The 61,987-nt window shown below is 40.0% G+C and overlaps 3 protein-coding genes across 6 annotated transcripts; all 3 read right to left on the bottom strand.

Moving 5' to 3' along the window:
• Positions 1-4,548: 4,548 nt before the first annotated feature.
• si:ch211-207e14.4 (interleukin-17 receptor D) lies at positions 4,549-29,416 on the bottom strand. Of its 4 annotated transcripts, none has more exons than XM_034196476.1 (12): positions 29,052-29,415; positions 17,628-17,712; positions 16,498-16,656; positions 15,767-15,885; positions 13,174-13,297; positions 9,888-9,926; positions 9,647-9,792; positions 9,455-9,529; positions 7,891-7,957; positions 7,600-7,740; positions 7,319-7,491; positions 4,549-6,224 (listed from the first exon to the last, which is right to left on the bottom strand). In XM_034196476.1, exons 1-12 carry the CDS (start codon positions 29,160-29,162, stop codon positions 5,679-5,681), a joined length of 1,785 nt encoding a protein of 594 aa, XP_034052367.1. In that variant the 5' UTR covers positions 29,163-29,415; the 3' UTR covers positions 4,549-5,678. The 4 variants fall into 4 exon arrangements, with proteins under 4 accessions (XP_034052367.1, XP_034052366.1, XP_034052368.1 ...); XM_034196475.1 differs by having other exon boundaries at positions 7,600-7,743; positions 29,052-29,414; XM_034196477.1 differs by lacking the exon at positions 9,455-9,529 and having other exon boundaries at positions 7,600-7,743; positions 29,052-29,416.
• Positions 29,417-29,491: 75 nt separating this feature from the next.
• Positions 29,492-42,517, bottom strand: fam50a (family with sequence similarity 50 member A). The gene is made up of 13 exons (XM_034196474.1): positions 42,236-42,517; positions 40,989-41,073; positions 40,700-40,799; positions 37,912-38,036; positions 36,772-36,848; positions 36,363-36,429; positions 35,264-35,325; positions 35,061-35,137; positions 34,700-34,754; positions 34,040-34,088; positions 33,855-33,925; positions 32,488-32,598; positions 29,492-29,755 (listed from the first exon to the last, which is right to left on the bottom strand). The coding sequence occupies exons 1-13, from the start codon at positions 42,344-42,346 to the stop codon at positions 29,747-29,749; spliced, it is 999 nt and encodes a 332-aa protein (XP_034052365.1). The 5' UTR covers positions 42,347-42,517; the 3' UTR covers positions 29,492-29,746.
• Positions 42,518-56,049: 13,532 nt separating this feature from the next.
• Positions 56,050-61,678, bottom strand: zgc:158296 (uncharacterized protein LOC791212 homolog). The gene is made up of 4 exons (XM_034196494.1): positions 61,462-61,678; positions 60,659-60,930; positions 59,761-59,948; positions 56,050-56,519 (listed from the first exon to the last, which is right to left on the bottom strand). The coding sequence occupies exons 2-4, from the start codon at positions 60,926-60,928 to the stop codon at positions 56,336-56,338; spliced, it is 642 nt and encodes a 213-aa protein (XP_034052385.1). The 5' UTR covers positions 60,929-60,930; positions 61,462-61,678; the 3' UTR covers positions 56,050-56,335.
• Positions 61,679-61,987: the final 309 nt, after the last annotated feature.

The raw sequence follows: 61,987 nt of genomic DNA, 5'->3' as shown, positions 1-61,987 counted from the left end.
CACGTGTGCCTTGTCAAGAGTCCATTTGTGGAATAACTTGCCTTCTTGAGTTCTTAATGTGTTTGAGACCATCAGTTGTGTTGTGCAGAGGTAGGGGGTTAGTGCACAGTGGAAAGCCCTATTACTGTTGTAATCCATATTATGGAAAGAACGACACTTTAAGAAAAGAAGGCCAGTCGATCCGGAAAATGTAGGTGCAATTAAATATTGAAGTTAAAAGCATCAATCCGGTGCATTTAGAGCAAAATTAAGAGATCTATGGATAACTGTTATTCATGTATTCTCTCTGGCTGTCCATCTCATAATGTTCACATAGAAACTAGCTGTCAATAGGATATAGATAATAGATAATGCCATGCAAACATTTGTCTCAAAAAGAGGTTGCACATTTAAATGCAGGTGTTGTTATGGCAACGTCAGTGGCCAAACAGCCACATTTACTGCTGCAAATACGTTCAAACATGCTGTCGACACATAAAGCAGTGGCAACTATGCCACCATTTCAGCTGACTTTTTCTCAGAAATACTGTCACATAACATCCATATATTTCAGTGCTAGGTTGATGCTTAGCTAAGCTAACTATGAAACACTTTAACTGACAGGACTCAGGATCAACGGTGTACTTACTGTAAGGTAGCTTCATGTCGAACAGTCAACATTTTCCAGAGAGCTTTCTTTGAAATCACCAAGTAACGCTAAAAAACATTACATTTAGATTGTATGACAAAGTGTTTATTTAATATCTCTGGCTAGCTATAGCTACTTGCTAACGGTTTAGCTTACCCTCGGGATTCAAAGTAACGTCAACGTAGCTGTAATTTATGCTTTGCTTACATGTTCGCATAACTTGGAAGTTTACTGACATTTACATACCTTGTTTATCTGGCTCAAGTGGTGGCTCTGGGGTTGTTGTGTGAGCCACCACTTGAGAATTGTCGTCTTTTTTAAGAAAAACATTTCTTATGTCCATCTTCAAAAACTCTGAGTCCGGCTGACAGTTTAAACATTGTCACAGGATAGGTACCTGTCAGCCAGAGCTGTCAGCCAATAAGACACGTTTATTTCCATGCAACTCTCTGGTTGGTCTCTGGTGTCTTGCCTCTGTTGCATTCACTGAACACGGGAAATTACATTCTGCCGTCCTCTCATGATTGATTGATTGAAAAGTTTATTAACAGCTTGTATATTGGGTACAGTACAGTACAGCTCAAAACATACAATTGTTAAGGGGATGCAGACCAGAGAAAGACTTTCGTCTTGTTTACATCAGGGTCCCCCATTTCCAATTCATCATGATGAGGTCCAGGTAAAGCACGGTTCATGTATTATATTATTGAGGGAGAATTGTCAGCGGCTACAGAAAAAACATTCAGGGCTTTGGTCCTGTATAATAACGTCATATTAAATGCAGTCATTTGGTCTTTAGCAACAGCTTGTGAGAGCAGTGCATTCATCGGTGTTCGTTTTAATGCTGTCAGTTTGTTGATGGGACTTCTCATGCTCCCTAAATGTTTGCCCTGCCTTTCGCCAGTTCTTAAATCCTCCTTTCACAAAACTCCCATCCCTGATCTTGTCTGCACTGAAACAGAAGAAGCACACCGCTATGGAGGACGGAACATGACTTAAGTATAAATAAATAAATGTATGAAGAAATACAGGAATAAATAAATAAATACGTAAATTAATAAATAAATACAGGAATAAATAAATACAGGAATAAATAAATGACGAAATAAATACAGAAATAAATAAATGTTGAAATGAATACACAAATAAATAAATAAAAGAATAAATGCATACATAAATGCATAAATAAATATGGAAATAAATACATCAATGTATAAATAAATAAATAAAAGTCGAAAATAAAACAGAACACACGTTATTATATATCTTTCATTTATTTCTACATTTACGCGACATACATTTATTTATTTATTTATGTATTTATGTGTCCGTATGCTAATGAGGTGGGCGGTCCTAACCTCAGTCTGAAGCAGGATTGGTTACAGGAGTGTGTGATCATTTCTGGCAGAGGGCTCTACTACTAACGCCTGGATAACCGCGCTGATTCGAATGCAGGAGCTTTACTGTTTAGCCCTTATCTTTATACATCCATGGTTTATCCACAGTTGTAAGGTTTATTTATGGATATTGATTTAAGAGCCATTGGAGATCATTTACGATCATTAGCGGACCATTTAGAGAACGGAGAACCAAAAGATTATGTCCAGTTTCGTGTGGAACGATGTATAGAGGACTTGGCTCAGCTCGACATGATGTGACTTGCCACAAATCTATTGCTTCTGCCTGGCTCCAACAATTGGCGAATCCTGCTTCAGACTGAGGTTAGGACCGCCCACCTCATTAGCATACGGACACATAAATACATAAATAAATAAATGTATGTCGCGTAAATGTAGAAATAAATGAAAGATATATAATAATAACGTGTGTTCTGTTTTATTTTCGACATTTATTTATTTATACATTGATGTATTTATTTCCATATTTATTTATGCATTTATTCTTTTATTTATTTATTTGTGTATTCATTTCAACATTTATTTATTTCTGTATTTATTTCGTCATTTATTTATTCCTGTATTTATTTATTTATTTACGTATTTATTTATTTATTCCTGTATTTATGTACGTAATTTATTTATTCCTGTATTTCTTCATACATTTATTTATTTATACTTAAGTCATGTTCCGTCCTCCATACACCGCATTATCACTTTTGCTGCGTTCAGACCGGACGCGATGCGATGTTTGGGGGCGGCGCGATTACATGTAAAGTCAATGCAGAGACGCGATCAGAGCGAATTCGCTCCGACGGCGCGCATGAAGCGGTGGACGCGGCGCGAATCACGCGATTAAAAGGGGGCCGCGTCAAACGCGAGAGTTCAATTTGTTCAACTCGGGCGTCAAATTCACGTGACGCGTTCTCGCGGAAGCCAATCAGCGGTGAGGATTTCAGCCTGCCGTCACTGACGTTCAACCAGAAAACATCAGCCATTAACTGTTAGCAGTTAGCACACAGAGATCACAGCTCCTCATATCTGTTCAGAAACTGTACAAAAGTTAAACAAGAACAAACCACAGACTGTGTCATGGCGAATACAGTCGCTGGTTTATTTATGTCTGTAGGCCGTTGTTATGAGTGTGGAATGAGCATATACAACGTTAGCTTAGCCTGGTCGACCCAATCTCCATTCAGAAAACAAGCATTTTAAAAGGTTTTTCGCCTGCCGTCTTGTCTGCAGACTTGTCAAGCATTAATTCATGGTTTTTACTAACCGGTATCAGTATGTTGTTACGTCGGCATAATTTAGAAACGTGTATTACAATTTAATCACGGTAAAATATGTTCATTTTGTGGTAGTTGTAGCTCCCGAGCCAGCGCGTCTTGTTTGAATGATGCGAGTAAACACAGCTGGCAGCCGCGGTGAAACTTGAGCGACTAGAGCGATGCGATAGGAGCGTTTAGAGCGAAGCGAATATTCGCATCGCGTCCGGTGTGAACGTAGCATTATTATTTAGTGAAGCTTTTTATTAACTGCTTACACTAAAATGCTAACTCAAAAATAGTAAGTCAAAATAATAATGTATTGATTTGTTTAGTGAACTTTTTGGCGTTGCAGTTACAACTCTCCGTCAACAGATCGTCCATCTGTTGGCGGAGAGTTGTAACTGCAACGCCAAAAAGTCGTTTTTCAGCACCCCCCCTCCCGCGTCCCTGTCCTCAAGTACAGTCGCAAAAACCATCGGACGCTATGATGAAACTGGCTCTCATGAGGACCCCCCCCCTCCCCGGGAAATGAAGAGCAAGAGTTGCCTCTGCTGCAGAGGATAAATACATCAGAGTTACCAGCCTCAGGAACCGCACATTAAAGCACCTCAGATTAGAGCCCACATAAATGATCACAGAGCTCAAGTAGCAGACAATCTCAACATCCACTGTTCAGAGGAGACTGCGTGAATCAGGCCTACATGGTTCAATTGCTGCAAATATCCACTACTGAGGATGAACAACAAGAAGAAGAGAATTGTTTGGGCCAAGTAACACAAGGATTGGACATTAGACCAGTGGAAATCTGTACTTTGGTCTGATGAGTCCAAATTTGAGATGTTTGGCTCCATGTCTTTGTGAGACGCAGAGAAGGTGCGCGGATGGTTTCTGCATGTGTGGTTCCCACCCTGAAGCATGGAGGAGGAAGTGTGATGGTGGTGGTGGGGGGTGGCTTTGCTGGTGACACTGTTGGAGATTTATTCAGAATGCAAGGGAGATTTATTCAGAATGCAAGGCATACTTAACCAGCATGGCTACCACAGCATTCTGCAGTATAGCTAGCAAAATATAAATCATGTTCTGGATTCTTTAACACTTTTTTGTTTACTAGATAATATATTATTTTATAGTTTTGATGTCTTCAGTACAATGTAGAACAAATTTTAAATAAATGAAAAACATAAGGTGTGTCCAAACTTTTGACTGGTACTGCATACATGTCATTGATACAGAGGTGATAGCCAGAAATCACTTATTTTAAAACATATTTTATTAAATGATTAGATGTATAATATAAAATCAATATTTCACAAAAAAGAGCAAGTCAATTCACATTTATCAGTGTGTGACCTCACATTCGCCTAATTTTAAAATAATTTGACCTATTCATCCATTCCCATGTATATGATATGCACATGCATTAATACATTGTGTAATACTGAAAAACATGCATGTATAGTATACAATGTGTACTTCAAGGAAAACATTAACACAGAATAACTTCAAAACCTCACATTTGAGATTACTAGTTTGTGTACAAAGTTAATATTAAAAACACACTGTTTTTTTATTTAGCATGACATTACAAAAAAAATGTCTGCCAAATACATTCGTGGGGCTAAGATAGCTTTATTGACCATTATGCATATTACTGTTTTTTTTTTTTTAAATCCTTCCGGGCACACTATAGCATATTATGTTGTACACATTAGCTGGGAATGTGGATGTATTAGTCACCTTCACAACGGCCCACTTCCAAAGCGACCCCTTCACCTTTCCACTCTGTGACGGCTAGAACTCCCTACATAGTCTCACTTATTGAATGAGCTGTAGGGTGTGGCATACTTCACAACAAAACTGTTTTGTTTTTTCTAGGACATCAAATACCTGGTGTTAAAATACCTTTTAAAGCTTATTTGTGTCATTAAAAATAGCAGTTGATAACAAGTGACCATATTAGACTACTAAACATCATAAAGCTAAACATGTGGGTTCATGTCACCATGTGAAGTTTGTATATAACTTTACGTTAGCTTTTTACTTCTGGTAATTGCAATAACGCTTTTGAAAGAGTGGTGTTAATATGTGCATATTATACCACTGAACAAAATGTCTAAGCATCATAAGCATGTGTTGGCCACAGATCTTATTTTCTGCGATATTCTTCAATCCAATGGAAAAATCCCATTGGACTACAAAAATACGTCAACAATGCACTGCTCTATAACTTCCACTCCACACTAGTGGATTTGGAATGGCACTTTATTTGGCAGACCCTCCACACGGAAACGGATTAGAAGCTGGTAGGGGCCACATTGGAATTGAGCCACATCTCCTCCTATTTGCCTGGAAGTTTCTAGCCATGGAGTCCTTTTTCTCTTCTTAGTCCCCTTCACTTCCCACAGAGTCATGCCTTTTTGCCGTTATCTCCATCCGAGCCTCATAAATAGCCCACTGCAGAGCAGCTCCGGATGGTAACTTAGTAAACCCGTCCTCTGATATATGATTTATCTTCAGGTAATGCCCCGGCCCGTGCAGAGCCACTCCATGGAGGTGGGAGAAAAGCAGCTGTAAATCGCGTGTCAATATGTAGTGAGAAACTAGCCTCAGTTCGGTGGGGATGTCAGTTTCATCGGAATAATCAAAAATGGCCGCCATGTATTTGGACAAGTCCTGGCCTCTGGCTTTGGCGTGGCCCACTTCCTCTCCAATAACTTTAACTGCAGCTTTAGAGCAGAAGGCGTTAGAGCCATAGTGGAGTCCTTCGTCTGCCCCGTCATCTTCATCGCCCTCTGAAGGCTTACTCCTGCGGTTCAGGCCCCAGGAACATATCACCAAGATGAAGTCACTCTCCCGGATCTGCCGGCAGTGCCAGGCCATGCCGCCCTCCTCAGCCACGCTCAGAGAGTCCCACAGGTCCAGGCACACCTGAGGAGTAATACCATAATAATATATTGTCAGATTAAGTCTGAACTTGTTGTTCCATCACAGCAATTACAATCGCAACATCAACAACGAATTTTTTTTTACAATCACTCGAAACAATCGAGTGGTAGAGGAATGAGTCATAAAAAGTACACATTTTCCCCCTTGCAGGCTCCCAGGTCTGGAAAGGTTTTGAATGTCTTTGTAGTTAGATTACTGAGTTAAAGTTGTGTTGTACAAAATAGAGTAAATACCACTGGGAATCTAGGAAGACCAAAAAATAACAGTGTCCTCAAACTGATTGGATAACCCATTTAACCACACAAATTAAACTAAATAATGGACAATATTATCATAGGCTTTGTTAGATGTTAAAAAAGAATGTCCAGAAATGTCTACTTTTTATTATTACCATGACTTGTGCATCTCTTTAAAACAGTTTATTTGCTTTTATATTTCCGTGTTAAAAACTGCCATAAAATAATATTATTTTTCCACTTTCACTGAGATTAGTTTTTAAACCAAGGTAGTCCAGATCATAACTATAAAAAGTTCACACATTTTGAAAAGTGTTAACCCTATGCCAGTTTGTTAACATAATGAAATTGTTGATTTTGGAGAAAGAATCATTCAAAATGAATAATTTTCTGTAAACTAACATCCAGGGATATGTTTTATTTTCACATATGGTTATGTTTAGTAAAATGTGAGTGGATCCGTTGCATCAAACATTGCAGTACTCCATAATACACCAGCAATTACTGTAGTGGAAACCAAGACAATTGCAGTTATTAGTACTATAGGACAATATTAGAAAATGTCAATCTGGTAGAAAATAGTAAAAACTAACATTATACTGAACAGCTGAGGATGGAAAAATGTATGCTTTATGCATTTTCACCACCAAAATGATAAAAAAGAAAAATGTTTCTACTATTTTTAGCCATTTTCTAATGTTTTCCTTTGGTGCAAATGCAGTTATTGTAAGTCCCATTGGAAGAGGGTTAGGGTTCAAATGTGTGTGTCTAACCCTAACCCTGGAAAAAAAGCATCTTCTAAATGTACTGGAAAGCCGTGTAGTGTCGTGTCCTCTATACCTGAGTGGCCATGTGCTGCTGTATGAAGGCCCCTAACTGCATGACGGCTTTAACATGGGCGGGGCCGTCACAGCTGCTGTAGCAAATCAGAAGACGAGGAGGGGTCGGCCTGTTTCTGGGCAGAGGCATCACTCCCTCTTGAGTGCCGCTCTCTTCTTGCTGCCTTATTATATCTGAACGGATGACAACAATAAATCTGGCATGACTAAAAAAAAACACATTTTATTTGACCTTAAATTAGCATCCAGCAATGCAAAAAAGTTCTTGGTTTGTCTTTGCACCTGGTTTAATGTACACTTTCTTCATCTGCAGCCTGGTCTTCCAGATGAGAGCAGCCACTAGGACTACAAATATGACTGCCACAGACAGGCCCAGTGGAAGCATCAGAGCCAATGAGGGACTCACAGAGTGAGGTGTTGAAACTGCTGAGGATGGGAGAGTTATAGAAACATGATCATTCAGTCAAACTGACAAATCAAGGCAGAGATTGATTTAGCTTGAATTGAAATTGAACAACCCACAGGAAAGCATAACAGATACGAACACAGCAGCAACAAAACTGCCTCCCCTACCTTTGAGGAAGTGCAACACCTGAACATTGAAGGTTTTCCTTACTGCGTCCATTTGGTCAGCTGCAATCTGTGACACAGGAAATGTTGAGCGAGTTTTATTATTGACCTTGGAATTAGCAGTTTGATAAAGAATATTAAAGAGGCCCTGTTATGCTTCTTGGGGGTTTCCCTTTTTGTGCATGTAAATGGTCTGCAGAGGCTAGAATCGGAGGGAGTTCCTCACGCACACATCAAATATGGTGATACATTCCATAAAAAAAGTTTTTTAAAAGCCAGAAGTGGAACTAAAGTTACAATTATTTTGTCAAACTACAAGAAATGTTCTTTTAAGACAACGAAAACAAAAGAATATTTAAAATAGCATAGCCCAAATAAAATAATTGTTTAAATTCTGGTATTTTAAAATCACTTATTAAATCAAAGTAACACAAAACAATAGCCCATTTATATTTTTTTATACTGCACACCCTCCACAAACACCTTGAAAAGCCACAAGCCCATGCCAGGCTTTTGTTTGCTGACTTTTCTTCAGCATTTAACACAATGCAGCCGCATCTCCTGGTAGAGAGCCTATTATGTCATTTTAAACTGCCCGATCAACTTGTTTTATGGATTTTAAACTTTCTAACTAATAGAGAGCAGAAGGTGTCTGTCAATGGACGCCTCTCTGACTCTGTCATCACTTCCACAGGCTCGCCTCAAGGATGTGTTCTTTCGCCCCTACTTTTTATAATGTACACTGATAAATGCAGGAGCATGCAAGACAACAGCTACTTGGTTAAATTCTCTGATGATACCGCCCTCTTGTCCCTCCTTAGCGGCTCAGAATCAGGCCACGAGTGTGCTCTTGCCAATTTTATTTCCTGGTGTTATGACACATTGAGAGCCTTATTTGTTTTTCTTTTATCTGCTGGTTCCATAGCCTTACACTGAAAGACAGGAACAGCCTGAACAGCATTGTTAAAACCTGCTCCAAGATCATCGGCGTGAAACAGAGAGACTTAAATTCCTTCTGTAACCAACAGATTCTGCGGAAAGCAGAGAGCATTCTGAACTCTCCAGGTCATGTTCTTTCACATGAATTTCGTCTGTTGCCTTCAGGGCGTAGATATGCTCTACCTGATCAAAGGACTAATCGCTTTTCTAAATCATTCATCAAACTTTTAAATTCTTGAAAAGGCTTTTAACTTGATTATTTATTTATTTATTTATTATTGTGATGCTTTGAACTATTTATAGTGTAAATTGGAATTATCCATATCTGTGCTCCCGGGTGTATCTGTGTGTTTTCTTCCTGTATGTTCCTGCCTGTGTACATGACATAAGCTGCTGCTCATAACCAATTGCTCCTTGCGGGATTAATAAAGTTGTTGATTGATTGATTGATTGATATTTAGCAATAATTGAAGTACATTTGTCTATGTTTGTTTGTATTTTTGCAGATCTGTTTTATATTTGCAATATAAACACATCTTTATTAACTTACAAAACGTTTTTAAATTGTAAAGTATTGTTAAATTACAACAAATCTACATCTATAGGTGTCATAATAATTAGATTTTACCTCACAAGTGTAATTGGTTCCTTCTTGAAGGTCATTCATCTGAAAGCTGTGGTGAGTCTGGTTTTTCTTGAAATTCTACGGGAATTATTAAGGTAAAACGGTTATCAAAAAAGTCTACAAATCAATCCACAGAAGCAAGGTATTAATGATTAATGCATTAAATAAAACATGAATCTAAAGCTGTGGACTGACAGGAGAGATGTCGGTGTATTTCTTCATGCTGTTAGCGTAACACAGGGAGAAGTAGCTCCTGATGCCCAGCTGTGGAGGAGCCAGGTTAAAGGTCACGGTGATGGCTGTCCCTTCCTGTTGCACCTCGATGTGTTTGGGGTACCAATCTATAACCACACATGTCAAAATAATCATATTGAGAAATATTTACAAGATGCCTCCAAACTACAGTTATTGAACAATGTGAAACGTTTTCTCTCACCTTTTTTGCACTTCTCAAGACCATTCTTTTCCGCACATGCTGCAAAATCATGACATGCGCATTATTATTCACATAACGCATACAAAGAGATGGAATTTAATTAAAAACCAGCAGCTAAACACAGAGAGTGAAACCAACAAGAAAGTAATAAAAACATAAATAAAATCATATGGAAAGGGCATTAGCACGTTAAATGTGTTGGAACGCTAGCCAATAGAAGCGCAAGTGTTACATGATATAAACGCTGCAAACTGATATTTGCTGGGTCCAGGCTCAAGGGCATATGGCACTCTCAACTCTTTCCAGGACATGCCGGGGCCCTGCCTGCCTGTAGCTTTGCCGATATCTGTGTTGATAGGTAATAGATTAAGAGCGGTGAATCATCTTAGAAACAGGAAGCACTCAAACGTTTGTGTGAGTTTATCTAATTTAGCAGTGATTCCATGTCAGCCACAGCTTGTTATAAAAAACATGACTGATAGTGTGTTTAACAAACTTAAACTAGCTTTATTAAATGTCGGGTCTTTGGCAGGAAAAACATTTTTAATCAATGATTTTATCACTGAGCACAATCTCGATTTTATGTTTTTAACAGAAACTTGGATTGAACAAAATAACAGTGCAGCTGTTCTTATCGAATCAACCCCTCCCAACTTTAGTTTTATGAGTCAGGAAAGAATGCATAAGAAAGGGGGTGGAGTTGCTATTCTGTTCAATGATTCCATTCAATGCAGGAAGACATCGTATGGAAACTTTGATTCTTTTGAATATGTGGCCCTTCAGCTGAAATGCTCCTCTCGAGCTCTGTTCCTAAATATCTATAGACCACCCAAATACTGTGCAAGCTTTTTTGATGACTTTACTGAATTGCTGTCTATAGTGTGTATTGACTTTGACCGTCTAGTCATTGTTGGTGATTTTAACATCCATGTTGACAACCCCCAGGACAGAGGGGCTAAAGAACTGTTTTGTGTTCTTGATAGCTATGGACTGACTCAGCATGTGACGGAGCCCACGCACAATAAGGGGCACACTCTGGACTTAATTATCTCAAAGGGTCTGAATATCTCTAAGGTTGTGGTGACTGATGTTGCACTCTGACCATTCCTGTGTTTTCTTTGAGAGCTCTATTTCTGTTCACAAAAATGTTCAAAAAGAGGTAACCACAAAGCGATATTTAACTGAAAACACTAGGGAAATGTTTACTCAGAATTTTTCTTCCACACTTGCCCCTGCTAACAGCTCAGTAAATGAGCTAGTAGATCATTTTAATTCAAAAATTAAAAATGTTATAGATGCCATTGCTCCAACTAGGGTAAAGGAAGTGTCTGGCAAGAAAATATCTCCATGGAGAAAGGCCATGAGCATGAAAACAGAAAAAAGAGAATGTCGAAAAGCTGAACGCAGGTGGCGAAAAACAAATCTCCAGGTTCACTTTGAAATCTATAAAGAGAGACTTGGCCTTTATAATTTGGAATTGAAAAACGCACGACAATCGTTCTTCTCTGACATCATTACCAAAAACAAAAACAACGCACGTGCCTTGTTTGCTACCGTCGACAGACTAACTAACCCCCCAGTGTCAGTAGCCTCTGAATTTCTATCCACCAGGGCGTGCAATGATTTTGCCTCCTTCTTCACTGACAAAATTCAGAAAATCAGACAAGCAGTCAGTGCCTCTGCATCAGGAACAGCAAATGTGTTGTCTCTGTGTCCACTTAACATCAATTCAGACATCATGACATAATTCCATCAGATTAATGATACAAACCTAGAGGACATTATTCAACTTCTGAAATCCTCCTCCTGCTGCCTTGATATTATTCCAACAGGATTTTTTAAAGATGTTTTGCCTTGCATGGCCTCAGATCTACTTCATATAGTAAACAAATCTCTTCACTCAGGTATTTTCCACAGGCCCTGAAAACTGCAGTCATTAAACCGCTCTTAAAAAAGAATAATCTAGATGCTTCAGTAATGAACAATTACAGGCCCATATCAAACCTGCCATTTCTAGGTAAAATCATTGAAAAAGTTGTTTTTCAACAGTTGAGTAATTTCTTGCATTTAAATAGCTGTTTGGATGTGTTCCAGTCAGGCTTTCGTCCAAACCACAGCACTGAGACTGCTCTTGTAAAGGTCTTTAATGACATCCACTTAAACACAGACAGTGGCAGAACTTCAGTGTTAGTATTATTAGATCTCAGTGCTGCGTTTGACACTGTTGACCACAGCATATTACTAGACCGACTGGAAAACTGGGTGGGACTTTCGGAAACAGTTCTGAATTGGTTTGAATCCTACTTAAAGGACAGAAACAACTTTGTTTCTATAGGTAAATACACATCTGAGTTGACAAATATGACATGTGGGGTTCCTCAAGGCTCCATCTTGGGGCCTCTTCTCTTTAACATCTACATGCTACCACTGGCTCAGATAATGAAAAACAACAAAATAAGTTACCATAGCTATGCAGATGACACACAAATGTACGTAACAATTTCACCAGGAGACTATGCTCCAATTCAAACACTGAGTAAGTGCATTGAACAAATCAATGACTGGATGTGTCAGAACTTTCTCCAATTAAACAAAGATAAAACTGAGGTAATGGTTTTTGGAGCCAAGTCAGAACGTATAAAAGTTAGCGCTGAGCTTCAGTGTGCAATGTTCAAAACAACAGATAAAGCCAGAAATCTATTGGCTAGCACTCCAACACGTTGTGCGTGATGTATACAAGTGGTTGAGTGATTAGAACAGAGCTGGCCAGCTAACCAATCAGATAAGACTGGACTCTGGTTTCAGACAGAGGGTGAAATAAGTTGTTTCAGCCCAGGCAGTATGAGAAAAATAAAGACCTTTTTGAACATTAAAGCATGGAAACATGTCACAGTAGAGGCACAAAATACAATTACGAACATGAACATTTGCATATTACATCATCTTTAAGATGATTACTAGATTTTAAGTTGGTAACACCACAACTAAAGACGTCGCTTATGGCCACTACCAAATAGGAGGCAGCAGTAAATTACAGTTTAAGACAGTCAACTTCACAAAAACCGTGGGAGGTCCTGAATCATACTGTCATAAATAACTATTGTAAATTGTAGGCTGAAGTGTGCAGTAGATTGTGAGATTAGCTGCGGACAGGCAGGCACACGCCCAAACACAATACAACAAGGACGGGTTTGGAAGGTTGTCCTTAGGCAGCGAACGCTCTTTAAACTGCAGGGATAGTTTCCTTGTGCCTTCTGAGATCAAATCTGGCTTAAAGGGGTCTTACAGCGTGAGGAGAAGTTCCTGCTGCGGTAGAACCTCTCCCACTCCTCAGGCACCGGCAGGGCCATGACAGTAACAGCATACTGGGACCCCAGGGGGAGGCCGGGGAAAGGGTCCGACTTGTACACCTGCAGAGTGAAGTAAAGGTCATGATGTTGGTTTCATCCAACACGCTACACAAACTTCTCTGATAAGTGGAGTTTTGGCATGTTAATGGTTGAGGAGAATGTGATCTTAAACTTTTCAACTTTATTACCCCTTGTATTTGTAAGTGCCTATCTTTGTATGGTGGTGGGGGAAAGGTGATTGAGCATTTGGTTTAATGATGAAAGCTTTTGCATTTGGACTTCTTTGAAAGAAAGACAGATTTGTATTAATCCCCGAGGAGAAATTCAGGGTTTCACATTTGTTGACATACCCACGACCACATGCACAGGGGGTTTAATCCCTTGTGTAATGGTTCTTTGTAAGGGCCCAGGAGGTGAACTGGCACTTCTCCAGCTACCAGTCCACGATCCGTATTTCTTTGGTCTGATCTGGACTTGAACCATCGACCCTACGGTTCTGAGCCATGTCCCGACAGACACATTCTAATTTCTACTAAGTTTGAGGGAATTTATTGCATGATTTTTGTTTGTTGCTACTGTGCTAATTTTCATAAAATTGGTGGAAGGATGTAGCATGGGAACTACATTTAGGATCAGATTTCAAATCACATGGCAGATACACAATTATCTTTTGGCAATTTTGTCAACATTTGACATGCAGGGGAGAAATCTCCCAGTTCCTATAGTTTTTATGAAAAGAATACTAGTAGTACAGTAAAGTTGTGCAAAAACAGTGCACAGCTTATTAGCTATAAGCTCATTTACATCTGTATTCCAAGCCCCCAGGAAGTGTGCCGGCCGTGAAGGCAGATTTTTGGAATGGCCTTAGTGGCCAAACGGTGGTAATAAAACTTCTGTGTTCGTCAGTGATGTCTTTTTGGCCCACAATGACTTACATTGGGAAAGAAACATCTGTAAATCAACATATAAAAACAATTATATATTATCTACCCAGTACGAAAACTGGGTTAATTTCCCTCTCCATTCATCTGACTGGGCAGAGAGGAAAACTCAAGTGCATGCTCTTTCAAGAAAAGACCCTTGATGAACCTACAGTTGCTTCATTTTGGACTCATGTGCCACTGAGCAACTTTCATAAAGGGATGAATGGGGCCCGCCTCCTGCGTTGTAACCTGTATCCCCGACCCCTTACTGTAAAAACAACTTGTTGGTTCAACACATTTGTATTTATTCTATGATGACCGCTCAACAAAATATATGCACCATAGACTGTATATATAAAGGTATGAACATAGTTGCACATGTTAAAGACTTTAAAGTAAATGGACAGCAATCTGTTGCCTTGTAATGTGCAATAATAACGAAAAATGTATTTCTCTCCATGTCAAAGCAAGGAAAAACTAATAATATGTAATCAGACTGGTCCCCTCTCCTGTCAGAAATGTATTTACATTGTTATCACTAACACCTGCTGCTATGGAGCCTGTGTGTCTACCTGAGCTAGTGTGGGATTCTGAACACCCATCTGCAATGTGCGTGAGGTCGTACAGGATGTGCTACGTCCTCAAGGACATTTTTCAATCCAAAAGGAGACATAAATAATTGGCTTTCTTTCTGCAAATTTTACAACCGTTGGATGACCTTTAGTGTAAAACCCACAGCTTTTTCGCATTAAGACATATTTTCAGATACTTTAGGGAGGATCATCAGGTCATCATTTTTCAAATAATGAAGGACACCGTGCACTTGTGTTTCTCCTATTGGGAATTATTTCATAAGAGTGGGGAAGTTTTATAATCAACTCACTGGTAAAAAAAAATTTACAAAATAAAGAGTGAGGAACATAATTAAAAACAAGTTATGAACAAACAGAAATAATTGTATCACAGCACCATAAAACAATAAAACATGAACAGTGATACCACTCAAATTAAAAGCCACATTTACAAGATAGGTCTTTAATTTACTTGCTGTTCTAAGATCTAATGGGAGGCTTTTCCACAGTTTGGGGACATACAAACAGAAAGCAGCCTCACCAGATGTCTGGTGAAATACTTTAGGTACTTCTAAAAGAAAGGCATTGGAGGATCTGAGTGTCCTTTCGTCAAAACGTCTAAATAGAAATATACAACATGGTACATTTTTGCACATAAAAATTGAATATTGCCTTCACATTTAAGGCATGCAATAAGGAATGTTTTGTTTTATATGTATAAAGTATGTTAAATGTTTTATTTTGGAAAAAGCACATGTATAGACAACATGAAAAACAAGTAAAGTCAATAAATAATACTTTAAAAAAACAATTGTAATTATTAAACTAGAAATCGTTGGTGCTTTAAATACAGAATCAAGTCAATCAATAGTAAATGTTTTAAAAAATTATATAAACATTATAATGTTTACTGGAAATAAGCTTGGAGCAATGTTGTTGGTAAAAGCCGTGGGAACTCTGTTTGTAACAAGAACTTGTTTTGTCAAAAACAACATACCAGAAAGAAAACGGTGAAAGCAAGAGGCCCTGCTTACCCTTTTGGATTGTGAAGCAGGCAGGGAGAGGTTACGGTGGAAGAGGAAGAGCTGACAGGCAAAACTTGACCCTCCCAGAGCCTGGAGTGACACCTGAAAGCCTCGCAGGAAGGCGATCCCTAAATCAAACACCAAACGGACAGAGTTAATTCAGCCTCACAGGGTCTCGATTACCCAACTTGCTTGTTGATACTTCATTGTCAAATATATGTGTGTTCTACAATGTGCTACCTGTTCAAGTCATGGTCAATTAATGTTCCAACAAGAACGTGTTCATCTGTCATACCAACAACAATGATCAAACAGGTTGTCTCATAATCTTTGAAGCATTCTCATAATGTGACACATCGTGTATCACCTTTCAGTACACTCAATCTATTTCACCTGAAATAAATGTTGCATGTCAAATCCTGACAAAAATTCCTTTAGGGGAAGGCAAGCACTTTGTGTCTAATATGATATATGAGTTTCAAAACTGCCTAGAGACTTCAAAAACGACTTCATGAATATTTAAAAATGTTTTGCCTTCCAGCTAATCAGAAGGCCTGTTGTGGTTTCAAACAAACAAAATGGTAAAATAAGCCTATGACAAACTGTAATATTATTTCTCAACATGCATTTACATTGTCAAACATCATAGGTTTAATTCACTGCACGGTTCAAATGGAATACAAATTGTTGACACTACCATAAGTTCTTTACAGAAATGGGCTTAGTCCATGTCAACCTACCATAGTGGCTGGGCTTCCAGGAGACAACTATGGTGTCAGATTCTGAGTTCGGTTCATTTACAAATTCAACCTCCACATTATTTGGACCGTGGACGTAGTGCCGACAGATTTGTGGGTCTTTTTTTCCTAGCAACTCAAAACATGGCCAGGGAATACAGCCTGAGGAGAAATAACAATGGATGAATACATGCCAAGTGAGGATACAAGTGTCTCAGATATTTTCAGTTAGGATTTTAAGTTAGCATACACTTCTGGAAATTATGTAATGTGAAAGATATGTAAGCAAGACTGTAGTTTGCAACCCTGCACAACGCTCTGTGAGGTTGTTATTGCTAGCGTTAGCATGCTAACATAACAACAAGAAACATTGACCTTGTTATTTTACATTGACCTATCATTATCGTGCTAACATTATCAACTTAGCATCAAACAAAGTATTTCTTAGCCTTATGGGACTATACAGTTATGTTGGTATTTGATCAGTATTGGATACAGACAATTTGGACCCGAGCATTGCTAGCTACTAGCTAAGTGAAAGTCTGGGCATCCCTAAAGTTACAATTAATATTACCATTCTTGCAGGACCTTACGGGCTCTATAGAATATGATTTATTGTATTTGTATTCCATCGAATAGTTGAGAGATTTAAGTCACCAACCAGCTAATGGACCAACCCAGTGGACAGAAGATACACCGTTAGCTTAGCTTAATTAATTAAAATGTGGTTTATCATTGCAAATAAAATAGGGTGAAGTTTAATTCATATCTAACATTATGCACAATTTGTTTTTAATCTATTACATACAGTAGACTGATGCACTTTGCTTTCCTATATTATTATCTGAGTGATGACAACTGGCAACATCCTTACTGGGTTAGGTAAGTATTAGGCTGGCCTTTGTTCAAACATAATAAGGGTTGCATTATACATATAATTATGTGAGTAGCTTTTGGTAAATGTCCTGCAGGGTAAATAGCTTGAGGTTAAAGCATCTTACTGCTGCAAAAAGCTGTTTCTGCAATTAGGTATAATATATACCTATATATATAATATATAATAGGCTTCAACAAAGTTTCCCACTGCATTCTTTGTATGTGTAGGCACTGGGTTCTCGTGCATCCCGACTTACTTCCAAACTCTTTAAAAGAGTTAAAGCCCAGAGCTGTCTTGACATCAGCTCTGGTTATTCTGCAGTATTCACATCCAGGTCCTCCCTGCAGGAGAGAAAGCAATAATGAATTCATACTGAGCACATTTAACTGCATTTCTTTTTTAATGCATATCGAACTCTGATTGCAAACAGTTTTATGTCAGGCGAACACCTTGACTAAATGAAGGTGAATAAAAACGTAGCATTATTACAGATGAACATTCGTACACCAACCAAAACAGATGACATAGGTTGACCTTAATTTAAACATCTCATTAGATTAGATCTATGGTCAACACAATTCCAGGAGTGCGTGTAAGGAGTATCGGGTCAAAGAAGCCAAGAACACACACTGCTTTCCCAAGTTGTTTTAAAGCAGAAACACACACTGAGCCATTACATTACATTACATTGCATTTAGCTGACGCTTTTATCCAAAGCGACTTACAATAAGTGCGTTCGTCCAACAAAATACAACTTGAAGAAAACAGAATCATAAAAGTACATCAGGTTTCATAGAGCAAAAACATTTCAAGTGCTACTCAACTGGCTTTAGAAAAGCCAGTCCTTTATTAGTATAAAATTGCTTCGTTAATAATTCTATCGCTCGAAGTGGAGTCGAAAGAGATGAGTTTTCAGTTTGCGCCGGAAGATGTGCAAGCTATCTGCCGTCCTGATGTCAATGGGGAGCTCATTCCACCATCCTGGAGCCAGGACAGCAAACCCACGTGTTTTTGCCGTTGGGAACTTGGGTCCCCCTCGCAGCGAGGGCGCAGCGAGTCGTTTGGCTGATACAGAGCGTAGTGCACGCGCTGGGGTGTACGGTTTAACCATGTCCTGGATGTACGAAGGGCCAGATCCATTCGCAGCATGGTAAGCAAGTACCAGTGTCTTGAAGTGGATTCTAGCAGTTACCGGAAGCCAGTGAAGCGAGCGTAGGAGCGGAGTAGTGTGGGAAAATGTAGGAAGGTTGAAGACCAGACGAGCCGCTGCATTCTGGATGAGCTGCAGAGGTCGGATGGCACATGCAGGTACACCAGCCAGGAGGGAGTTGCAGTAGTCTAGGCGTGAGATGACGAGAGCCTGGACCAGAACCTGAGTCGCTTTCTGTGTCAGCTGGGGATGTATCTTCCTGATGTTGTAAAGCGTGTATCTGCAGCAACGGGTTGTAGCAGCGATGTTTGCAGTGAAGGACAGGTTGTTATCTAGGGTCACACCCAGATTCCTTGCAGTCTGACTCGGGGAAACATCAGAGGTGCCAATGTTGATTGTTAGGTCAAGAGTGGGACAATCTTTTCCCGGAAGGAAGAGCAGCTCAGTCTTGTCAAGGTTGAGTTTGAGGTGATGAGCAGACATCCACAGAGAGATGTCAGCTAGACAAGCAGAGATGCGTGCGACGACCTGGGTCTCTGAGCGGGGAAAGGACAGAATTAATTGGGTGTCATCAGCATAGCAGTGGTAAGAAAAACCATGCGGGCTAATGACTGATCCGAGCGAGTTTGTGTACAGGGAGAAGAGGAGGGGACCAAGAACAGAGCCCTGAGGGACCCCTGTAGTTATAAGCTATAAGCTATAAGCTTTTAATAACATCATTACAATTAATTGTATTGGAAAGATTTAGTGTTGTTGATTGATTTGGCATCCTTGTCTTTTGAGATCATCGAATAGCCGGAGAGCTAATGCTAATTAAAAAGTAAGATTTATTGTTTGAATACCTGATAAATCAGTTTGGCAGAAAAGTATTGATGCCTTTAGCAATTTTGGCCTATGACGAGGTTGTGTTTTTTTAATGAATTAATTGTTGGGTTCTTTGAAAAAATACTGTCTTGGTTTTTATGATACTTGTAGGGAGAGTGAATCATTGGGCAAGGGGGAACCCGTTGAATTAAGGAGCAAATCTTTATCAATGGGCAAATACAAGCTTTCTTTTGCAGGGAAACAGCATTGGTGGAGGTCTAGGTTTACTGAGTGTTCATAGTGTGACCACTTTTTACTCTCCCCCTATTTTGTATAGTGTTTCTCTGTCTTTTCTGTAAAATAATCTTGAACCGAAGAGGAATGTCCGGAACAATGAGCCAGACAGTGGACCTGGTCTTGATTATAGGGTATAATCAGGGCCGCCCCTGGACAACTTTGGGCCCCAAGCGACATTGTGAGATGAGCCCCCCCCCCCCCCCCACCGACAGGAGTGAACACATTTTTTTTGGAAACAAAGTAGGCTACTTTGCAAATATAATTCCTGTTTATTATTATTATTATCAACAGAGTTACTTTTTTATACAGTGAGGTAAATGGTAAATGTGCATGTATGTCGTTCACTGTGCGTTTACAGGTGATACGTCTGCATTTCCTGCCAAATACTAGCCTCAAAAATATTCAAATACAATTAATGCAAATAAACTACTTCTACTAATAATAATAATCATAATCAATTCAATAATATAAATACCATATTATTTTATTATAATATAGTTGTAATGTAGTCAAGACAAAACATGCTTATGACATGCTCAAAAACTGATATTTCTTAAATCTGTATTCAAATGTAGTCAATTTGCTCGACAAAATATGTTTGTCTTTTTTGTTTTCCTGCGATGATGGTTCTTCAGGACTGCTTCTTAAGCTCTAATCACACTCTCGCAGACTTTTCCGGTGATTCTAAAGTAGATGACAATGTATTTGTGTCGTTTAAGAGGAAAAGATGCCTGGTTTTTGTTGTTATTACTGTCAGGAAATGTACAACCTAACCCTGGTCCGCCCAGTAGTAGTAGTCAGATCGCTACTCCTGCTGATTTTAAAGCTAGATCTGGGTTGGGTTTCATCCACTTGAATGTGCGCAGTCTGTTAGGTAAACTAGATTTTGTCCATATTTGGGCGAGCTCGACTGACGCTGACGTCACGTTTTATCAGAAACATGGCTAAATAAATCTATTTTGGCCTCTGTCATTGCCTTAAATGGTTATAATGTGTATCGTACCGACCGGCCTAATAAAGGTGGTGGCGTTGCCATTTATGTTAAGAATAAGTTCATTGTATCCACATTAGTTTCCAAATCTATCAGTAAGCAATTTGAATTTTTAGCCTTAAATATAGAAGTGGGCGGCAAAGGGTCAACAGGTCATGGTAGTGAGTTGTTACAGACCCCCCTCAGCTGTCAAAGACTCCTTGTCTTCACTAGCAAATCTTTTATCGCAACTAGACTACAAGGAAATAGTGCTACTTGGAGATTTTAACTGGGACTGGTTAACTACAGTGTCAGAGGATTTTAAAAACCTTTGTATCTCTTTAAATGTTACTCAGATTGTTGACAGTCCTACTCGCCCTAATATTAAGTCCCCAAATAAATCCTCCCTAATTGATCTTATTCTAACTAATATTCCCTATAAATACTCAGCTGTGGGAGTATTTGCGAATGATCTGAGTGACCACTGTGTTGTAGCCACAATTAGGGACACAAAAGTCCAAAAGGTTAAACCTCGTATTATCATCAAGAGAGACATGAAACATTTTGTGGAGCAGGGTTTTGTGCATGATCTGTTTGGGTTTGATTGGGGAAAAATCGATTTGTGTGCTGATGTTGAGACTGCATGGTCTTATTTGTATCTTGGTTTTATGGAAATTATAGATAGACATGCACCCCTGCGTACATTTAGAGTGAAGGGACGAGACAATCCTTGGTTTTCTGCTAATCTGTCCAGTCTCCTACATGAGAGAAACAAGGCCTGGGCAAAGGCTAGGAAATCAGGCTCAGAGGTAGAATGGCTGCGTTTTAGGCAGCTAAGAAATAGCTTCACTTCACATGTCAAAAGTGCTAAATCTAAGTATTATCTGTCAGTTACCACAAAGAACCTGAACAACCCTAGAACATTCTGGAAAGCCATAAAATCGATATCCACCGGTGATATCCGTAATGAGCTACCTCCGTGCCTTACCACAGTATCTGGCACTATATCGGACAGGGCCACCATGTTAAATTGTTTGAATGAGCATTTTGTATCCTGTGGCTCTCTGTTTCTAATTCTGCTTCTGTGAACACCACAGTCGGTGACTCTGAACAATGTGGTCTGGAAAACCCTTTCAGTTTTACTCCTTTTACTGTCAATGTTGTTCATGAAGCCTTATCCAAGATAGATCCTAAAAAGCGGGCTGGTCCGGACAACGCAGAACCTTTCTTTTTAAAGATAGCTGCAGATTTTATTGCTCCACCTCTCACTACTCTTTTTAACCTCTCTCTCAGCACGAACAAAATCCCAAAAGTATGGAAGTCAGCTTATGTCCTGCCACTACTAAAAGGAGGGGAGGCCACCTTATTAAACAATTATAGACCTATCTCTAAATTGTCAGTTCTGGCTAAGGTTCTTGAACGCTTAGTGAGTGAACAGGTAAAGGAGTTTTTATGTACAAATGACATCCTGTCTAAACATCAGTCAGGCTTCAGAAAGCAACATAGCACCATCACTACCACAATGAAAGTGGTGAATGATATTACGAGTATTTTAGATAATAAGCAGAGTTGTGCAGCTCTATTTGTTGACCTATCCAAAGCGTTTGATACCGTCGATCATCGCATTTTGAAGCAGAGGCTGGTCAGTATAGGCATGTCCAGCCATGCAGTGGGGTGGTTTGTAAACTACCTCTCTGAAAGGTCCCAATGTGTTCACTTTGATGGGCTGTCTTCTGAGTGGTTAAACATCACTAATGGTGTACCACAAGGTTCAGTTTTAGGTCCGCTATTATTCTCTATCTATATTAATAGTTTAGGTGAAAATGTCGAAGGAGCAACCTTACATTTTTATGCGGATGATACCGTGATGTACTGTGCAGGTCCCTCGATTAACGAGGCTGTTGTTAAATTACAGGCTGTTTTTAACATTATTCAGGCTCAGCTCTCTGAACTAAAGCTTCTTTTAAATGTTGAGAAAACCAAGGCAGAGATGGGGACTCGAGTTTGTGACTCGGACTCGAGTCGCACTTAAGTCGCACACACAGAGACTTCAGACTTGACTTGGACTCCTGCTCAAAAGACGTCGGACTCGACTTGGACTCGTGTTTTGGGACTCGTGAACAATCATTGTGTTTTCTATTTTTGGCGTATTAACATTGAGGAAACTCTGAAACGTCAGGTGCGCGCGCGCCTCTCGCACTACCTCATGGTAACACCATGGCGACCGGCGGCACACCTGCAGCTGTACCGCTTGTAATTAGGTTCAACTATAAAAACTTCGAACAAAACGCCGGCGGCACCAACAAAAGGAGCGCACACTGCAAAGTCTGCAATATTAAAATCAAGGATGCTGGTGCACCAACGTCAAATTTCATCAGGCACTTGAAAACTCACCCGGAGAGGTCAGTCACATTAACGCATATGGACGGTTAGCAAACATGTTTAGCTCAGCATCAGCTATGTAATGTTAACTTAGCTTGCTACTAGCTTTGTAACTGAATATTTGAAAAGATGAGTGAATGTTTGCTTGTCACACTTGTTTGCGTTGAGTGGCGTTGACATCCAACTCTTGACATGACATAAAAAAGGTCGGTAACGTTAATCATTACGTTCCGCTGCCACCATCTACTGGCTAACGTTAAACGTAGAAAAATACATAGTTACATACATAAATACATCTGTTGGTTTATAGGCAGGTTACAGGTTTATTGTTGACCACGTAACGTTAATGTTACAGGTTTATCAGGTTACCATTACACTGGGTTTGAGTGAGAGGATAGAGGAATATGTTTATTTATAGTAGACTTAAAAGATGTCATTAGAGACCCAGTGTAATTAAACAATACGGTTGCAAAGGTCACATTTTAACATTTTTGTCCACTGGCCAAATGGCTAGCCTAGTGAATGTTGAAATGTTACCAGCCACTCAATAGATTGCCATTGTTATTTGTGGCTGGTGCGTGCAACACACAGTACCAGCCACTTGCATGATTTACCAGCATTTGGCTGGTAAATGGTGTTAATGGTAGATATCTCTTTTGGAACAGGTCATGTTTTAATATCACCAGTTCAGTATATTTCAGATAATATTGCAGCATTATTTTTAGTTGCAAATGGCACAGAACAAATGTTTACTTTTAAGTACTTTTAACACAGTTTCCCTGCGGGGGATTAATAAAGTATTTGTGATACTGATTTCTGATTCTGAAGTGTTTTGCTTATAAGTTGTTTGCATTTAGCTAAAGTGTGATGTTGTTCCTCATATTGCATTGCAATAGCCTGTTTAAAGTGATCATATAACAAACAACTAATCAGTATTGATACTGTATGCTAATAGATATAGGAGTGATAATAATACAGTAAATGCTTTGAATTTCTTAGATATAGCTGTGCAGTATTCTTAACAGACTGGATAGCAGCAGACAATAGAAGGCTTATTACAACCAGAAGAGACATGAGACTCTTATTTTTTAGAGACTTGACTTGGACTCGTGACCAAAGACTTGAGAATTGACTTGCAAAAAAAGGCTTGTGAACATCTCTGAACCAAGGTAATGCTCTTTTCTAAAGCTAAAAATACACCAGAGACTGCTTTGGATATTGTAACTACGCAAGGAATACAACTTGAAGTGGTTACCTGTTACAAATACCTTGGTATCTGGCTTGATGATTGTCTCACTTTTAAATGTCATGTCAATAACCTGCTTAAAAAGCTGAGGGTTAGGCTAGGTTTCTTCTACAGGAACAAGTCCTGTTTCTCGCTTGAGGCCAGGAAAAGGCTAGTCACTGTGACCTTTTTACCTGTGCTGGACTATGGTGATTTGTTATATATGAATGCACCTGCCAATTACCTGAGCAAGTTAGATGCTGCGTATCACAGTGCACTGAGATTTTTGACAAATTGTAAAGCACTTACGCATCACTGTACCCTGTATACCAAGGCGGTTATGCAATCACTTACTGTACGGAGGCTCAGTCATTGGTACTTTTTCATTTACAAAGCCATGTTGGATAAACTACCATCTTATATCTGCTCCCTGATCTCTCTGCGAATTGAAAGTACTTATTGCCTGAGATCGCATGCTGTGGTTTTATTAAATGTGCCAAGTGCTAGGACTGTCTTAGGGAAGAAAGCTTTTAGATGTGCAGCTCCACTAACTTGGAACAGTCTGCAAAAAGAATGGACAATTACGAAGCTAGTACCACTACATGTTTTTAAAGCTCGGTTGGATGCTAACAAATCAGATGCTGTTGGTACCTGTACATGTGGTTAAATATGTAAATTGTAATCCCTGTACATTTTGCTGTATGATGTCCTTTTGTTGTTCTGTTGTTTATGTTTTTATGTCTTCTTGTGGAACCTACTGCTGCAGGTCTCCCTTGAAAAAGAGATCATTGATCTCAATGGGATTTTACCTGGATAAATAAAGGTTTTGAATTGAATGTAGTTCCCTCTGTCAGCAATGTATCAACAACTACACACACATTTCTATCAGTATTTCTCTGTGTTGTGGTTGACATGATGATGACTGTTAAGGGGAGAGGCTGAGCATCACCATGAAATGTGCAAATTGACATACAAATGAATAAAAGGGGAAAACATGCTCCATGTTTTTTATGCTGTAAACTTTAACTGTTTTGTAAGCCAACTAGACAGACAGTGTATCTCTCTTCCTCCTGTACATTAGCAGATAAAAGGCATAACATACTTGAATGAATGTTAAATAAAGGATGCTGGAAATAACTGCATCTCCATTAGCCTATATGCTCTGCAGAGACTGCCTTCTTCATGTCGTGAATTGCAGCTGATGTTTTAATATGGCAATTGGCAATTTGACTTATACAACATTCGCAAGTTGTACATTTGACTCATACAATAACCAACATTCGAGTGATGCTCTAGTTTCTTCATGTTTTTTCCCCTCTTGCTTGCTCCGGACTGAAACTGTCTTTTCACCGACATCTCTTCACCTGCACTAGTGACCGTATCAAAGCCGTGATTGGTCAGATGTCGATTCATTGCAACGGTGTCGGGTTACAGACGTGAGAACTGCATGGAGAACTGCGCACAGCAGCTGAGGCCCTCTGGACGGGGACCCCTTCGCAAGGCGGGGCCCCATGCAGTTTACGTGATTGGTCTGTAGGGAGGGGCAGCCCTGGGTATAATAAATCATGATATTGTAAAGAATATTGCTCTGTTTCTGACTGTTTCCATGTAATGCTCAATAATTAAAATATAGTTCCAATTCACAGGGTGTCGGGTTGTTGTTGTGAAACAAATGACTACAACCTGAACCGGTTTAAAAAAAGGAACACATCAAAGGCATTAGTCATCAACCCAATAGGATTTCTTGAAACCAGAATGTCTTAGTCAAACCGCATTGTAAGTACACACTTACGTAAAGCCCATTTGCCCTGCAGGTTTAGAGAGCATGACTAGAGAAACAGGTGGAGTAAATGAGAGAGGAAGAAACGCTATAGTAGGCAAGAGAGACAAAGAGTGTGTAAGCATGTTGGTTCAAACAATGGTAGTTAAACTGTCAGGTTGGTTAAAGGCCATCAGAATGTCTTTCGAGCCTAAATACAAACTTGCACGCAAGCTAAGAACTTAAATGTTCTTAGCTTGCGTGCCTTGAATGCTAAGAACATATGTTTTAGCATTCAAGGCACGAACTGGAAGCCCTCAGTTGGAATTCTCACAATGCAATAAACATAGGACAGATGTCTGAAGAGGCATATCGTCACAATCGAATAACATCGAACTTAGATCATCCAAAATCAGAAATAAAAAATGTGCATTCAGAGTTTTTAAGAATTTGCACAGCATACGACACCGTTTGTCGTAGGAACAAATTCCGCAAAAATGTCAGCAACCCCAGGCAGTGCAACAAAGGAAGTATCTCCCTCCAAGAACTGACATAAACGTTGTGTGTAAAACAACCTCACATTGTACCTCGGCCCACTCGAAGGTAAATAACTCTCGTCCAGAGGCATATGCAACTGGAGCAGCTGTAGCCCTGTGATAGTATCCTAATCCTACTGCCTGGAGCTACCCATCTGAGTCCATTTATGCATCATTCTGGCATTTCAAAGACAGCTGAGGTCCAAGCCACAACATGTCAGTCATTTAGCAGAGTATGCAGTTTTGCTCTCGTACATATTGCTGCTGTAAGAAAAATATGAAGAAAGAAGCTGTTTAGGCTAGGTTATAGGTTGTAGTATTTATAATTAATGACATACTTGAAACCAATCCGCTAGCGATTTGCAGAGGTGGGAGAAGTACTCAAATCTTGTACTGAAGTAGAAGTACCAGAATACTCTGGAATACTCTGTTACCAGTAAAATCCTGCATTCAAAATGTTACTCAAGTAAAAGTACCAAAGTATTAGCATCAAAATATACTTAAAGTACCAAAAGTAAAAAGTACTCATTGTGCAGGTTGGTCCATTTTAGAATAATATATATGATATTGTTTTATAATTATTGATCATCAAAGTGTTCTCAAAGTTGGTAAAGGTGCAGCTAGTTTGAATGACTTTGTATACTGCAGGGTAGCTTGCCTCTGAAGTGGAGTATAAGTAAACAAATGGAAATACTCAAGTAAAGTACAAATCTCTGAAAATGTTACTTAAGTACAGTACTTGAGTAAATGTACTTAGTTACTTTACACCTCTGGAAATATGGCCATGATTAAGCCTCTGGGGACAATGATCAATAGTCATGGGTCAGTGTTGGGAGGGTTACTTTCACGTCTGAATTAAAACAGAACACATGAACCAAAGAAAGTGAAAACCATAAAGCAGATTCAGGCAGTATAGATTCACACTGAAAGTATATTACAAAGAACAAATACAATCTGATCCTTTTACAACAAACATTATATACTCTTTTACATGTTTCAGTAACATTGTTATCCTGCTAGTAATCCCCACATTTTTGTATGTAACGGTAAAGGAATGCAGTTACCTTTTTTTGTTTCCTGATTACATAATCCTGTTACATGTACTCCGTTATTCCCCATGCCTGATGATTTAGCCTCTGGGGACAACGACCAATACTCTTTTAGACTGTGAGCGACTCTCTTATTGGAATACATCAAAGACCACTTACATGCCATACAACATTATATAACTAACTGTTATTCTACGGACGAAAAGCTTATTATTATTATTCCGCCGGTATTTTGGCCCTCTTCTCCTCCCGCATTGAACATCGCAGAAACTCTGTTCAAACATCAAAACTTTCAGCTCGGGAATCGATGGCTATTACTTTTCTCATTCATAACTTTCATAATTCAAGAGATACATCCCATAATACATCAAATGTTTAACATTGAAGTCAATCTTCCAACCCAGTCTCATAAAAAAAGTGTAATAACTACGTTGGTCCACAGCGTAGGACGTAGTATTTCTACAAAAACGCCTCTGAAATTGTAAAATCTCTACGTTTTTTTTCACCATTCATTCCAATGGCTGGCAATAATAATAATTGCATTATTGCATTATTGCAATAACAGGAAAACAAGATCTGCATATGAAACATGTTGTGCCTATCTAAAACAAATCAGGCTAAAGCAACTAAAATCTCTCAGCAGCAAAATACCTCGTCAGTTAAATGCCATTTTACGTTTCATTACTATACGATACAGTATTTATTATCATTATAGTAATACTATTTTGGCGATTAGATAAAATATAAATTATATTTGATGCAACTTTAGTAACATCCATGACTTTTCCAAAACTTTGGGAAAAATATTGTTTTCCAGAACTTTTCCGGGGCCTGGAATTAGCATTTTGAATTTCCATGACTTTTCCAGGTTCTTAATGACCGTAAGAACCCTGTAAATTGTTGAGAAAAATCGTTTTAACTGGACATAAAGGGGATGGAAAACTGGCATCTGAAGGGTAACAATTGAACATGTTCCTAGAGCTTTTAGATAAACGCAGTAGAGTAAACATCTAAAGCTCAAGCTTTTAGATACACACCCAAAAACTAGAGCTTTTAGATAAACGCAGTGGAGTAAAAATCTAAAAACTAAAGTTTTTAAATAAATATAAGAGTAAAAATCTAAAAGCTCTAGCTTATAAATATATACTTACAAACTAGAGCATTTAGATGAATACAGTAGAACACAACGTACACAATCTTGTTCATGTAGTTGAGTAGAAGTATAAAGCTGCAAAACATAGAAATATTAAAGTAGAGTGCAAGTACCTTAAATGTGTACTAAAGTATTTGGTAAACATTTGTAATTACATTCCCACACCGTGTACATCTCAGGTCAGCTGTGATGTTTTAAAAAAAAGTTGAAAATAGTTTCTTTCAATGAACAAGAGAAGGATGTAGACAGTGTATCCGCAACAGAAGACAATGCCGTCAACACATTAACACAACACACACACCTGAAGCGGAACGTGTGTAAACAAAACACAAAAGGTGGGATTATGCGCTTATACCTCTTTGATGCAGTCCAGGCTGCAGTCCTGAGGAGTGATGGCCCCCTCCTGAGCCCAGACATGCTGACAGGGAGCCGAAAAGAGAAACACAACAAGCGCTGCCGTCCACATGCTGCTAAAGCCCGCATGACATGGTCCAACTGCAAGCACCAGAGCTCAAAAACACACAGAGACAATAAACACGAAGCGTCTGGAGGAAGCAAGCGTTGGAAGTGTGTAGTGCGTGAGAGTAAGTGACAGCAAACCAGGGAGGAGGCGTCCAGGGGAGTGGTGTCTTCAGGCTACGGGGTGCAGCCAAGCCAACGAGCGTGTTTTAACAGCAGTGACGCTGCCAGACGTGTTCATTCTGTGCTGCAGGAGCAAGAGGTGAGCAGCCGGGGCCAAACATACCTCATCCAGAGTCGACTCTCGCAGGAATGAGATTCCATAAAGAAGCCAAATGAATCTTTCAGTTAACCGAGTCATACCAAGGCTATGTTTATTATCATGTTAATGAGCTATACACACATGAATGTTTTCACAGGAAACATTTGCAATTCAAATACATCTGGGAAATCTAGTATTTCAAAGTCAAGTCATGAATCAATAGTTTATCACATCTTGATAAAGCATTGATTAAATGAGTAAAATAACATGGAACGTAACAGAAGAAAAATCTGCATGAAGGATTCCACAGAGTGAAGAGGACAGCTGTTTCACCGGATCTGAAAAACAAACGAGCGCAATACACACGATTAAACATCCCATCTGAACAAATAATCAAACTTTGATTAAATGAATATTTGTAGTCTGCCTGTTTTAGATTAAACGATTGATGTCCTTTGTGAAAGCAAACATCTCACAAAATCCTGTGACAGTCATTTATACACAAACACATGTTTTTCACATTTAAGGCTTCTATTGGAGGTTTTCAAATGAAGCTCCGAAGTGATTCTGCTCTCTGTAGAGTGAGGACTGTGACCTCTGGGTGGAACACAGGGATTGTAGCCTTTGCAGACCAGTATGCACAAATGGAAGGGGAAAACCCAAAAGCATAATAGGGCCCCTTTAATCTAACTGTATTCAATAGGAAATGTTGTCTGAGGGCATTTTCGTTTCAGTGCGGATGTCATTTGACGCTTGAAGTTTGATCAAATATCTCTGTAGAAGCCTCAAATGTAAAAACAAAACACAGCAACAAATCTGCAAAGCTCTAACTTTAGTGAACATTCATGTGTGTGTGAGCTAGGGAGCCTACTATGTAAATGAAAGATGTGTCAGAGTTTGTAAACTGTTTCCGATATAGTTTCAGTGTTTCCCCTAGGATGGAGTCATAGCAGCGGTGCTAAGGCACACGGGCCCAGCAAAATGTGAGCGTGGAGCGCGTGAAATGTTTTAGTGTGTGTGCGTGCGAAGTGCGCCCCGCCAATATGTTTCTATGTGTCTTCCAGCTCAAGAAAGGCTCCTGAGGCTCTAAAGGTGTATTTTGCTAAATCACCTTTATTGAACATACAGTAACACAAATACTACACATCCACATAACAAACAATCAAAATAAAATGTATGCAATTTAATTATTTTAACCTGCTTTATTTGGGGGTGGACCTAGCATCCAGCATGCTCCCCCGGGAAGATTTTGTTTTTTTAAATGTTGAAGTTAAAGCATCAATCTGGTGCACTTTGAGAGCAACATGAACTTATGGACACTCTCAACACTCAGATGAAAGGGAGCTGTATATTTTTCAATAATCCAAACATCTTTAGAATATGATCACAACCAACAACAAATCATTGAAACTGGTTTATTCTTATCTTATGTTACCTAGTTAGCATTCTTTCTTTCTATTTATGCATATTTTACTAATCACTCTCCTTTTAAACTGTTTTTTGTACTGTCCTATAGCACACATTGGAATGATTTCTTACTTTATTTTTTACAACGATATTAAATAGATACAGGTGTGCTCTCTAGCTCTCGCTCTCTCACAGAGGCTGTGTGCTACTCCGTGGCGATGACGCAAGCGCCACGTATTATAATTGTAATGTATAAATATATATATATTATTATAAATAAATATTATTAACATTTATGAAGACTTCTCTTTCCTTTCTGGATCCTTTGTTCACCTGGGAGTTATGTAAGGCGTTTGATTCAACATTCCACGTCACATGAGATGATTAATTGGCATATTGGGGGTGGAGTAACCATTTCACCTGAATGAACTTCCTCTCTCCTCCTGTGCCAGGTAACTGGGTAAACCAGTGGCACTTCAAAAGCATGCCGATGCAAGAAAACGTTGGCAACGTTTCTTGGCGTTGGGGGAGCTTTTCTTCTGAGAACCTCCACGCAGTGAGGTCTGAGTCTATTTACGTCTTTAGAACGTGTTGTGAGAGTTGATTGAATAGGCCGTAGCTGTAAACAACACGACAAGGCTTTTATGATCTTACCAGGATCACACGTTTATTAGACAGCCTGGTGTAAACAGATATGTGAACGGGGGATTTCAGGGCCTTTATTCAGAGTGGGATATTTACTGCCAACGAAATTTACGAGATTTTTTAAAACTTTTAAAAAGATGTTAAAACCGAGAAGAACACTGAATAGATCTACAATTAGAATGGTTATACACAAAAAGCTAATTCTATTGCCTTACAGTTACTTTGAAAATAAGTGTAATCAGATTACAGTTACTTATCCTAAAGTTGGGGATTACTAGCAGGGTTACAATGTTTATACAAACCTAAAAAGAGGATATAGAGGATCAGATGTTATTTATTTGATAAGCTGTTCTGTTCTGTAGGCTGATACTTTCAGTGTGAATCTACTACTGGCTGAATCTGCTTTAAGCTTTCTTTGCTTCATTTTTTCGGTTTATAATTCAGTAGGTGAATTTATATGTTCATCAAATAGTGTGTGAGTTTAGCTGCGTGTATTAAACTAAAACAGAGCATTTTCTCATTTGATTTCAGCTTTTTTAAACTGTAGTGTTTAGTAGTGTAGTGTGTTCTCATGTGTTGGTGTGTAGGCAGATTTTCCTACTGATCAAATCATCTTTGATACTCAATATCTTGGCTTCTTCTTTTCTAATACTTTCTTCTGTTGTCTTACACAATACACTTAAGTAAAACCATCTTATTGATATTTATTTATTTCCCAGTCTGCTCTGATAGGTTAGCTGGCCGGCTCTGTTGTGATTGGTCAACTGATTAGAAATGGTTTACCCTTTAGCCTATCACCTACAATGTGTTGGATCGCTAGCCAATAGAAGTGCGGGAGGGAGAGACACTCATTGGGATTTAAGTCTTTGCAGACCATGTACATGCACACAAACCTTTAAAACACTCTACAGGAAATGGAAAACCCCAAAAAGCATAATAGGGCTCCTTTAAAGTAACCCTCCTAACACTGATATAAGATAAAGATAAGATGAAACCTGAAAGATGATTGGCCCCTCACCGTATATTTGTCCCATTTCTTCTCAGGATCGTACGGCTCCCAGCGACTCGCAGGGAAGATGTGTTTGTTCTTCTCATACCAGCTCCTCAGCACCACTTTACCAGCGTGAGACTTTAAGACAAGAACACAGAAAGGGTGTTTCACTTTGCAATGAATGCCCACTCAAATGATCATCCAAGGATTTCTGCACACTTGAGATGTACGCAGAATGAACCGATCACCAAGAGAACATCCATTATGGGAATTATGATTCAATGTTTGACTGCAAGCAGAGGCACAATGAACTATGTTTGGTTACATGTGAGATCCTGTTTAATGCTTTCTAGGAAGGCGCTCGGAAGCTGTCAGTTCATCATAACAATATGTCCTGCAGGGCAGTGATGACTTAAGATGGAAAATGCTGATTTGAATTCATTCTCAAATAAGCAGGTTTGAAGTCACACAAGCTGTCCCCCCCCCCCCCATCTTAGATTCAACACTATTACATTTTATTTTTCATCTTTTGTTTGTCTTGTTTAAACATTATTTCCCATTTGATTTTCCATTCATTTTGCAAATTATCTTACTTTTCATGTTATTTATTTATTTGTCTACTTTCAATTGTTGTCAAGGACTTCATTGTGTTACATACTGCTCCTGTCAAAAAAGTTATAGTGTCAGGTTTATCTATTGTCCACCATTTAGCAAACATTTCGACATGCACACTTTTTGTTGCAGAATTCCCTTAAGCTGATATTCATCTCAGTATCTATACCTTAAATATGGATTGCACTAAACAGTATAGCAAGGAATGACATTGACATATATCTTGGATGATGAAGAAAAAGGTTGAAAACTGATGCATCTATTGACTCCAGAAGTCCCCCCCCCCAAATCAGAAATATTTGTACGGTATGTATGATATTAATTCCTTATAAAACAACAGCCTGTGTTAGGATTTGCCGTTCAATTTCGGCACTGGTTCAGATCAACTAAAGAATTCCGTTCATTTCCTCTAAGTCAGTGTTTCTCAAACTTTTTCATACCAAGGACCACTTAACCAATAAAAAAACACTCGCAGACCACCTAACTCCACAAATATTCCAAAACACATCGTTTTTCTAGAATAGATTACAAATCGCCTGAAAATGGTACAAACAAGTGGCAACATGTGTGATGAAGGTGTTGCGCTGGGCTATATCATGCAATCGAAGGTGAAACTTAAGCTCGCTCCATTGCGGAGATATTCCCGCGAGAGTGTGGAAAACTTACATTTATTTATTTCAAATGTGAAATGTTACTAATATACTCACGGACCACTAGGGGGACCACACTTTGAGAAGCACTGCTCCAAGTCCTTTTGTCTCACTATGAAAACAAATCCTCACCTCATCTTTCTCAACGGTGGCGTCGTTCACCAGGCGGATATCATCGTGGACGTCGAAGCTGAACAGAGGACCTGGAAGAAAACAGATAAACTGAGTCCAAAGGCAGTAACACAACTATTTCAAAATGTAATAGAAACAAAGCCAGGTACTGTTTATGGATTGGCTGAAAGCTGAGGATCACTCACCAGATTTGCCTCTGGCTTTGGTTACGATGAAGTCGTAGAAACTGTGGTGCTGAAGGAGACAAACAGATGAGAACAATCAAAGAGGGATAAAGTGCCGCACCTGCTCCACACATTTCAATATTTGTTGACATTCTCTAGACTCTATACTTGTTTAAGTTGGCATTTGTGTACTATGTTTGCACAGATTGAAAGCTATTAGAGTATAAGGTTTATTATTTATTCGGTTTTTTCCTAAAAATCATCAACAGAAATGGTTGGCCGCTGTGTCCTTGGGCAAGATACTTAAACCCAAATCGCTCTGGATTCTTACGGTATTTGAGTGTATGTAAGTTCATCAGTTCAATGACTGAATGATGAAGTGTTATGTCGATATTAAAGTATTTAATCAGAAATATTGTGAAATAAAATGTTCTCTAAATCACTCATCCCTACAATCAACCTGTCAGATCAGGCAAATGATAAAATAAACGAGATCTTTATCTATTATTCATTCAGAAAGCATTAGCACAACGAGGCAACAGCCGATGGGTTTGGCTGACCAAGCTTGAGTAACGCCTGGAGCGTGAAAGGAATCTCTCATCAACCAAAACTGTCACAACAATTAAATGAAGAGAAACAAATCAAATCCAAACAAAGTCAGGCAACGGTTGAACTGCTTACATGTGGTATAATCAGATCTTCTTTGATGTACATTAGCTGCTCTACTCCAGCAGACCTGCCCAGAGGAAAATCAGTTCAGTAAAGATTAATTTAAACATGAATTCGAACTTTGGGATTTTAGTCTTTGCAGACCATTAACATGCACAACATTATATATCAAACACTACAGGAAAGGGAAACCCCCCAGAGGCATATTAGGGCCTCTTTAATTTGTGTTAATTTGGTCAGATTGATCATTTTGTCTACCTGCATGACACAAGCATGACAGAATGTAGTAAAGATACATTTATATGGGTCATGGAATATGACCAATCATCATTATGTGTTTTAAGAAAGAGTGTACTCATCTTCAACATCTCACCTGAGCTCACTGAAGTCCTTTCTGAGGACCTCCAGGGCCCTCTGCAGGAAGTTCTGGATGGTATTTCCCTTTTTCATCTGCGGGCCAAATACACAATGAAATCATGGAGAGAGTAGTAACCACTTTGTCAAAGTATATTGTTTTACAACATCATCAACAGATCTGTAGCTTTAATCAAATAATAACAGCTCATGGTGTTTTACCTTGACAGTCTTACGATGCCCTGAGCCGTCCCAGTAGCTGAATGTGATCTCGATTTCCTCGCCTGAAGACAAAAGATACACACCATTATTTTGGATCCATGGGAAGTAGGGATGGGTACCGAGCCCCGGTATTAAACGGGCCCCGGGGCTGAATTATTAAAGACCGTGGTACCGTTAAGCTCCGACGTTATCGGTCTTGTTATCGGTACTGGAGACATGTAAAAAATGTCATATGTATTATTGCTACACAAACATTATATTGCAGTTTTAGTGTCGCCAACTCCGTTTCTAACATGCAAAAAGACTGCAAAATGTGGATATTTTCGATCTTTCCAATCCAGTCGAGATATCTCTCTCCCCCGCCTGCTTGGGAGGGGGCGGGGCAGTTTACACACACGCAGCTGCTACATGCAACACACACACACACGGAGGAGATGGCGGAGAGAACGCGCTCCGAGGTGTGGTTAAACTTTACCCGTCTTGATGTGGACAATCCTCGTTACCAAAAGTGCAATAAGACTTTAGCATGTAAGGGCGGTAACACGAACAATTTGTCTAAACATTTATCAAAAGTGCTCCACATTCAGACGGAGGAATGCGTTCGACTGTCTTTCTAGTAGCTCTGTAGCCCCATCCACGAGTAACGTTTCCACGCCAGGTGTTATGTATGCTAGCAGCAACACAGAGTTAACTCCATTATACAAACATGGGGTAATGATTATTTATTTTGTTAAAGTTTCAGCTATTCTGTTTACAGTTCTGTCATCAGATTATTTAATACGATTTGTTAAAACATTGTTGTTTCTTTTGATGTGAAATATTATTTATTTAATTTAAATAAAAAGCAATGTTAGTTTTGTTCACGATTTGTTTAGTTAGTTTACCTTGTTTTTTTCTCCAAAAGAACCGTTAAAAGACCGGACCGATGAGCTATATCGATAAAAGTAGTAGTACCGTTAAAACCTTAACGATACCCATCCCTAATGGGAAGTGTGCGTTTGTAAGTAAAGCAGGGAATTCAACAAAGTCATTGTGGACAGAAAGGCATGAGAAACACAACTGAAGTAAAGTAATGAGGGATGTTTGTGTTGACACTCACTCTTGATCTTCTCCTGTTTGAGCTCCCACTCCTGCCGGAGTTCCTCTCTGAGGCGATTCTCCTCCTCCTGAGCACAAGAGGCAGGGAAATGTTAAGGTTTATCCATAAAGAATTTGCTGTCACAGTATCAAAATGGAAACTTTAACACAGTACTGTGAGCTACAATTATTCAGAAGTCTGTTTGCTTGTTTAAAAGGGGGATATATACTGTATCTAGATTGCTTGCTACTACCCTAAGTGTTGCTTGGTTTGTGTTTCATTCTGCATTCTGCCAAGCTGATCTTTAAATTCCTCTGGCCTCATCTGGAATATGATAACTCCCTCAAACGAGTTGAAATATTTACCTGAAATATAAAAAGAAATAAGAAGAATGTTAGCCACTGACAGAAATGTTTTATATTCCCCTCACCTCTCTGTCTCGATCAGGAAGGAAGCTCGTGTCCACATCTGGATTTTTCCCCAGCTTCTTCTTCTTTGTTGGATAATCTATACAGACATAGTACAGTTAATTAGACAAACTTCCTAATAACCATGTTAAATCTTAGAAAAACAAAGTATAAAAGTGACATGCTGATCATTTGCGGGGTTATGTGCTACAGAGGAGCAATGCTAAGCTAACTGTCTACTGGTTGTAGCCTGTTATTTAGCACAAGACATGGAGTGGTATTCATCTCCAAATCTAATTCAGCAAGAAAGCAAACATATTGAAACGTTTCTATAAGCAGCACAAAGATAAAAACAAAACAGAAAAGTAAGTAATTGTTTTATATATGCTATAATCACAATAACCAAAACTGAACTTAAACTTCTATATTTATATAATACATGTATTTGAGCCAAGCTGTGATGCAACAACTACTCAAAGCATGTGACAAGGACATTGTTTTGTTTGACTCCCATTTCTTAACATCTGCATTGATGGTCTATTATTTAGATTTTCTCAAACCCTTTCTTTACAAGAAATATATGCAGGTTTTTTGACCCTGAGAAAACCTGCTTTACAATTGGATACAGACTCGTTTTCTACTGCCATTAGAGAAAGATTCCTTTTTTGTTTTGGCTTTCGGGAGAACAGTCGGATGTTGGTGGCTGGAATGGTGCGTTCACACCGGAAGCAATGCGATTTTTGGGTACTAATGTCGTATATCTTCGGGGACAGAAACAAAAAAGAGCTGGCTTGGAGGAAGATAAGTACCTGGATAAGACGATGAAATTCACCAAATTGTGTGCGACGCCGGATGATATTATGAACCCAGACACGACGGCGTTTGCTGCTACTTTTGTAGGACTTCCGCAGAAGGGACAAAGCAGCAATAGTTGTAATATCTTCCATAATTAAGTGCAGAAAGCAACACAACTATTTTGCTTGGACGCGTAAACAACATCGCTATCAACCCGTCTTGAATGCACCATAAGAAGAGCATATCCAATGTATTTGAATACGTTTGTACATTTGAATCATTTCCCAAATCCATGTACATTTTATATGGATGTTGAGGATGTCAGTGGAGCTCTTTTACGCTGTCACTCTCATATAGTAAAGACTCACCATCCTCTTCTTCCTCTTCCTCCTCCTCTTCTTCTTCTCCTTCGTCTTCGGGATTAAACGATAAACTGGCGATTTTCCTCTTCTGTTCCTCCTTCCTCTTCTTCTCTTTCTGCTTCTCCAGCTTGCTGCAACCATAAAAAAAATCAACGATGTATAAAAAGACAGGAATGACCGGCATAGAGCCATGATGACACACATTACCTATCCCCGCCTTACTTAAATGAGTAATATATAAAGTGTGCATCTTCTTCATTGACAGCTGTCTTATTGTTGCCAAATTGTACAGGTGCCCAAACAAACAAAGGTATTAGTTACAGTTAGCAGCTGGAGGAACAGCTTGCTTGTTGGGACAGGTCGGGTTGGACGCCACCCAGTGTTGAAAGTGTTGAGCTTCAGGACAATAGCTTCGTAGGTATACTAATCCCTCAAATCAATCTTTATTTAGTCATATTGTTTCTAAAGGCACAAGAAATATAAAAATAATCCTGATCCAACCAGTTTTTGCACTAGTTGGATGCAGACAGAGATACTAAAAAAAAGTAACTAAAAAAAAGTAATACATTACATATTACTTTAAAAAAAAGTAATATATTACACTACTTCGTTACTCTCTACATAAAGTAACTCGTTACTTTGCTCGTTACTTTACTCGCAGAGCCGGCCCGCCCCTCCCTGCAGGCAGATCACGCAGACTGCTAAAGTTTAAAATGTTCTCTTTAGTTCAGTTTCCATTGTCGCATAACACTGATCCAGATCCTGAATGTTTTCCTAGCTGACCATGGCTGTCCTCTGTCTCCTGATATCTGTATTTTGCGCAGTCTATCTCTGCTCACGCTGTTGTGTCGGCGTGTTCTCCTGCGTGTTGGCCATGTGTTGCACTGGAACCAGACTGGAGCACACCGCAAAGACTTCAGCCGAGCACGTACGAACTGCGCATGCGTGAGTGGCAATAACTCTCCTTACCAGCAGGCGGCGGTAGTGTGTATTCGTCATTCAAAACAGGCAACAACCGAAAGACAGAGAAGAAGAACAGACTACGTGATATAAACAAACAACAAATAGCTGTGCGTTAGCTTCACCTTAGCATGTGTTCTTTGCAGGTGTTTGTTGAGGTTTGATTATGACTGATTTTATAAAAGTAACGAAGTAACGCGTGTCGGGGCAATGTTAGTAACTGTAGTGTGATTACTGAATTATAAAAGTAGCGCGTTACACTACTCCGTTACCGACAAAAGGAATATTGTTACTTTGTAACGCGTTACACCCAACTCTGGATGCAGACTACTATTTAAAAATGTTGACACACCAGTCTGCAGTTCGGTGGACTAAGGATTGCACCACTGCTTTTTGCAGATGATGTGGTTCTAATGGCTTCATCGGTCTGCGACCTTCAGCACTCACTGGATCGGTTCGCAACCGAGTGTGAAGCGGCTGGGATGAGGATCAGCACCTCCAAATCTGAGGCCATGGTTCTCAGCAGGAAACCGATGGACTGTCCACTCCAAGTAGGGAATGAGTCCTTACTCCAAGTGAAGGAGTTCAAGTATCTCGGGGTCTTGTTCTCGAGTGAGGGAACAATGGAGCGTGAGATGGGCCGGAGAATCGGAGCAGCGGGAGCGGTACTGCAGTCGCTTTACCGCACCGTTGTGACGAAAAGGGAGCTGAGCCAGAAGGCAAAGCTCTCTGTCTACCGGGCCATTTTCGTTCCTACCCTCACCTATGGTCATGAAGGATGGGTCATGACCGAAAGAACGAGATCGCGGATACAAGCGGCCGAGATGGGTTTTCTCCGCAGGGTGGCTGGTGTCTCCCTTAGGGATAAGGTGAGAAGTTCGGTCATCAGGGAGGGACTCGGAGTTGAGCCGCTCCTCCTTCGCGTCGAAAGGAGCCAGTTGAGGTGGTTCGGGCACCTAGTTAGGATGCCACCTGGGCGCCTCCCTAGGGAGGTGTTCCAGGCACGTCCAGCTGGGAAGAGACCAAGGGGTAGACCTAGGACCAGGTGGAGGGATTATATCTCTTCGCTGGCCTGGGAGCGCCTTGGGATCCCCCAGTCAGAGCTGGTTGATGTCGCCAGGGAAAAGAAAGTTTGGGGCTCTCTGCTGGAACTGCTACCCCCGCGACCCGACCACGGATAAGCGGGAGAAGATGGATGGATGGATGGACACACCACCTGAACTGAGCACCACATGGCTTCCTTGACTTAATCCAATGGGATTTTCCCATTGGATTAAGGAATTTAGCATAATAAGATATTTGGCAAACACACGATTATGATACATACTAGGGCTGCTCAATTAATCGTATTTTAATCGCAATTACGATTTTGGCTTGCAACGATTACGAAAGCAACGTAATCGAAATAAAACGATTTTTAAAAAAATTATTATTATTATTGGTTTTTCAGTTGAATTTTACTTAAAGGTAATGAACTGTTAAAAACATACTGTTCACATTTTTTTCTTCAATAAATGGATGTTTTCAAAGTAAATGGATAATCGTTTTTAATAATCGTGATATCAATTATTGACCCAAATAATGGAGATTATGATTGTTGCCATAATCGAGCAGCCCTAATACATACACGTTGGTTCAGCAGGATAATCTCCACAATATAACACCACTTAATGATTTGTGATGACTAAATGCAATAGCCAGAATTTGAAAGCTGACGTTAAGATATGAAGGGACTTCATCGCGATCACAGCGCTGCGAATCACCACAGCTAAACCAAAGGCATCTTCTGTTCCTAAACCAAAGCTACTGTGTGATAATACATATGATAACTCACAGCATGAGCTCCTTGGACTGCTCCTTCTTGGCCAGCTGTTTCTCTCTCTCCTTCACCAGCGCCTCCTGCCTGGCCTTCATGTCATTCAATGTCACCAGACCTGACCAAGTAAACAATAGTCAAACAACAATCACATGTCTATATAGAACCACAAGCCACATTGCAATGATGTTGCATTATTGGTTTCCTTTCCCAATATCTCTTTTGAGCCAAATGCTCATTCGGTCCATGCAGGGACAGTTTGTGGTGATAACAGAAGTATTCGATGTCCAAAAACTAGAATTCTTACCAACTGTGCTGGACTTGAGCTCTGCCTCCACAGCATCATAGTGAGCGGAGAATTTCTTATCGATGTTAGACTTCACCATGTTGTCCTGTAAGAAACAGACACACATTACAGACAAGACAAACTGGAGGGAAAGTTTAGCCTGCCATGTTTGTAAGCATTAATAGTAACATACGGTTAGGATGCCTCATGATACCCTACTAGCTAAACGCTATGTAGATAGTAGGGATGGGAATTTGAAAGCAAATGTATATTCAAATATTCGACCCCCCAAAAAACGATTAACCGAAATGAATATATCCTATAAAATTATTTATTTTTAAAAAATAATATTCAGAACTCATATTCCAAAACCTGAATAATTTCGAATATTCGATAAATCGTTCCCATCCCTAGTAGATAGGACTTTTTTAAATATATTTGTACGTACCAAACAACATGCTTTCAGATATTAAAAATAAATTAATAGGATCAGGTTGTTATAAAACAGAAATACACAGTATAGAAATGTATAATAGATAATAAACAATAAAAACATTAAAGGGCTATTTATGTGAATCATATTCTTCCGAACAATATTGTTGCATTATTATTTCTGCTTTAAAAAAGGGAGGGGAAAAAATCCTCTTTTTTTTCCAACACAACACTTAGATATACTCAGTTTTGTGTACATAAAATGTACAAATAATAAGAATATCGTTAAGCAAAAAGTTAGCTAATGTCCAAGATGAGGTAATAAATAATGTCCTTTAAAAATGAAGAGTTGCTTTCCACAAACCTTTGGTTAAATCAAGTCATAAAGATGCATTTACTTGTTCACTTGCAACATTTTATTGTATTTTATTCGAAATGTATAAAGTTTACTTCAGCAATACTTGCACATTGGTCTTACAACATAATCTTGCACTATTGTAATTCTATTCAGTTTTTCTCCTTGCACTATATATTGATTTTTTTATATATGTTTTATTGGGTAATGTCTTACATACACGTATGTTCCATTGTTGGAGGAGCATAACTACACTGTAGCTACTGTGCATATGCCAATAAAGCTTTGAATCTTGAACAAAAAGGATGATAAGTAAAACACTGCAACTGCGACGCCTTCACTGAACCTCCACTTTGCTGGGACTCAGGGCTCTCGCGTAAGGTCTCATAACGGCTGACGATCATTATTTTGGAGAATATACTAAGTCAGTTCGCAATAAATGATTCTAACACGTTATCATTGATTGTAAAAAGCTACTTACCTCGGCAATTTTCAGTTTTAGCTGCTCGAGCTGTGATCTTTCTTTTTCTCGTTTCTTCATCAGCTGCATGGCTCTGCCGGCCTCACTGGCGGCTCCTTTGTACTGCGCCATGTTGCTCTTTCTGCTCCTAACGCTCTCTAATAAGATTATGTATTCCACAAACAACAAAAAGGTAAATTCAATTCTGAAATAGACTGATTTTATTAAGAGCTACGAAGGTATAACTCCCAGCAGCACAACACAACAAGAAAAATGGCGACGACGAAGTGCATGCCGGGTAGTAACGGGAGAAATATAAACGATGCCTTCAGGTTACCCAGGAGAGCTCGGAATTATTACATTCAGAAGTCAGAATATATGAAGGTAGATATGGTGCAAAATGCGAGAGCGTGTAAAACCTGATGTGAGCACTTGCAGAAAAAAAATCTGAGCTTGGGTGCATACATTACACTTGTATAAAATATCCACGTAATAGTGAACCAAATGTACACTTGTATAAAATATCCACGTAACTGTGAACCAAATTTGAAGTCACAGAAGAAAAAAAATGTTTTACAACTTGACGAATCTGCTCTGTGGCAGTATAAATCGACGAATCTGCGGTCTTGACTTTTGCTACACTTCTTGCGATAAATGTGTCGCAAAAGTAATTTTCACCTGTAGATGTGGGGGAGGGAGGGGGGTTGGAGCGCAGGGGCAGAGCTATCAGAACAACGAGGCTTGCTTGGGTCAGTCTTGCCCCTTTCACGCCAGTGCTTTTTCAGCTCCGGCTCGGAGCTGGAGCCTGAAAAGCGCCGGGTTTTCCTGTTCACACCGCAGCGGCGCCGGCTCTTTGCTCCGGAATCCGGTTCACTTCCAGCTCCAAAAAAATTGTCGGTCTAGACTCGAGGCAAGAGCTTCGGAGCTAAGAGGTGGCGTCGCTTACGTCTCTCTTACGTCGAGGCGTGCAGGAAACTAAACCCACCTCCCCTGAACATGGGTCGACTGTCATGCCTGCCTACAAGCAGTAGTGCTTATAAACACACTTTATAACCATTGCAGTGACCATTGCATGTATAAACAATATGTGTAATGTGTATTTGTAAAGCGCTTTGAGCATCTGGAAAAGCGCTATAATAAATGTAAGGAATTATTATTATTATTATAAAGTCAGGCAACACTAACCAGGCTTCGTGTGATTCTGTTTATTTGTACCTTACTTTGACCATCCGTTCACTGTTATTGATCATTGTGGAGAGAGGCAGACGTTTTGTTTTGTATTATAGCAGCTATCGGATGGAATCAATACATGGGCTGCACAGGTTGTCGTGTCCGACTATCACAAGTAGAATCATCATAAAAATACGCTGGTAAAATGTGCCTGTAGAAAACGGTTTATGCCACAATAGGATAGCAATAGCAAGTAGTCAGTTTAGCTTCGGTTGCTATGCTAACATCACCCATTTTATACCAGAGAAACTTTCATAACAGCGTTGTGATACCAAACAGCGTCAATTCAGACTGACACACATTCACTTAGGCTAAGGGGAACTGGGGATATGTATCAGCTGCTTGTGTGAGTCGGACAGTGAATACTTTAGAGCGGCCGCTGCAATGTGAGCTAACCGGGAGCTAACGGAGGAGAATAAACTCCCGTAGAAGAGCAGCCAACACTGCAGCGGTCGGTAAATGCTGCAGAAACACATTAATAAACAATGAACCACGCAGTGGCGTTTTTATATGTACAAAAGTGGTGGGGCACAAAAAACTTAGATGTCTATATATAAGCTTCTGCAGTGAGGTTCATGGCTGGTGAGGCACTGGCTCTGACTCTTCAGGTTTACAAATATTATATTTTGACCTAAATCAAAATATAATATTATTTTCAAAAGCTTTTTTTGTCTGATGCTTCAATTAATTTTAAACAGACAGTTCAACAAAAGGATACCCAAAAAATGTAATTGTATCATTTAAATATTGAATTGTTCTCTCTTAGTAAGATCCCATTTTCAATCAAATTGCAGTCTTACCTTGACATGAAGATGAAGTCCATTTGCCTATCCTTCTGGACAAAAATCTCTATTACTTTTTTGTAAAAGTTCTCCTTATGTTCTTGTAGTTTCAAAAGGCTATCATAAATCTAATCGATATATTTATGATTCAAAAATTATAAAAGTAGGGTAGACATGTGGATATTATCCGGCTGAACAAAACGTGCATTTATCTAACAGGTTTGTTTCCCACAGATCTTATTTTGAGCTATTTTCTAAAATCCTATGGAGAAATATCATTGCTTTTTTGTGGAGGGAAGCCATGCGCAGTTTATTTCCGGGTTTTAGGACGCCTTACTGCAGCTCTCTCTCCTCCTCTTCACACACCACACTTTTCGCGGCACACGTACTTACAGCCAATCAGCTCTGAATTATGTGAGATGACGTATGGTGGGGATGGCAGCTCTATGCCCCTATGGTCATTATTTTTTTGCCACACACATTAAATAGGACAATACTCTGAGCATGCGCAGTGTAGTTTTTACAGTCATATTCAACAGTAATATGAACAATAAACATATATTTTGAGCATTTTTGAAAGTTATTTCTGTCTTAATAATAATATATATATATATATATATATATATATATATAACATTATACATACTATTCAACAGTAATATTAATAGTTAACATGTACAGTATTTTTTGTTTGTTTTGCCATTTATTCATTACATTCAGTGTGTCTTCAGTTATAAACAGTCCTTGTCATTTCACTATGTGTGTCTCTTTGTGTACAGTGTATACATGTTCCCTCACTAGTGGGAGGGGTGGGCTTGGTGGCTCCTACACAGTTTATCAATCCTAGGTTTTAGGTTTGTCAGTGCCAGACGAATGTCATTGTCCACTTGCAAACGTGCTCTGTGCTTTGTTTTCAATACCTTCAATGTAGAAAAGCCATACTCGCAGAGGTATGTGGTGGCAAATGGAAGCAGGGATTTGAGAGCTCTCTCAGCCAGTGCAGGATAGTCTTTTTTGACATAAAGCCAGTACTGTGGGAGGGAAACAGCTTGAAATGTCACCTTCAACTCCCATTCATTCGCCATGTCTATGAGTCTCTCTTGGGACATACGATCCAGACTCTCACCTACTCCTGGGGCAAATGGGTTTCTTATCCAATTTTGATTTGAGTTGTCTTCCAGGTCAGGGAAATATTCTTTGAAATATCCCTGCAGGTGCGCTAGGTGCGACTGGATCAGTGGTGAAATGGTGCCTGGATCAGCACCGGATGACAGAAGCGCTTGGTGAAGCTGTGGGAACATCTCTGTCACTCCCTCCTTGAGTTTGGTCGACCACAGGGCGATTTTCTTTGTAAAAGCCTGTACTTTGTCCTGCACATGTAATATGTACGTCTCGCGCCCCTGCATGCTCTTATTCAGGACATTTAGATGCTGGAATATGTCCGACATGTATGCAAGTTTCCGGAGCCATGAAGCATCTGAAAAACGGCCAGCCAGTTGATGATTTTCAGAAGAGAGGAATTCACCGATCTCCCTTCGCAGTTCAAAAACACGATTCAGCACCGCCCCACGGGAAAGCCAGCGCATGTTGGAATGGAGCAGTAACCCCTCAAACTTTGCGCCCATCTCGTTACACAAAATAGCGAACAGTCGGTGTTTTAAGGGCCGAGCTTTTATGAAATTCACTACTTGTATAACTTCCTGTAGTATCTGATGTAGTTCATCATCCATTCGTTTAGCAACAAGTGCCTCCCGATGGAGCATGCAGTGCGTTGCCACTACATTTGGGGCCTTCTGCTTTATCAAAGCTGTCACTCCGCTTGTTTTGCCTGTCATAGCCCCACTGCCCCATCTGAGCACACACCCACACAACGAGACCAGTCAAGTCCGTGTGAGATGATGTACTCATCTAAAACTTGGAAAATGTCTCTTCATGTGGTCCTACCTTCCAGTGCTTTGCAAAATAATATTTCCTCAACAAAGTTGTCTTCTGAAATAAATCTGATGTATGCAAGCAATTCTGCGACATTTGCTACATCCGTGCTCTCATCCAGCTGCAGAGCGAAATATTCGCTAGCTCTCACTTGCTCCAAAAGCTGAGCAGATACGTCTTGAGCCATGTCACCAATCCGTCGGCTCACAGAATTATCTGAGAGTGGTACTGCGTTGATTTTGCTGGCAGCATCCTCACCTAGCATTTCCCGAACAATATCGATGGTAGCTGGTAGAATTAAATCCTCTCCTATTGTGTGCGGTTTCTTTGCACGGGCGATGTGGTATGATGCTAAAAATGATGCCTTCAAGGCCCGCTCAGGGACGCCGGCTTGCTGCTTAAAAGTAGCCGATTGCATCACTAGGTGCTCTTCTTTTCTTTAAAAAAAGTCTATTTATTTATTAGCTTCAGCTGGGTGCTTTTGTTTGAGATGTCCATCAAGTTTAGATGGCTAAGTTTAGACACTCGTTGGCGAGGATCTCGAGGCAGAGAACACATTTAGGTACATCACGGCCGTTCTTACTTGCCGCGGTAAAACCAAACTTTATGTATGATGGCTCATTCCTTCGAGTTTTAGACGGCCAGGTATTCCGTGGCTGTGAATCTTTTGCAGCGGGGACATCTTCATTCTGATCGTCAGATGGTGTTTTTCTTTTAAGATATTTGTCCATTTGATCCTTTAGCAGGAGGTAGCTAGCTAGTGTTCACGCAGCAACTCAGTTACACTCTCAGTAGCGACAGCTCGATTCTGATTGGCTTGAAGGGCGGTCGTTTTGTTTAATTTGTTTTTAATATATTAAACAATTGGGCATCAAAGGAACATCTAAAAAAACATATATTAATTTTTTTTTTCATTTTACCCCCTTTTTTCCCTTTCCCTCAAAATGTTCGCAACCCCCCTGGCGGCCCCCACTTTGAAAAACCCTGGTATAGCCTACTGCTTTGGCACTAACGGTTGATAACCATTTATGGAAAAATAAAACCAATTGAACTGTACTGAAATAATGACAAGTTTTATAATTGTCTTGGGCTCCTGCTGTGTTTTTAAAGCCTTTGTAAATTATCCATGCTATTTTCTATTTAGAACGAAGACTTCAGAATCTTAAAATCCCTTCACGTTTGTTTGCAATTGTGCTAAATTCAACTCTGGAATCAAGCAAATATTAATATGTTTGCATGACATTAGTTATTTATATTTTGATATCACTTAATTATACGTTTAATACATTTAAGTCAAGCTAAGGTACATGTGATGGTAGCTAGTTAGTGCTCTTACCTGTGAGGCCTCCTCCAAACAGCATAATAACCAGACTGTATCATTAAATCTAAGTACCAGTTCTAGATCCTTGACTTTAGACAAACAATTCAAAAGACAAAATGTATTTAAAGACCAATCTTTATTTGAATGTGCCTCTTAACCTGAGATATTAGTTATACAGTAATAGTATTGATAATCTAAAAAAACTGAGTAACTCAAGTTAACTTTATATTTCTTATTGTCTAAAGCAGTGGTTCCCAAACGGTGTGCCGCGGCACACTGGTGTGCCGTGAGGCAAGTCCGGGTGTGCCGTGGGATTTTGTGACAACCATACGTTATTATTGCAATATACAACTAATACTAATTTACTATATCAGTACTTTGTAGGTTTATATGTACGTAATCTGCGCGACTTGCGCGTCCACATCTCCACGTGCAGTGCTGCATAAACATGGCTGAGTCAGCGATAACTTTCGAAGGGTGGAGGTATGCCCATTAATTTGAGTTCGTCCGAAGAATAGACAGGAATGTGACGGTGAGGTGCAAACTGTGTCCAGGCCAGAAGCTGTTATCCACTGCTGTAAACACCACGTCAAACCTCAAGAAACACCTGCAAAGAACACATGCTAAGGTGAAGCTACCGCACACGCTATTTGTTGTTTGTTTATATCACGTAGTCTGTTCTTCTTCTCTGTCTTCCGGTTGCCTGTTTTGAATGACAAATACACACTACCGCCGCCTGCTGGTAAGGAAAGTTATTGCCACTCACGCATGCGCAGTTCGTACGTGCTCGGCGAGTAAAGTAACGAGTTAATTTATGTAGATAGTAACGAAGTAGTGTAATATATTACTTTTTAAAAAAAAGTAATATGTAATATATTACATTTTTTTAGTAACGACTCCATCTCTGGAGTTGGCGTTCTCTACTCTGATTTACATGAAGAACATCAGGAGGTCACGGCTCTCTGTTGAACAGGACTTGCGAGTGGCCCTCTCCTCAGTGCCACCAAGGATTACAAAATTCTGCGCGCCCCGACAGGCACATTTATCTCACTAATTTGTAAGTCGGCAAAAATATTTACAATAGCACATGTTTCAATGCTGATTGCTGAAATGTTACATTTATAATTTGTAGTTCAGGACCATGGACAATGCAGCTTCCTTGCATTGACAGTTCTCTGTGCTGAATTTCTGCTGAGTTTCCTTTGCCTCATTTTTTATTTTGTGACCTGTCTGGTTTAAATGAGTGTGTTGCTGCTTTGATGAAACTTAATTTGATAAAGTTTCAAAGTAATATAGTTGTCTTTGTCACATTTTATTTGGCATTAGTAAATAATTATGCACATTTACAGATATTTTACATGATATGAGTGATAACACGTGTTATAAGGGCTATTTTGCACAATAGGTGTGTCTTGAGATTTTTACTTGTCCTTTGGTGTGCCTTGGGCACAAAAAGTTTGGGAACCACTGATCTAAAGCATTTATTATTTTCATTTTCCCCCTCTCATATTCAGTGTGGACAGATTGAGACAGCGTGGTGTCCAGAGGGCTGCAGAGACTTCAGGGAGAAACCTCCGTGTGATGGACGTCCTGTCTGTTGGTTTGGAGAGGACTGAGGGTCTTTCCTCAGCGAGGAGGACCAGGCCTGATGGAGGAGCCCATGCTGGGCATAGCTGATACCAACTGCACAGGCCTAGTCTGTCACGTTATTTGACTAAATGTGTTTACTTATACATTTAATAGGTTTACACCTTCTGTCCATATGTGCTTTTTATTTAAAACATGTTTGATTAACTTTTGGTTCACATTTCAATAAATTGTATTTGCATTCCTTTTGTCCATTATTCTTACTGAAAATGTTAGATTACACATTCACATCTGACTGAAGATTGGCCCCATTTATTTGTGACGTTGCAAACTCTGCAGTTCAAGGCACAAGTGATGTGAAGCTCATAAAGTGAGGCAAATAGAAATAATCAGCTGATGGAGTGTAGATGTGGAAATAGGTGCATTCGATCAGCTGACTGTGTTTTTCGCCACACTTTATAAGCCTGACTATAACCACCCCTTCTCTGAGGTGCAGGCAGCGTCACAAACAAATGATGGTCCTGATAGACTACAAAAATATTCGGTGTGCAGATCTTTGTTTTCACAATATAAGTAGTTTCTTAGTGACGGCCCGTCCACACTACAGCTTCGACAGCTTCAAAAACGGTTTCCAACGCGTCTGCCCATTCACTTTGAATGGGGTGACGTCACGTTGCCTCGCTTTTCGCCGAACTGAATTGTGGGTAGCATAGCGGTCCGTCTCCGGCGTCAGAAGTTGAACAATGTTCAACTTCTGACGCCGGAGTAGCCAGCGCCAGCCAATCAAATCCTGTTTCTGAAAATCTGACAGCTCAAGCCCTAGCCAATCAAACCGCGTCTAAGCTGGGAGAGATATCCCGCTGTTCATTTCTATATTTCAAAAAAATATGGAGGAGAAACTAATTATCGCCGTAGCAAATCACCCGGTTTTGTATGACCAGACCCTCTTCACCTACCGGGATACAAACCAGAAGAACCAGTCATGGAGGGAGGTGGCAGAGACAGTGGGTGGAACTGGTAGGTTTTCGCCTGTTTGGGGAGTTTATATATATATATATATTGCTCGCATAAAATCCCCGGGGTTTTTTGCTTTGTATGTCGGGGGCGGCAGTGTGCGAAAAAGTACACGTCCCACCGTCCGGGACGTGTTATTTACAATATCGGACAAGTAGATCTGTCAATTGACTTGTCCGGCGGACAAGTGACGTTTATTGACAAATTATTGATACATTCAGTTTACAAAAGGCAGAACTCATTCGCAAATTGTACGTATCCGCCATTGTTCGTTTAGAAATGTTAGTTTCGGTTCTGCTTGTCGATTCCTAAGGAAATGCATCTCGCCGCTTTCTGTACAGTTAGACGGGGGCGGGGCAGGAAGTGTAGCACAGTGGCAGGGTTGGGAAGCAAAACTCGGTTCCGAGTAGGAACAAATAACAATTGTCCGGTACCGGGATTAATAAGAGTTGTGAGGACAGGAGGTGAGGCCGAGCCCCGCAGACTGCAGCTCTCTCTCTCTATGCTCCGTATCAGCTGATCGCTGCACGGTGCAGCTCAGCGTCTCTCTCTCTCTTTCTACACACAGCGGATCCGCTGCCCGTTTAAACAGCCTCATCTTTGTCAAACTTTCTTATGTTCTTTCTCTAACACGTAATGAAGGTTATTGAGCGTTTTAGCTCCTGTGTTGTTAATGTTGACCGCCATTTCCTTTATGAAGTGAAGCAGCCTCCCTGTCTGTGTCCTCGCGCTGTCCTCACATCCCCGGACCCCCAGACTCGGAGGAGCACAGGGATGTCAGTATTGTTTATGAAGCGGGGTATAGAAAGTACATTATTGAAATGAAAATACTATTTATTTACTTTTACAAACAGTGAGCAGCTGCAGCATGTGTATTGCAGGACATGTGCAAGTGTCTTTGAGTTGTAGAAAAGCGCTAGGCCTATAGGCTATAAATATAATGTATTATTATTATTATTATTAGGTTATGTCCTATGTGTTGGACATGTGTGGTTGGACTCTGTCTCACAGGCAGGTTGCAGTGTAACATCAGAGGAGACTGGGCCAATTACATTCTCAAACTGCACCACTTAGAACTAACTAAACAATGCATAGATTATTTTTATATAACTGTATTCAATAACTGTAAGAAATTAAACAGTATGAAGTGATTTGTAAATAGGAATACAGATTTGACTTAATGTTTTCATAAATATATTTTTCTCCCAGTTTGACTTATTTTTACCCTCTCAAAGAACCGGAATCGAGAACCGAAAATAACCGGAATCGAAAAGCAGAACCGGAATCGTTAAAATCCAAACGATATCCAACCGATATCCAACCCTATGTGTGATGCAGTAAAATCTTACCGCTCACTTACGTTAGCGGTGTCGTAAAAAACGTGGGGAAATGTAAAATACGATGACGAAGAAGAAGATTCCAGTGGCCCCAATTTTTGTCCATTCTGGACAAGTGAAAAATGTATTCGGACAAGTAAATTGCCAAACTCACTTGTCCATGGACAAGTACTCTCTAAAAACTTTTTCTCACACTGGGCGGGAGATTCATGTGATTGGTTGTTGGTCGCGTTGCTCGAATAAAATCCCCAAGCTTCAGACACGCCCAGCTCCAAGCTTTTTTTTAAGCTGTAGTGTGGACGCTCCGTGAATGTCCTGTACTGGTCTTAAAATCTCATAACATCAGCCTTTAATGTTCCTCTTGGATGTTCTTCTTGACCCTCAGAGAAAGAGGAGATGCTGAGTCGTGTCTTTCAGGCATGTCCTTTCCTAACAAAAATGACAGGAAACATAAAACATTATTGCAGAACAAGTGTGTTATTTAGGAAAGAGGTGTGTTTAGGGGCTGTTGATATAATTATTTTTTAATTGTAATCAGATTATGAATGAACAGTATGAAATTCATCAACATTGAAATATATGTTATTATCAAAATAATATTTAACTGTTATCAAAACGTAGTGGAACTGTAGAAGCTTGTTCTGTTGTCTCACTGAAAGAATAACTTTTACCACGTTTTTTACAGACAATATTGAGAGATAAATAGTAGCAGTTCTCACTATGTGTTAAATAGCTTTGCCTTCAATACATTAAATTAGAAAGCTGACAAAGTCATATTGCTTGTTAACATCTAAATGTAACCTTTTGCATGGAAACAACCCTCAACTTCACTGATGTGTAGGTGATCTAGTATTTAGTATTGTTTAATGGAATGTATATCAGTGTATTAAAGTCAATTCATATATTTAAACCAATATTTTTCTTGATTCTTTGTACAGTATGAAAAATAGAGTCTTTGTACCTGTGCTGAAGTTCACTGCTGTGAGGAGTCCAGTTCTGTCTCTCACTCTCTGGTCCAGCCTGTCTGCATCACCTGGACACCTTAAACAAACAGATATATATGTAAAGTACCATGTGTACAAACAATATAACTGATTATCTTCTGTTGAACATGTTGGATTGTGTATTGTCCGAGTCAGGGTCCTTTTTATTTTACTGTAACTTTGGAAGTTGGGTTACCAATGCTTACTGTTTATTTGATACCAATTTGGTAATACAATTAATAAAAACAACAAGGTTTGGGTTTGTTCTTCAGATGACTGTGACGTTAACGTGTAAGCTCAATAATGAACTCCAGCTCAACGAACCATATTGTAATATCTAAGTAATCATCTTGAAATATGACATTAATAATTGTAATATACACACATCTTATTGTGAGGTTGATTTCACATTTCACATTTCACACTACTTCGACGTTAGCTAAATAGCATGGATAATTTACAAAGGCTTTAAAAACACAGCAGGAGCCCAAGACAATTATAAAACTTGTCATTATTTCAGTACAGTTCAATTGGTTTTATTTTCATAAACGGTTATCAACCGTTAGTGCCAAAGCAGTAGGCGATAATATATTAATTACTGCTGTAGACTACAACCACTACTTGTTTAGCTAGCATAAACTCAACAAAGCTAGCGTTAGCTGGCTAACTGACGTTATTTTTGCCGCTAAACTGCACGATATAAAACGGTAGTCTTCAAAGCGGATTTAATCCTCAATCACAATAATAATATTCAAAGTAATACTGGGCAAGTAATGGGCAAAACTTACCGTTGATTGACGCGCCATGTCAGCGGAAGCGACATGAACCGTTAGCGAACCGTTAGCCCCGCAGTCATCCGGTTCGACCTGACTGTGGCTGTGACTGTGTAGAGATGGGCGAGTCATGATTCATCCGGATCATTAACCCGGATCCTAGTAATGAGCCGGTCGTGACGAGTCTCCCTCTCGATTAACCCGAGTCCTTTGAGTCCTACACCTGATGTGACGTAACAATTAAAACTATAAATTGCGTCACTCTTTACTCTCTTTATAACGTGTACAATCACATTACAACGTTGTTGTATCCAGAGATCCAGCAGACTCGTCGCCATGCACGAATCAACAGCAAATTCAGCCCCTCCTCCGGCTCCCGCGAGAGTCCCGTGAGCCGTGAGTGAGCCGTGAGTCGTTGGACTCGCCGGAGCCGTGAGTGAGCCGTGAGTGAGCCGTGAGCCGTGAGTCCGCAAATCTCTGAGTCTGCTGCGACTCGTCGAGGGAGCCGTGGGACTCGAGGGAGCCGTGGGACTCGCGGGAGCCGTGCGAGCCGGAGGAGGGGCTGAGTCTGCTGTAGATTCGTGCATGGGGACGAGTCTGCTGGATCTCTGGATCTGCTGCCTGCTATAGTTTACGGCTCTGAGTCCTCGTAGGCTACTGGTCTCTCTCGATCATTGACCTGGATTCACGGATCCCGCGATTTTTCCAGCTCTAAATTAAGTTTCAGTGTAGACTTCTAACAAAATGGTCATGTTGTGCAACAGTCTCCTGTAATAATATCTGCATTTCCAATAAGGATCTTACTTGGAAACTCGTTTATTTTGAACATGGCACACAAAAAGAAACAAATGATAGAAAATTGCAAAACAGTTAGAATATATAAAATGTAATTATACAATTATTATTATTATTATTATTATTATTATTATTATTAAATGAAAACACAATTGTGCAAAATTAGCTTAAGTACAGGAACATATTAAAATAACTATATACATATAATGCAAAACACTTATTTTTTAAAATGCACACACACACACATGTTTTATTAAAGCAAAAGACACTGTGTAGCGGAGGTTAATGTAACGTTAGTTTAATATGCTGGTTAAATGCAACAACTTTTCGGTTTCACCTGTAGGATTTCTACGGTCTTGGTCATGCTGACTCATATGACTCAAATGACTCAAATGACTCGTATGATCCGGATCTCTTCAATGATTGACTCAGAAGACTCCGAGTCCATAAAATGATCCGGATTTGCCATCTCTATGACTGTGTGACTGACCCAAGCCTCGTTGTTCTGATAGCTCCGCCCCTTCACTCCAACCCCCCTCCCTCCCCCACATCTACAGGTGAAAATTACTTTTGCGACACATTTATCGCAAGAAGTGTAGCAAAAGTCAAGACCGCAGATTCGTCGATTTATACTGCCACAGAGCAGATTCGTCAAGTTGTAAAAACATTGTTTTCTTCTGTGACTTCAAATTTGGTTCACAGTTACGTGGATATTTTATATAAGTGTACATTTGGTTCACAGTTACGTGGATATTTTATACAAGTGTAAATGTATGCACACAAGCTCAGATTCTTTTTTCTGCAAGTGCTCACATCAGGTTTTACACGCTCTCGCATTTTGCACCATATCTACCTCGCAGGGGTTTAATCTGCGCGCAGGGGTCATTTAATGCGCGTGTAAAAGCACATTTTCCACTCGTGAGTAGCTTGTTTTGCGCGCTAGAATATTGACCCAAATCTGACTCCATAGATTCATGTGCCTGTCGGGGGCGCACAGTATTTTTTAATCCTTGGTGGCACTGAGGAGAGGGCCACTCGCAAGTCCTGTTCAACAGAGAGCCGTGACCTCCTGTTGTTCTTCATGTAAATCAGAGTAGAGAACGCCAACTCCAGAGATGGGGTCGTTACTAAAAAAATGTAATATATTACATAATACTTTAAAAAAAGTAATATATTACACTACTTTGTTACTATCTATATAAAGTAACTCGTTACTTTACTCGTTACTTTACTCGCCGAGCACGTACGAACTGCGCATGCGTGAGTGGCAATAACTTTCCTTACCAGCAGGCGGCGGTAGTGTGTATTTGTCATTCAAAACAGGCAACAACCGGAAGACAGAGAAGAAGAACAGACTACGTGATATAAACAAACAACAAATAGCGTGTGCGGTAGCTTCACCTTAGCATGTGTTCTTTGCAGGTGTTTCTTGAGGTTTGTTGAGGTTTGACGTGGTGTTTACAGCAGTGGATAACAGCTTCTGGCCTGGACACAGTTTGCACCTCACCGTCACATTCCTGTCTATTCTTCGGACGAACTCAAAATAATGGGCATACCTCCACCCCTCGAAAGTTATTGCTGACTCAGCCATGTTTATGCAGCACTGCATGTGGAGATGTGGATGCACAAATCGCGCAGATTACGTACATATAAACCTACAAAGTACTGATATAGTAAATAAAAGAATAATTGTTTTTGTGTAGTTGTATATTGCAATAATAACGTATGGTTGTCACAAAATCCCACGGCACACCCGGACTTGCCTTTGGGAACCACTGGAGTAGACTATAACATCAGTACACATTTAAAAGAAGAAAAGGAATATTTTATGAATTCAAATCACAATTGCTAGTTTTTTATTCAAAAAAAGTATTCTTTATGATTAATTTATGAAAGTTGGTCTATAAAATGTTTTAAAGAAATGTTGAAAAACAATAATAGTTATAACATAGCAAATCCTAAAACAAAACCCTAACCTTAATACTAAATCAGAATAATATATAATAGTATAAATGATTAAATCCCAAAAGATGCATTTGATTAATTGTGTCAACTTTATTCTAGAATCAACTGTGCACATTTCTGTTAAATCCATTCACAACAAATATGCTTAAGGAACTTCTGACATTTATTTTATTGATTGGTACATGGTACAATTGAATCAAAAACATTTTCAAAATAATAACAAAAACTGTCTATGAACTGGCTTTACACATATAAAACATATCAAACAGCATTAACATGAAACAATTGCAGAACCATGCCAATTATAAAACAAAAAAATGACACATGCACATTTTAATAAATAATCAATCTCTCTCTCTCTCGCTTATTCAGTCACTCGATAACACTCGCTATCTCTCTCATTCATGCAGTCTCTTTGTCTCTCATTTGATGGCAGTCCTTGTTCGACAGTGTTACTGCAATTTGGCTGCAGCAGAGAGCAAGAGATGTACAGAAGGGAGTGATAAAAACATTAACACCACACATACATAAAGACCGCATACAGGGAAGGAAGGTGGTGCTCAGCTGTATGCAAGGCACCACAAACCTAAAGGGAGAAAAGAAGATAATTATTTAAACAATAATATGTCGGCAATAACGTATCTATATTGGGATTATGAATTGATATATAACATAATAATTGATTGCAGGCCTTCTCATAACCTATAGGTATACATAACTGCAATTACACTAATGCAGCGTCCACACGCCGCCGCGTGTCTGAAGCTCGACCAACAACCAATCACATGAATCTCCCGCCCCGGACACACAAGCACGCGGTTTTATTGGCTAGAGCTTGTACTGGCATATGATTTGATTGGCTGACGCTTCCGTCGAAGCTTCAAAAGTTGAACATTGCTCAACTTTTGAAGCGTGTAAAGCGAAGCGACACTCCCACAATGCAGTTCGGCAAAGTGTGACGTCACCCCATTCAAAGTGAATGGGCAGAAGTAGTGATGGCAAAATGAAGCTTTGAATGAAGCATCGAACCACTTGGAAAATTGTGTCGGAAATAGGTTCATTTCTCGAAGCTTCAGTTACAGCGACCTCTCCTGGTGAAGTGCAAGGCTGCAGTGGGTTTAACGTATCTTTGCCTTGAAATAATGAACTGAATATTTGATGCACACACACACTAAGACTGAATATCATGTTCTATTTGCAATTAAAGATTGATAATTGTGTGTATTGGGTTATTGAGAAGAGACTAGAGAGTGCTGGACATTTTTTTGGACGGAGAGGGCCTTTTATCAGTTATTAAAGTATTAAAGTTGAAAAGCAATGATCAAAAGTTTGTATATTCTGGGCTTTGAACCAGGTGCGAGGAGGAGATCGCCGCATCCTAGCCGCCGGCTCTATTCACTGGGCTATCTATTCCTTAAACTATTGAAGTGTTTTTATAGTAATTGTTGTCTTTTTGTTCACAACTTCTCCACATTTCGAAGTGTTTCACGAGCCAGAACGACCTATCTTTCTTCCTGGCTTGCTCTATAATGATCCAATTAAAATGCAATACCAACAACTCAACACAACAACGCAAACTACGACAACAACCCACACATTGTGCATTGTTTAGAGCGGTTATAAAGTGTTGAAGCGCTCAAATTCGAAACTGTTTCAACCTGTCACCTGTCAGAATCGAGACGAGGCAGTGCATTGAATCACCTGATTGGACGGCGAACCAGTGAGTTGATTCATTCAGGAAATGAAGCAGTTGCTGCTTCGGACGTCACATGTCACGTGATTTGAAGCAGTTGCTGCTTCGGACGTCATATGTCACGTGATTTGAAGCAAGCTTCGAAGCACTGCTTCTATGGAATAGAAGAAGTCCAGGGTTGAAGCTCCGTTCGAAGCTTCAGTGTCAAACTGCCATCACTAGGCAGAAGTGTTGAAGCTTCAACGCACGCCGCCGTGTGGACGGGCCGTAATGGATCACAGGCCATCGTAGCTAATCGTAGTGAACCTTCTGCATTCACTGTATTTGAGGAATGTGTGACATTAGCCGCTTTCACACCAAGTACTTTGCTGTACTTAGTGCCCGGCACTTAGTGCCAGCACTTAGTACCCCCATGGAACTAAGTACAGATCGCGTTCACACCGGAATAAGTTCCCTGAGGGAAGATTACGCAGATGAAGCAGCTGACGTCACTTCTTTTTCTGCTTTGGGTTTACTGGCAGGCCGCAAACAACTTCAGGGCGTATACTGCCACCCGAAGTCCCCGGCCGGAAGTCCCCGGAGTTGGGGACTGGCTTCAGTAGAAGCTGCTGGGACTCCCAGCAGCTTCTACTTAAGCCTACCGAGTAAATCGCCAGAACGCCGACACATCCTCATCTCCACCGCTCCCATGTTTTTTTTGTGTTGCCATAAGTTATTCTCTCTCCGTTGGTGCGCTGGACTAATGCTAATAATGCCAGCAAATACAATGGCGGCTTCACAAAACTTTTCAGAGTTTTACGGGCCGTGGTTTGCAATTCGCCCAGCCAATCGAAATTGGTACTTTTTTCTCCCCAGGATAGTACCACCTCTCTAGTGCCCCTTTCACACCAACGCGGTTCCCGTTCTAGCTCTGTGCTTTCTGGTTCGGAACCGGTTTTTCTTTTCAGCCACCGTTTTGTTCACACCGCAGAGAGCCCGACTGGTGCTGCCGCTGCTGCGTCATGACGTCACCGTTTACGTCGCTGATTTTGTCCCCAACGGCGTCGGGTCGATGATCGTGTTGCTTTTAATCATACGAAGCCAGATTAAATTAAATAACTACTTCTCAACCCTTGTACTTTTCTCCAGAGTGCCGTGGTTCATTGTTTATTAATGTGTTCAGCGGCATTTACCGACCGATGCTGTGCTGCCCGCTGTTTGGCATCACAGCTGTTATGAAAGTTTCTATGTTATAAAATGGGTGATGTTAGCATAGCAACCGAAGCTAAACTGACTATCTTGACTACTTGTTGCTATCCTATTGTGGCATAAGCCGGCACATTTTACCGGCGTATTTTTCATTATGATTCTACTTGTGATAGTCGGACATGAGTCATGACAACCTGTGCAGCCCATGTATTGATTCCATCTGATAGCTGCTATAATACAAGACAAAACGTCTGCCTGCTCTCCACAATGATCAATGACAGCGAACGGATGGTCAAAGTGGGGTACAAATAAACAGAATCACACGAAGCCTGGTTAGTGTTGCCTGACTTTATAAAGTGTGTTTTTTTGTGTGTGGTTGCGTTCTAGTCACTTTGGTCAGCGCTACTGCTTGTTACAACTTTAATTTGCCGTACTCGCCATAAACTGTTATTGCTCAGGTTGATCCCGCCCCTACCCCTGCCCCTGCCCCTGCCCCTGCCCCTGCCCCTGCCCCTGCCCCTGCCCCTGCCCCTGCCCCTGCCCCTGCCCCTGCCCCTGCCCCTGCCCCTGCCCCTGCCTCCAACGTAAGCAGTTCTTGCTTCTAGACCGCCAATTTTTTGGTACTTGAAAAGTACCGGGTTTCAGAGCTTAGAGCCGGCTCCGCTGCGGTGTGAACAGGAAAAAACTGTGCTTTTCCGGCTCTAGCTCCGAACTGGCCCTGGAACCACGTTGGTGTGAAAGCCCCATAGCAAGCACTAAAAATGGGGGTAAAAGTTCTCGGAACTAAGTACTCTTTTTGGTGTGAACGCAAAATTCCAGGCACTATCGGAACTAAATGGGAAAAGTACGGGTAAAAGTACGGGTAAAAGTACTCCGGTGTGAACGCGCCTCATGTGACTCTAATGTGCACGACTTCAGAGGAAAATGTTTTATTGCATCGGCATACCAGACATGTAGACAGGCGAGAATGGCCAGTGAGATTCCACAAAGAAGAGCTAAAGGAACTGCAAACAGCAAGGAGAGGCAGCGGTACGTCCAGATGCGAGTCTTCTCAAAGCCAACCACGCTGTGAAGCCACACTCGATCAATGCTATGAGGTGTGGCGGGCTCTGCCAGTACGTCACTGACCTCTACCTACAGTATAGATGAGAAAAAATAGTGGGTGGTACAAGGTTAGTCAAAGCAGTTTGTTTATAGAACAAGTGCAACTGTATTCAGTTACAGTATAGATGCGAACACATAAAAGCATAAATAGATTGCCAATCCAAAAAAAGTTCTCTCCTGTTTTTACAACCTAAGAACAGGTGAAATAAAGTTAGTCATTTTTCCATAAATTATTCATTATTAGTAACAGGTATAAAACAGTGTTGCCAGGATATTTTTCCCAAGTTGCTGTTTGAACATAGGGTGGTTTTCAGTGGCCAAAATGATTATCACTTTTTGTGTTCTAAAGTCATACATAAAGGAAGAAAACATATTAAACACTGCATGTAGTGTTCTCTTTCTTATTTGCCTGTTAACTTACGTTATTGAGTAAGGAGCCCCACGAAGATTGCCTACTTTATAGTGAAATCTCTCCTGGACTGGTGATCAGGACCTCTGTCTTAGAAATGTGACCAATGTCAATTAACATCTTCAAGATAATTTAGAAGTGGATTAAGATCATGTGCTTTGTTCAGTTTCAAGTGGAAATACAGCTACCTGTCATAAACATAGCAAAAATAAGAGCTGTTCTCAAAAGAGACTCCAGTGTCATCACAAATAATCCAAAGAAAATAGGACCTAAAAGGGTACCTTGGGGTACACCACAATAAATAGCAGCAGAAGAGGATGACAGAATGAACCTTAAGGTGCTGGTTGATGCCATGAGGGTCCCTGTTGACTGGAAGGGTGGGTGATGGCGTACGGGTGGATGTGGGTGTATGGGTGGGTGTGGGCGTAGCAGGGGCCGTGGAAGGGGTTGGAGGTTTGGGCGCTGGAGTCGGGACTTTTGATGCAAACTCAGGAGGAGGAGGAGGCGTGGTTATTTGTTCTTCTTCTCTGTCATCGTACTCATCACTGTCGTCATCGATCTTACACTCCACCAGACAGTCATCACTCAACATCATCATCATCACTGAAGGACCAAGGATACGCTGGCTTTCACTTGCAAGAAGATATAGGGTCTATTCTGATATAGCACTAACATACACACATTTATACTGTAAATAAATGCACACACAGCACACACATAAATACACCCCTGCAGCACATTTCATTTCAGGCATGTTGTGTGTAACAGCAAGCTGAGCACTGGCACTAGCACCTGTTAGCCCCCAAAAAAGAAGCCATACCAAAATCTGTAAATAGCAGCTGGCCATTTTAAAATGACATTCAAAAATAAAAATAGAGCAAAATAAAAGAATGTGTCATATTACCTAAAAGATATGACCAAAGTCTTGCAGTTGATTAAGTCTTTTTATTATTAATTAATAATACATGCAGGTTGATTTTAAAGACTTATAGCCCATTTGCATTGATATACATGAAACAGCTGCTTCTGAGGTGAAAAACTATTGTTGCAAATCATATCCTTCTTGAGATATAATGGCAGCAGATCCACAACAGGGACAGTAACAGTCTAAATGATAAATCATGTCTGACTTACCTTACTTAAAGGGCTATCTTAATCCTGTATCAGTGACATAGACCCTTGCAGAGGAAGGAGATAAGAAGGCAGACGAGCCCTGCAGAGTGATAATCTGAAATGCCAATGGGATCAGTTCAGCCGCTTAATCACAATGTCCCTCAGAGCTGAGTTGGCTTATGAGAACTCATACACACACAGACAGACACCAGAAGTGCTCATTTGGTACAGTGCCTCTTATTCCTTGTGCGTGAGTCTGTGTGCGTGTTGGGTGGCTGTGAGAAGGGGTTATTTTAGGAAGAGGAGCGGATGGGCCTAAAAGATCACGTTACAGCACTAGGGTGCCATCGTTACACACAAATTGAAACAATCACACACACAAATGCACACACCTCACGCACGCACAAACACATACACACACAGAGCACAACAATGAGGTGGGAAGTGGTATTTGCTTATTTAAAACTATGATAAACATTTACTTGTATATTGTTAAACGACAGCAGAAAAAAAATATATTTTTGAATATTTTCCTATCTTTATATTG

This window comes from Gymnodraco acuticeps, unplaced genomic scaffold (assembly GCF_902827175.1).
Source record: "Gymnodraco acuticeps unplaced genomic scaffold, fGymAcu1.1, whole genome shotgun sequence".
Lineage (NCBI taxonomy): Eukaryota > Metazoa > Chordata > Actinopteri > Perciformes > Bathydraconidae > Gymnodraco > Gymnodraco acuticeps.
Note: the sequence above shows the minus strand (reverse complement) of the source record. Positions and strands in the feature narration are given on the sequence as shown.

Coding starts and splice junctions, on each gene's coding strand:
- si:ch211-207e14.4 (XM_034196475.1), bottom strand. CDS start 29,162: ATGTGGACGGCAGCGCTTGTTGTGTTTCTCTTTTCGGCTCCCTGTCAG. Junction 16,657..17,627: donor CTCTTTTAAAGAGTTTGGAA/GTAAGTCGGGAT, acceptor ATTTCTCCTCAG/GCTGTATTCCCTGGCCATGT. Junction 9,530..9,646: donor AATACACCGACATCTCTCCT/GTCAGTCCACAG, acceptor TAATTCCCGTAG/AATTTCAAGAAAAACCAGAC.
- fam50a (XM_034196474.1), bottom strand. CDS start 42,346: ATGGCGCAGTACAAAGGAGCCGCCAGTGAGGCCGGCAGAGCCATGCAG. Junction 36,430..36,771: donor TTCCTGATCGAGACAGAGAG/GTGAGGGGAATA, acceptor TCTTGTGCTCAG/GAGGAGGAGAATCGCCTCAG. Junction 34,089..34,699: donor AAGATCTGATTATACCACAT/GTAAGCAGTTCA, acceptor TGTCTCCTTCAG/CACCACAGTTTCTACGACTT.
- zgc:158296 (XM_034196494.1), bottom strand. CDS start 60,928: ATGATGATGATGTTGAGTGATGACTGTCTGGTGGAGTGTAAGATCGAT. Junction 59,949..60,658: donor GCATCAACCAGCACCTTAAG/GTTCATTCTGTC, acceptor TCTATACTGTAG/GTAGAGGTCAGTGACGTACT. Junction 56,520..59,760: donor CTCGCCTGTCTACATGTCTG/GTATGCCGATGC, acceptor TTCTCCCTTTAG/GTTTGTGGTGCCTTGCATAC.